This window comes from Kryptolebias marmoratus, linkage group LG5 (assembly GCF_001649575.2).
Source record: "Kryptolebias marmoratus isolate JLee-2015 linkage group LG5, ASM164957v2, whole genome shotgun sequence".
Classification (NCBI taxonomy): domain Eukaryota; kingdom Metazoa; phylum Chordata; class Actinopteri; order Cyprinodontiformes; family Rivulidae; genus Kryptolebias; species Kryptolebias marmoratus.
The window spans coordinates 13,589,644-13,652,469 of NC_051434.1; the positions used below are offsets into that span (position 1 = coordinate 13,589,644).

At 41.7% G+C, this 62,826-nt stretch overlaps 5 protein-coding genes and 1 long non-coding RNA gene across 11 annotated transcripts in view; 3 read left to right on the forward strand and 3 right to left on the reverse strand.

Moving 5' to 3' along the window:
* dnah3 (dynein axonemal heavy chain 3) overlaps positions 1-5,643 on the reverse strand; it is a 26,539-nt gene extending 20,896 nt beyond the window's left edge. Inside the window, exons 1-14 of the mRNA XM_037975814.1 lie at positions 5,153-5,643; positions 4,642-4,737; positions 4,350-4,557; positions 4,222-4,267; positions 3,918-4,172; positions 3,695-3,885; positions 3,415-3,610; positions 2,889-3,014; positions 1,391-1,586; positions 1,101-1,280; positions 840-970; positions 655-760; positions 384-562; positions 111-295 (exon numbers count right to left, since the gene is read on the reverse strand). Coding sequence (XP_037831742.1) covers positions 111-295; positions 384-562; positions 655-760; positions 840-970; positions 1,101-1,280; positions 1,391-1,586; positions 2,889-3,014; positions 3,415-3,610; positions 3,695-3,885; positions 3,918-4,172; positions 4,222-4,267; positions 4,350-4,557; positions 4,642-4,737; positions 5,153-5,170 — 2,113 coding nt within the window. The 5' untranslated portion in view covers positions 5,171-5,643. The remainder of the gene's footprint in view (positions 1-110; positions 296-383; positions 563-654; positions 761-839; positions 971-1,100; positions 1,281-1,390; positions 1,587-2,888; positions 3,015-3,414; positions 3,611-3,694; positions 3,886-3,917; positions 4,173-4,221; positions 4,268-4,349; positions 4,558-4,641; positions 4,738-5,152) is intronic.
* Positions 5,644-5,686: 43 nt separating this feature from the next.
* On the forward strand, positions 5,687-11,034 carry dazl (deleted in azoospermia-like). 2 transcript variants are annotated; one of them, XM_017422322.3, is made up of 10 exons: positions 5,687-6,195; positions 6,869-6,991; positions 7,793-7,884; positions 8,284-8,335; positions 8,432-8,504; positions 8,597-8,736; positions 8,926-9,006; positions 9,199-9,249; positions 9,557-9,628; positions 9,884-11,034. In XM_017422322.3, the coding sequence occupies exons 1-9, from the start codon at positions 6,193-6,195 to the stop codon at positions 9,599-9,601; spliced, it is 660 nt and encodes a 219-aa protein (XP_017277811.1). In that variant the 5' UTR covers positions 5,687-6,192; the 3' UTR covers positions 9,602-9,628; positions 9,884-11,034. The 2 variants fall into 2 exon arrangements, with proteins under 2 accessions (XP_017277811.1, XP_017277821.1); XM_017422332.3 differs by having other exon boundaries at positions 8,432-8,498.
* A 1,220-nt stretch (positions 11,035-12,254) lies between these two features.
* rftn1a (raftlin, lipid raft linker 1a) lies at positions 12,255-42,783 on the forward strand. Its single transcript, XM_037975656.1, has 10 exons — positions 12,255-12,465; positions 20,482-20,633; positions 29,735-29,918; positions 33,376-33,484; positions 36,219-36,942; positions 37,022-37,225; positions 38,983-39,092; positions 39,250-39,353; positions 39,841-39,916; positions 40,218-42,783. The coding sequence occupies exons 2-10, from the start codon at positions 20,486-20,488 to the stop codon at positions 40,629-40,631; spliced, it is 2,073 nt and encodes a 690-aa protein (XP_037831584.1). The 5' UTR covers positions 12,255-12,465; positions 20,482-20,485; the 3' UTR covers positions 40,632-42,783.
* On the reverse strand, positions 42,769-49,496 carry oxnad1 (oxidoreductase NAD-binding domain containing 1). 4 transcript variants are annotated; one of them, XR_003039469.2, is made up of 10 exons: positions 49,347-49,496; positions 48,780-48,900; positions 47,092-47,158; positions 46,835-46,938; positions 45,561-45,702; positions 44,423-44,668; positions 44,184-44,292; positions 43,850-44,003; positions 43,659-43,736; positions 42,769-43,092 (listed from the first exon to the last, which is right to left on the reverse strand). XR_003039469.2 is itself a non-coding variant. In XM_025007717.2 (9 exons), the coding sequence occupies exons 2-9, from the start codon at positions 48,884-48,886 to the stop codon at positions 43,718-43,720; spliced, it is 948 nt and encodes a 315-aa protein (XP_024863485.1). In that variant the 5' UTR covers positions 48,887-48,900; positions 49,347-49,496; the 3' UTR covers positions 43,514-43,717. The 4 variants fall into 4 exon arrangements, 2 of the variants coding, with proteins under 2 accessions (XP_024863485.1, XP_017281802.1); XR_003039470.2 differs by having other exon boundaries at positions 43,659-44,003; XM_025007717.2 differs by lacking the exon at positions 42,769-43,092 and having other exon boundaries at positions 43,514-43,736.
* Positions 49,497-52,107: 2,611 nt separating this feature from the next.
* Positions 52,108-55,008, reverse strand: LOC119617023. The gene is made up of 3 exons (XR_005233174.1): positions 54,397-55,008; positions 53,998-54,126; positions 52,108-52,237 (listed from the first exon to the last, which is right to left on the reverse strand). It is a non-coding gene; the product is annotated as an uncharacterized LOC119617023 (long non-coding RNA).
* A 2,819-nt stretch (positions 55,009-57,827) lies between these two features.
* Positions 57,828-59,916, forward strand: LOC108238552 (proline-rich protein 15). 2 transcript variants are annotated; one of them, XM_017420754.3, is made up of 2 exons: positions 57,828-57,943; positions 58,673-59,916. In XM_017420754.3, the coding sequence occupies exon 2, from the start codon at positions 58,693-58,695 to the stop codon at positions 59,065-59,067; it is 375 nt and encodes a 124-aa protein (XP_017276243.1). In that variant the 5' UTR covers positions 57,828-57,943; positions 58,673-58,692; the 3' UTR covers positions 59,068-59,916. The 2 variants fall into 2 exon arrangements, with proteins under 2 accessions (XP_017276243.1, XP_017276226.1); XM_017420737.3 differs by lacking the exon at positions 57,828-57,943 and adding an exon at positions 57,950-58,290.
* Positions 59,917-62,826: the final 2,910 nt, after the last annotated feature.

Genomic DNA, 62,826 nt, shown 5'->3' on the forward strand with positions numbered 1-62,826 from the left:
TTCAGCATTTCTGTAACACTTAGATGATAAGTTTCATAAAATAACTTTATCCAGAGAGGAAAACTTCAGAAAGAAGTGAAGAACTACTACATGCAAGAACATAGTATTACACGACAGAGTGGCGTAGTTCATGAGGAAGCTGAGGCGATAGACTGCGACGTCGACCTCATCTATCATCTTGTGAACGGTCACGTCACTGTTTTTTTTTATGTATCCAACGAGAGACATCAGTTCTTCTGTAGTTTTAGGCGTGCCTCGAACCGTGTCTCTAATTTCCTCATACTTTTGACAGATCCTACGGAAAAAAAACGAAAGAACACTTGATGGCTGACGTCTTTTCATTTTCAGAACACAACACTTTCAGAGAGCAAGCTTCCTCTTACTTCTTGTTAAGCACGTGGTTCTCCTCCACTTCAAACGTAACGATCCTGTCTTTCAGTCTCTCGGCGCAGTCACAAAGGTAATCATTCAGCTCACCAGCGTACAGGCAGAACATGGACAGGGGCACGGTGACGTACAGCGAGGCGATCTCCTTCCTTATGACATTAATGCTGTCGATTTTCTGACGATTCAAACAATGTGACAAGGCTTTGATGTTAAAATGAAAAACAGTAAAAATCGGAGTGGAGATTGGAGTTGGAAACGTTGAATTACTTTGGCTAATCCGTCTAGAGAGTGCTTCTGTTTGAGGAAAGCTGACACGTCCTGGTTGGCGGTATTGTCCAGGAGGTTGCTGTATTTTTGATAAACGTCCAGGTACCTGGAGAATTAAATGTTATATGAGCAATTCCTTTACGTATCATAGCACACAAAAATGAAAAGAGTTAACGCGTCGTTACTTTTTGGGTCCCACTGTGTTCTTCTGGAAAATAATCTTGGCCTTGTCGACTATGTTCACGACTAAAGATTCCTCAGGTCCAACAGTGCGAAGGAACAAGTTGCTGACATCAGAGAAGAGTTTACATTCCACCTGGTCAAACAAATGTTTCATGAGATTTTTTTTTTTTTTTGTAAATGGAGTTTAAAGTCACACAACAGAGAAACCACCAGAAACAATGTTTAAACAAAGTGCGTGGTAATCAGGTATTAGAGGGTTTTACTCTTGGCAACTTCTTAGCACTCTTGACTATTTCCATGAAGGCCCTGTGAATGACGTCCCAACACTCCTGAAAGCTGGGAGAAAACTCAATGCGAGGCTCATCCACTCGGAGCTTCACCAACAGAACCTGAGACTGAACGTATTTCATCTCATCAAACGCCTCTCCGAAGTCGTTCCCCTCCTGGAGAAAGCAGAACGGAGAGGTCTCACATTGATGTTAACGCTAAAAAAAACGTCTCCGAGTTCTCGGAGATGATGGCATTTACAAAAAAATTAATTAAAAATCCAAACCTCATGTGCGGTAAAGAAGTGTAACAAGTCCTGCAACGACTCGATGACCAGGCTTCGGAGCTGCAGTGACATGAGAGCAGCCACGCAGCTGAAGAACTGCTGGACTCCAGCTGAGGCCACCTGATCATTGCTGGGTATGAGGGACAGCCACTCGTCCTCGTTGGAGACAAAAAGGGACGTGCATAAAGGCAGCCACCTTAAAGAGGAAGAATGTCTCAATAAACACTTTTCTAGCCATACATACACAACATAACTGATGTTTTTACAAATATGAAAATAGGTCCTTCATTATAATTTCAGCTTAGACAAGAGTAATCAGCTATTTTTTATATTTCTTTCTAAATTAGGGGAACTATTGATCTGAAAAACAAGGAAAGTGTTATGCCATCAGCAGCCCAAACCCAAACTATTTATTTACTTAAAGTGTTCCTTGAACATTAAAATAGTTATTTAGAATGGCTCTAAAGCAAAAGCTAAATTGATAGACATTTGTTCAGGATTAAATTTAATTAACTCTCATTTCTTTATATTTTGCTTCCAAAAAGTCAAACGTGGTTGTAATCTTTTAAAATGGTCCGAAGCAAAAGTTTTCTTTTTGTTGAAGGTCTTTCAAAGTTCATATTTGAACATTAGCTGCCTTTTTTTTTTTAAATTAATTTTCACTACACCTTGTAGCTGAGCATTTTCAGAGGAATATGATTTTTTTGTGTGTTTAACAAGCAAATTTATTCTTGGCCCACTAATCATTCAAACATAAAGTACACAAAAGAGACCGGATGAAAACTCACACACACACTGTAAAATCTAATTTTAGGCACTTTGTTACTAGCAGTCTGTTGCAAAGACACATTGTTTTAGTTGACAATACAAAAAAAGTGCCAAAAATAACAGCTTGAAAGGAGTAAAATTGTATTTTGCTTCTAACAGAGATAATCCTAAAGAATCCTTTGCAGGTAAAATTTCCCCAAAATCAGGAAAAAAAGTAAATAAATGAACTTAGGTATGACATGTCTTTGAGGTATTTTCATACAAAGTCTATTTCTTTTCTTGCAAAATACAAAAAAAAACCTCAGAGGTGTTTCAAATCTTTTTGCCCAGTAATCTACACTGAAAATCCCCAGTGACATTTACCTAACCCAGACTAGAAACAAGATAACTGCTGGGAGTCAGTCTGGATGTGGCTGACAATGAAGAAATTGCATACAGCAGCTAGTTTCTATGAATAATAGTGACTCACACTTCAGCTATGCAGACAGACATCCTGTTCTGCTCCAGTCTGACAACAGGAGCACAACAAAAGATGCAAAATAATCCCTAAGTGAGTGAGTCTCAACAATCCCCAGAAAGTGCCGCCTGACATGTGTTTGACAAGATGGAAACACGAGCCGGAACGTACAGTGGGGTTTGCCGGCTTGGTTGTTCACTCGAAGTAAAAGTAAAGACGCGGTGCCCTGGTTAAATCTGGACGCAGGCTTTCTGTCTGACTGGCGATACTCACTTCTGAACCAGCTCCTCTCTGGCAGCTTGGCACTGTCTCCGGACAAACTGTTCAAACTCAGATGGAGGGAGGGGGAGCGTGGTGGAGGACAGGTCCTCCAATTTTACAAACCTCAAGGATGAGAAGCTGGAACAGGAAATAAACAGATAAGTTTAATTTTCACTTTTTAAATATAGTTTTTAAAGTAGTTCAATTAAGTCTTTAATGGGTGAAATAAGTCAAATCAGCACTTTACACCTCAGTGGCCATGATGTGTCTCATTGTTTAGGGATTCTGACGTCACATTTTTTACATCTTTCATTATGAGGAATATGAGCTGCTTTTCCTGCCTACTTAATAATTCACAAGTCTGACTCTTCCCCCATATATAGATCATTTAACATGATTAAATTACCCTTTTTGCTCACTAAAAGAGTAATGTTTAGAATTTGAAATTTCAAGCAATTCATAACAACACGGAATGCAAAAAAAAATAAACAAAATAAAATGAGTTACTTTAAATGCTAATAGCCGCCGCATCTCTTACTTTTCAATCCAGACATCCTGCAGTAGGAGCATCATAGGACTGATAGTAAAGAGATGTTGACTTTGCCACATGCTGACTTCCCTGTAGCTGAGTGTCCAGGGGATTGGTGCACGGATCACCCTCTGGGGGAAAGATTTGGGGATGCTGGATATGGACAGTCGCTGGCACTCAGATGGGTCCATCAGAATGTAGTCCACTGAATACAAACGTGCATGTTTATATATATTTAATTCTAAGACATATCAAACTGTATAAACTGGTACAGCATTTTGTTTTTTACCTATGCTTTTCCTAAGGCTGAAATAATAATCTCTTTTGACCTCCTCTTCCATGTTATCCCTCAGAACCTGGAAGTGTTTACAGTTGTCCTCGGGTTCGGGAGGCAGCAGATTCATAATGTTGACCATCTGCTGGTGCGGCTGAGAAGCCAGCACAGAAACGGGGACACTACTGTTCACGTAGTATGCATACCTCTGTGAGAGAAAAGTCAGGACCATCAGCGCTCCGAGAAGAAGCTCGGGACATTTTGTTCTTCGAGAGGTATTTTACGGCTACTCGCCTCCAGGTCTCTGTCACTGGGTTCGGTCTGGGTAGCCCTCGTCCTCTCCTCCTGCCTGCGCATTATGTCGAGCTGCTCTGCAGGACTCATAGGCCGGCTGCTGGGCGTTTCTAAGCTTCCAGCCCTGTGCTTTAGTTGACCCAAGACTGAGGCACTAAAGGATGTGCTCCTGAGCAAGAATGAACGAATCACATTAAATAACCCAGGCTATATTTGATCATAAATCTTAAGCTATATTGCTGCATTACCTTCTCCTTGGTGTAATTGCCAGTCCCCTACCACGTGGAATAGTAGCTAACCAGTTCATTAAGATCAAAAATCTACTCTATACGGTCTGAAAAGCCGTTTTTAAATTTGAACACAAATGAAAGGATACAGCGCCTTGTTGCTTTTGCTAAGGAAACCCGAATGGTGTTTCGTCTCTGCTGTAGCCGATTAATTTTCAGGTGTTGGGCCCTGAGGCTGTAGTTGTTTCCAATAGACTCACTGGGAGTTCGGTGGTGGCGTTGCTCTTTAAAAGGAACGGCCAGAGTCCATGAACTGGTCTGAAGGATGGGCGGGTAATGACTGTGCCTGAGCACCACCTGGTAAAATGAGAGGTGACACACTGTGCATACACAGGTAAATCTGGTAAAGTTTTGATGTGCAACAGTGACTGACGTCCCCACCTGATATAGCTCCGACGGTTCTGCACCGCTCATTAAGGGTGGGGGGAAAGAATATCCTCTGTTCTCACTCATATTAAAGATGGAGTCATCTTCCATCTGTGGTTGAGGCAAAAAGAAAAAAAAAGAACTGCATGAAATACATTTTTAAGAAATTTGCTTTTTAGCTGCAGTATTGATACAACTGAGGTAAAAGTGAGGATTACATGTCAGCAGCAAAAACAGGAACTTAACCTATAAAAGCTAATTATAGGCTACAACTGTTAAGTTTAGCTTGTAACCATGACAACAAAATGTAAAGTTTCCTTTCCTTGTGTATTTTTTACTCTTTCCTTTCTTTAACCCTGACTGAATACAAATATTTTCTAATTTTACCCCCAGCCAAACCTCCCCTAAACACCCATGTGTTGAATTCTTTGAGCTCTTGTTGGTGTTAAAGTTTGATAATTCCAAGAAAGTTGAGAGAAGCAGACAAACAGGTCAGACAGGGAGACAGATGCAGACGTAACATTACCTGCTGGAGACGGTCCATCTGGTCTAGCTTTACAGCAAGCGTAGAGAGAAAAAAAAATACCAAAAAAATAAAAGCCCTAAATGACAACAAGTAAGTTATCAGTTCTACGCAAAATGTCAGCAAACACTGCTGCACTGACTGGACCTTCTTCCGTTTGCCGTAACGTTATGCCGCGAGAATGTTCCCCATTAAAAAAAAAAGTCTCGGTTCAAAACAAATATAAGTCTGACATTTACCGACTCAGCATGACTATGTCGGTGTGCTGTTAGCTTAGTTTTCCCTGTCAGAGCTCTGACCGGCGGGGGGAACTCATCTCTTTGAAAACGGAAACACTGTTGAGCTCACCGGGCAACGTTTCCATGGTAACACCAATTACAGGTTGCTTTCATAACTACAGCAAATATGGACTACAAACAGAAGCATGGCAAATTTAGCGAAAAATAAAGCTGCTGTATTAGAAGTGCTTCTTATACATTCAAACTTTTAACTTTTTTTTTTAAAGCACACTCTCAGTTACCTTCACTGAGCTGCACATGTGCACGTGAGTCGTGTTTTCTGTGTGACTGGTGATTCAAAGGCCACAAAACTGTTAAAAGTACCTTTTAAAATAACTACGGCATTGTTACACGCTACGTAGATTAGGTTTGACAAATGTAAAGAGAAGTTTGTCAAAAGGAAGTAAAAACTAAACCTTAAAACACCTTCGTTTTTGCTAAACCAATGACAAAGTATTCCCAATTTTCAATTTTATTTAATGCTGTTACGAATATTTCTCAAGACGATTTATTAGTTTCCACTAGGATGCTGAAAATAACCTGGTAACATGTACGTATGAAAACAGAATTTAATCTTACGAGTAAATTTAATTAAATTTAATCATCTCAATAAGACGTTTGGCAGCTCAGGTCAGGAAGTGTTGGGTCGCCTGGACTTTGGGGGCGGGGCTTAGCCTCAGCGCGGTCACTGTTGTCAGGCGGAACGGAGCAGGTTCTCAGCCGAAGAGCTTAGCCAAAACAATATTGGTTTTAATTGTTTTAGATATGGTAAGTTTCGGTCTGCAAAACTTTTCCGGAATTATATTAGTCATATAAATACTTTCCGAAGACGTGCTGATATGTTGAATGCGCTACGGAGAACGCTTTAGTGTTAGCTTCGACCCGAAAACGGCGGACTAGCAAACATTAGCTTCGGTGTCTGAGGCCGCATTTGGTTTTAATGGTAAAAAATTGGCCCAAACAAGGTATTTAAATCATTACCGAAGACTTTTACTTTACCTTTTGGTTTGCTTCCGCTTTTTGAGGAAATATGTGCTGGTGAACTTGCCAGAGAAAATATTTAAGATAAAAAGCAAAAGAAATAAAACACCCGACTTTTTTTTTTCTTGCGGGATTGTAGGTTAAGTTCAAGGAATAGCACAAGCTATTAAAGCTAGAGTTTTTACATTTTAAATAGGGCTTTGTTAATTTTTACTATTAGCGTTTTAAAGTCGTAATGAAGTTACAGAATTAAATTTATGTAGTTAGCTTTTTTTTCTTTTCGGACAACATAGTTAGCTTTTATCAGTTAGCCACATGGCTGCCATATTTGGACAGGCTAATTCAAGGTCAGCTAATGATAACAGTCTATCCGACTATGTTGATTAATCTGGCCAACTTTGTTTTGATGCTTATGTCTTATACAAACAAAATTATATACATATTTCATATTTTGTTTAAGGATTTCAACAAGCCCAGAAGCTTCAACGAGACCGTGCCTTCATTGAAGTTATCAAATGGGTACATTCTCCCTGAAGGCAAACTGACCCCCAATGCTTTGTTTGTGGGTGGGATCGACATAAAGGTCAGCTCAAAGCTGCTTGGTGCATGTGTATTTTATATTAACTGATGTGTGGCATTACATATAATCAGATTAACAGGTTTAAGTAGGGCCAGTTCACAACAGAAAGTAATGTTAAGGCACTTCAGGTCATGCAGACAAGTTTAATTTAAAGTTAATTACAGAGTTCAGTTTAGTTATATTTCAGTCCAGATATTCAGATTCAAATCTGCTGTACATTCACTCTCATGTAAGATAAATCTAATACAACAAAGTCAGAATCACTAAAAGCCATTTTACTAGACTTTAAGCAAGTAAATGCAAATGTTCTAAGCTGGTTACATTTGATACAGAGGGCAAAAGATTGAGCCGATTGACGGCCGTTGACCCAAGTGCTGAGCATAAAATAATTAAATAACAACATAAAGAGCAAAAGACCATACAAGACAGAAGGAAAAATGGGTTACAAAGCAATAAAATCATAGAAAAAATGAATACAAATGTGTTTTAAGATTAAATTTAAGAACAGCATGAGTTGAAGTCTGTAATAATTAAAGGCAAACTTTTGATTTAAAAAGGAGACATATTTGTTAATCAAATGACTTAGCAGTGTTGAGATCACCACATTATGCTGATCTTTTCAGCTAAATGAAGAATTTACACATTTGATTATTTTTTTTACAGCTTTAACAAATTGAAGGTTGTTTTTTTTAATCAAAGTTATTGAAATGTACTGTTTTAGTGTAATTTAAAATTGACATAGTTTTGTGCAGAGCTTCCAGATTGACAATTGTAAAGTACATAAACTAATTTTTTGACCTTCAGGTTGATGAAAATGAAATGCGGGACTTCTTTGCGAGATACGGTGCTGTAAAGGAAGTAAAGATCATCACATATCGTGGAGGGATCTGCAAAGGGTGAGCTGCAGTGGTGTCATGATGTTTTTGTTTTAAACAGCTGGATATTTGTGACTATATTAGATTTTAAACAAAGATATTTACCAGCTCTGTATATTTATAGTATTGTAATGATCTTTGTTTTCCTAGTTTTGAGGTCAACTTGTGTTAATAGTAAAGCATTAAACCTGTGTTTGGTTCGGTTTGTCTTTAGTTTTCGACACAGATTAGTTTAATTCCTTCCAACCAGTTAATGGAAAACTGTCTAGTTTGCAGTTCATCTTCAAGGCTTTGCAAACACAAGCTTTACTTCATTATTAATGGACTATATTTTATGAAAAATGCTAACATTCTAATATGATCTAATGTTTTTTATATGTTGTTTGTATTAAATCAGTGAGGTATTTTCTGTTTTCCTAGTTATGGGTTTGTGTACTTCAGTGAAGATGTCAACATTCAGTCAATCATTGAGGTGAGTGGATGTATTTCTTGAGAATATTTTGTTTGTAATGTAAACAACCGGATGTAAAATTTTCTCTAAAAGTGCGTTTTTGCTACAACAAAACAGCAACAGATCAGTTTTAAAGGTCGCAAGCTCAAGCTGGGACCTGCAATCATGAAAGAACGGACCTCACGTATGTGTATGTGACCACTTCAGATCATCCTGTTTCATTTTATGTCTCGGTGTAAACAGGAACGCAGATTTGCACATTATTTCTTTGTTCCCATCCAGGTTCCGTGCCATCTCGTCTAGTTGGACCGACTCCTTGGATGAGTCCCACCCAGTACATCTACTGCGCTTGCTGCTCACCCATGGGAGGAGGGGTGACCCAACCCTCACCCATCCTCAGCGGGGGCAGCCCCTATAATCAGGTGCCTCACACTCAAGCAAGCAAATCTTTTCTCCGTGTGCCATCTCACATCTAATAACTGGCTTCTGCAAGTTGCATTAAAATTCGTGAGCTGTTTTGCTTACAGACTCAAGTAAAGAAACCACTTAAAATCACTTATTTATAATAATGTCCAAGTCTGTAACCTTGTCCTGTGTGGTTCTGCTCACAGCCATATTCCTACACCAACTATGGAGGAGTCGTATTTCCTCAGATGCCAATGAACTATGCACAGAATCCCTACACTTATCCGGTAGGTAGATGAGCACAAAGACTCAGCAGTTATAGTCAGCTTCCCTCGTGTGGACTTTAGTTTGGTTTAAGCCCAAGTTTCTTTTCCTGCTCAATGACTTATAGGCTACACTTGTATTGTAGAAGCAAGTTTAGGTTTCTTTGTTGTCATTTCCTTGATGCTGTCCCCTCTTTTGCTCCCCCAAACATGCAGTACACCCCAACTCCCTGGACTCCGGATCAAAGAGTACGGCCTGTCAATCAGGTGATTGTCTTCTTATTGGGAATAAGAGTATATGTTATAATTTGTTGTAACATTTCTGATTATTGAAAACAGCTTTTTTGTTTGTCTTTTAAATGTAATATCCACACACACCACTAGATGTTGCTGTTGGGTGTTACTAAGGACTGATTTATTTATTTATTTATAATGTGCTTCAACTGCACAAAGTTAATTTTGCCTACTTGAGCATTTATGGCACATGCTGTGATTTTTAAAATGATTATTTCCTGACAGCAGGCGGTGTTTCTGTGAGTTTGTTCTCATCCTGCTCGTTTTCTGCTGTTCCCAGAACTTTGTGGACTGTGGAGTCCAGACTATGCTGACTGTGCTGTAGTTCTGGGCCGCTGAGCCCTCCTGCCAGGTAAAGAACCGTTTCAAGATGCCGGCACGCCAGACTGTTGGTATAAATAGGTAGCTGTGTATTTTGGAGGAATGGGAGTTAATGCGTGCAATCACTTGTTGGACTCCAGTTTGATTGGGGCCAGAATAAGTCTGCTTCAGTGTTGCAAATGGCCTTTTTTTAAAAAAAAACTGACACTTAAAATGTCTGACATGTAATTTGTGGTGCATTTGAAAAGAAAAAAAGGGCTTATTAATATGATTTCCTCTCCCACAGAGACATGTCCCTGATGTTCTGGATGTATGGAAGCATCTCACCTTTTCCAGTCGTTTCCAGAACGCCCTTTTGCCCCTCTTTTCCCCCTCCCCTTCTCCCTCAGTTTTTGAGCGCCATTTTAACATCGGACTGCATGAGCTTTCCACTTTAACCGTTACCAGTTTGATCCCCGACATGGATGAGGCTGATTTGTGGTCAACTGCTTTTAACTCACGGATCACAGTGACTTTGGTACAGGAAGAGGAGAGCACCTTGATTAAACATGGGATCACAGTTTTGTTTTGGTTTGTTTTTGGTTTTTTTCTAATAGTCCTTTAGGCTCACGTTTTTGTGCTTATTTATATTATGTTTATTTATTTTTGCTGTTATTTTTTTGTGTTTGTTTGTTTGGGTTTTTTATCCTCTGTAAGGGCTCTCTGTACATAGGAAGTACATTTATATATGAATATTGTAAAGATGACTGCAATCTGGTTGTTTTTTGCACTGAAGTGTTCTGTAGCTTTAGTTCAGCTCCAACGCTCCTCTGATTAAGATCTTCATTAACCTTTCTACCACAGCATGTTGACACTTCCATTAATTTCAAGCACTCTGCTATTTTGTCTTTCTTTTATTTCACTTGTTGTCACAGCAGTAAGTAAAAGGCAGCTTTGTCCTGGCACCTCGTCAATATTCTTAGTTTTTTGGTTTTGGTTATTACTCGTCATCTGATTCCAGGAGTTCAGTCGAGGAGAATCACGGCATCAATTTACTATTTTTCATTAATCGACTAATATTCGGAAGTGAAAAGGTGGAGAAATGAAGGTGCTTTGTTCACGGTTTGTAGTTCAGTGTGTGTTTCACAGGTTTGGATTTTAGATTTTACACAGAAGATTTTATAGACGTTTCATGAGTGAGTGCACTTTGTTTGTTTTACGTTTAATTTTAACACTGGTTTGGCGTGATGGAAAATGCACATTGGCATGAGGTGTACGTCACTTTTTTTCCCTCCTTGTGACTTGATTGAATTGAATGTTTTATAGATGTCACCCTTGAGGAGAGCGGGCGTGATTGTTCTGTTCAGAGAGCCTGAAAACCCACTGTTCTGCTTCTGTTTGCTGCAGTGTTTGGATAGTGTTGTTCAGTAATAAAAGTTGAATTTATCCTTGTTTGTACCACTTCTTGTTTTCCTGTTTGTTTTTATTTTCTCAGTATATCAAACGTTCAGCTCATTGAAGACATGGGTGCTATGACTTCTGGTTTTTGAAAGTTTTACTTTTCAAAATATTTAACTTTACAAATATTTTCCCCATACAAATACACTAAGATCACTTCAATTTAAAGCAAATAACAGTGTTCTCTTTGAAACCTGTTTCAGCATACCTGCTCAATTTTTGTTGTCTTATGTTACTGTACTTTTTAGCTAGCACTCAGCTACTTTTAGCCTGTAGTTGACTTTTTGTTATTTTTTGCATTTGCTGCTTTTAGCTATGCTTTTGATACTTGGGCTTTTTGCAAGGCTAACTAAAAGCCTTTGTGAGGCTTTTAGTTAGCTTTGTTACTTTTAGCTTTACTTAGCCTTTTGCTACTTATAGCTTCTAGCAAGCCTTTTGTTGTTTTAGCTTTTAGGTAGACTGGCTTTTGCTACTTTAAGCTAACTGTTTGCTGCTTTTAGCTAAAGTTCTGCTGCTTTTAGCTGTTCTTTTGCTACTTCAGTTTTTTTCCTTGCCTTTTGCTACTTTTAGCTAACCAGTCGTCACTCTTGGGTAGTGTTTTTGTCGCTTTTTTTCTAGCCTTTTGCTTATTTTAGCTAGTGTTTTGCTTCTTGTGGCTTCAATAACTCAGTTTCAGCTTCCTCTTCAGATTTCAGCAGTCCTCCGGCGCTTGGTTGTGGTTGTTCCCCTCCTTCCTCCTGCTCTGGACCTGTCAGGGTGGAGGTGGTGGTGTTCGTGCAGCCCGGTGCCGCCTGCCTCCGCTGCTCTCATCAGTCGGGCTCACATGAAGCCATCCTGCCTGGCAACAAGCCCATCATCATCTCTTTGGTCACAGCAGCGTTTTGTTTTTGTCACAGCCTGATGGTGTGACAGAGTTCCCTGGAGTGGCCTTTTTCCAGCCTTTGACCCCCCCACCCACTACCCCACCCCGCGTCTGCCAGACGTTTCTGAATTATGGATAAGTCTGGATGGCTTCTTATGAAATATGAATTCTCCTAAGGAGAACTTTGGAAAAACAAACACCTTGATTGGAAAACATGCATGTAAAAACTCTTGGGACAAAAAAAAACCTGAGGTACTTTAATAATTCCAGAGGCTTTTATTGGATCTGTGTTTGATCCAAGCAGAAGAACAACAGGAGATGCGCCCCTCTTTTCCCCCTGTTCACACACACAGACACACACACACACTGCTCATCATGAGCTTCTCAGTCAGCTGTAGTTTCCTAAATGAAGGCTTCATGTTTTCCTCCCATTGGACCGCAGACAGAGGCTGTCAGAGCCGCATGCAGCGTGTCTTTCTTCCTCGCAGCAGACAGTAAAACACATTAGAGGGAGAGGAGGGACTCAGTCCAGTTTCCACTTCGAGCAGACCGAGACCACCTTCTTACCGGTGAGTACTCTCTCTCTCTCTCTCTCTTTTTTTGGCTGTTAAATTAGATTAAGAATGAGGGAAACCAAAGCTTGCATCTGCGGTAGGCTCATTGTGGAAGCATTCACAGGAAAAGTCTGAAATATTTTGTTACTTCTTGCATTTTTTCCCCCTCTCCACTGTGGCGAAGCTGGTGAGGTTCGGAAAACAACTTTAAAGTCGGTTAAATGAGCCGCGCCGACAGATTCAGCCTCAAGAAGTCCGCGGGAACCTTTCGCGATAAAACACCGGTGTTGTGACGGACCGTGCGGCGGGACGAAGTGGCTGAGCTCGCCGGCTGCCTGTCACAGGTCGAGGCGAGCTCAGAGGGGGCACTGCGTGACGCGCGCGCTGTCAGGAGCGAGAGCAACGATGTGGCTGGCGCGCGCTCGCGCGTCATGTATCATTTCCCGTTCGGTGAAACTACACGTCGTCCGCCGTTAACAGGCGGCATCCGTTACAGCCACGTGCTGTGTGACTGAGCGCGCCGGGAAGGAAGGAAGAGCCCAGAAACGTGGAATTTCAAGAAAGGCTGCGTCCACAAAATCACAACACGCGCAAGGACGGCAATTAGTCATCGGTCTGGCTGACTCTGAAACTGCTGGAAATCTGTTCGGGAAAAGCCTGCATTAGTTGGGCAAAAGAAGGTCCGAGGGCCAGAAGCGGCCTTTGGACCACCTCAACCTGGCCCTTGAAGTTGTAACATTAAAGCCCTAGAGTTTGTCGAAGGAATGCATGTCGCCCGCAGCCTTTCATAACAAACCTTGTATCTTGTGTGCCTTTTGCACATCATCACTTCCTGCTTTTAAATCCTCCAAAAATACGTTTCTCTCCCTTTCTTTAACTTTTAACTCCATTTGAGATGTTTGTTTTTAGGATTTTAACTGTTTATTATTTTTACTGTTTTATTTTATTTCTTTTTTCTTACCAAATTTTATGTTTTGAATTCTCATGTATCCCTCTGTTCTTTTATCAGTGACAGCCCTTTGGCCAGCAGTGTTGTTTTTGAAGTGCTTTATAAATAAAGTTGTCTTGTAAAGCTTGGATTTGTTTGTGCTCGTGTTGAGGATGACTCTCAGCTACAACCACACCACGTTTTGGCTCCATATCTGTGAAACTGACCGAGTTAGTAATTTTTGCATCGGATAATGATGATTACTTGGGGCGTCCATCTTGAACTGGGGTGCCTTCAAAGGTTGATCAGTTTTGGATGTACAGTGATAACTTTCTGAAAGCTTCAATAAAATCCATGCATTGAGATATTTCGAGATACACAGACACGGGTAAAAACATTGCTGACTTTGTCTAAAATAAGTGTCACAGGAATCAGTTTAAAGGTAGCATGGTTATTACATGAAGAGTGTTGTTGACTTAACGTGTCAGCTGTGTTTTCATCATGGAAACAGTAATCCTTGAAAGGGACTTTCAACATAAAGCCTTAAACAACCCACAAAAATACAACAAATCAAGTCTTTCCTTGTGTCTTTTTGCAGTTGATATGTTGTTCATGGTAGAAACATGTAGCATATTGTGCCCATGTTTCAATTAAATTTGATCCCGTTAAATAAGTCAGAATGGTCCAATTGTTGCCCACCCGTGCATTAGTTTGTGAGTGACACCTAGCTTATCAAACTAATTATCTTTTATTCCTACCTCACAGTTATAAGAGCCGATCCCAGGGTTTAGTAAATTGCATCTCCAGTCTCCTTCTTCACATATAAACCATTTTTTATTTTTTTTAGGAAGAAAATAAAATGTGCAGAAAGTTGTGAGACAGAGCAATACATCAATGACATAATTAGTTTTTCCTCCTCCCTCGTGCAGCCTCATTAAAACACTGTTTGAGGTGACTACTTTGTTGCTTGGAGGAATCACACCTCCCTGCAGGCAACTTGACATGCTCCCAACACTCTGCTCTCTGCTCTGTCTCGTTCCATTTCCTCCTCCCTCTGTCTTCCTCTTCATTCTGTTCTTATACTTTTTTTTTCTTTTCTATTTTTTTTTCTCGACCACCAGCATCATCCTCCATGAAGCCCAGTGGGAGGGAAGCCCGCTCCACAGGAGTCAGTCTGTCACCTCCGATTCTGAAATTCAGTGAAAGAGTGCACATGTAGTGTAGATACTAGACCCCCAAACCAGTTTTGAACGGCATATGTTAATCTTTGACATTAAACAGCCACAAAAACATAATAATCTCTGAAAGCCCTTAATTATATTATCGTCTTGATGCCATGTACTGTTGGGCGTTATGAATTTCAACATAGGCAAAGGCAACTGGAAGCTAGATTTGCAGATTGCTTATTAAGTACTCAGATAAACAACACTCAGTATATGTATGGGCCAAAGGCTCGGGGCCTTGTCTACAGTAATGAGGGTGTCGCTGTGGAGGAAAAAAAATATCTCAGCCAAAAGGCAAAGCTCTCAATTTACTGATCCATCCATGCTCCAATCCTCACCTAAGATCATGGGATATGGATCATGACCAAAAGAACCAGATCCCAGATACAAGCGGCTGAAATGAGCTTCCTCTGTAGGGTGGCCAGGATCAGCCTCCGAGATAAGGTGAGGAGCTTTGTCATCCACGGGGATCTGGGACTACAGCCTCTGTGCCTCCGCTTCAAAAGCAGCCAGCTGAGGGGCTTCAGGGCTCTGATTAGGATGCTTCCTGTGTGCCTCCCTCTGGAGGTTTACCCTCATGTCCCACTGGGAGGAGACCCCGGGCAGACTCCGAACTTCCCAGAGAGATTACATGCATATATCTTCCCTGGCCTGGAAACGCCTTGGGATAGCCCAGGAGGAGCGGGAGAGTGTCACTAGGGAGAGGGATGTCTGGGTTTTCCTTCTGGAACCAGTTGCCTCTGCGTCCCAACTCCAGATAGGCAGGAGAAAATCAAAGAATATGTTATGGTGATTTGTCATCAGAGCAATTTCTGGGAGACAATACAGTTGAAGACTGAATTTATTGTGCAAATAGTACTAGAAATTTAAGTGAGGATGCCTTTTCAAAATAATGCAAATCCGTTAATCTGTATTGTTTGGTTTGACCACTGTTAGTACTTTTAAACATCAGATTCTCACGGGCTCTCTTGAGCATCTTTAAGCACTTGCCAGAGTTATTTTTTGGCTATAAGCTGGGCTCTGTGGGCGTCAAACCATCTGTTACAGGGTTCTTGTTCTTCTCATTGCTGAAGAGATGCGTTCAGTGATGAAATTTTTCTTTTTTTAATGAGCTTTTTCTGTTTAAAAAATGGCTAAAATAGCCCGTCTTACCCAAGCTGCTATAGTTTTCTGATTCCAAATCAGTGTTCAAATTAAAAATGACTAGGTGTCATAGATAAATGTTTACATAACCTTATGTCATATAAAACCTAGATTAATAGATACAGTTAAAATCTCAACTTTTTTGATATTTTTGAGTTTGGGCTGTGGTTCTGTTCATATTCGCGGTGAATTTTGCCCTGAATGCGCCTGTGCGCAGATGATTATTGCTTCTCGTAAATCAGGCTTCCTTTAGGTGGCACTGGAGGTAGTGGAGCTGTGACAAAGTGCAGACAGATTATGCTCTCACATAAGTCTGCTGTCATTTTGAAAAAACTCTGTTACAAGAGATTCTCTAATGAGAAGCCCTCTTCTGCTCCCCTGTCTTTCACTTCATTCTTTTTTTTTTTAATCCTTTTATATGTGTCTCTCTCTCCTGTTCAGTGAAGGGTTTTTTTTTTTTTTGCTGTCAAGGCCTTTTTCTGCCTGTGTGTTTGTGCGACGGCAAGTGAGAGATTCTGTTTGAAGTCAACTTGCAGAGAAAAAGCCCTCATATGTAGCAAAAAAAAAGGGCCTCCAGTCTTCAGCTCAGATGAGTGTCTCTGGCACCACAACCTCGGGTTTTCATCTCAGTGTTGCGTCCAATTACAGATGTCTGTTTTTAACCTTTTCTGACAGAGATCATCTGTTTAAAGTGAGGCTTTTGGTTTGAAATCAAACTGTCAACATACAATGAATATGATAATGGGGCGTTGGATCAAACACTGGAGCAATTGGCTGGTCAGGAGCAAAACTAGAACCGATCACACTTCATTTGGGAGCAACAGAACCAACTGCCACTGGCAACAAAGGCGGTGTATAATTCAAAATGGCTATTTGTTTTTTGCACTGCATAATGCAAAATGAACAAAGAGAAATTAGGTTATGAATAAACGTGATTGGTTTGAACATTTGGATGTCTTGCATTGGAACAGGGTTGGAATTTGATTAAAATGCCAGAGAAGGAAAGCTAAGAAGTAGTTCAAAGTCCCCAAACCACATGATGTGCTGTCTACATTAAGATAGTATCTCACTGGGCTGGCAACTAATGGGCGAACAGCATACGCTAGGGAGTCTCCAGAATGTCTTACAGCGTTGGCGGCGGTTTCAAAATGCAGCCGCGTTGCTTGCGGGTCACTTGGTTGCAAACACTCAGAACTAACTAGTCTCCAACATTTGGACCTCAGTGAGATACTACCTTTATTGTAGCACTGATATTCCTCCCTACTTTTGTACCAGACCTTTATCTAAATTTTCCTCTTTCCCTAACTTGCCAGTGATGAATCCTGTTGAAAATCCATCCCCAAATGGCACCTTTATCCTCCTAGCAGACAGATATTAAAGTGCAGACCACAATGATAAATTGGGATTGAATGCTCTAACAAAGAGACAACCTGAGGTTTCTTGGTTCCATGTCTGAAGACTGCAGGTTTACAGGTCTGTGGGAACTCGTGCAGCCAGCTGACAGAAGGGTTTGGAAAATGGAGACTGTTGGGGAGTAGGAAGGTTTAAGGCTACTATTCTCACCAAAGTAAAAAGTGAGTTGGGTTGGGAAAAACCTGTATAGCTGGAGTTAATCTGAATTGACAGAACCTGTACTGGTTTGTTATGATCAAAAGAGACAAAAACTAAAAGTGAACAATGTTGATTCACTGGTTGATTTACGTTCCCATAACTTTGAGTGCATCACCGCTCGTAACACAGTGACTAAAAAAAAAGAGGGCGAGATTTAAGGTTTGAAATTGGGGTCAACAAAGACATCTTATCTGGGTTAATCAGTAGTGTTCAGGATAGAGCTTCAGCTTCTCAGCATTTATTTTTTTGTCATGGTTTTGGGCATGTCTTTCCAGCTGATGTTTAAGGAACAAATGTAGAAATACTGAAGAGATTAGGTCTTTTGGTCAGCTTGGAAATCACACATCTACCTCTGCAAACCAAACACAGATTCAGTGGTAGAAAACAAACGGGCAAATAGACAAGAAGGATTGGAATGGGTAGAAATAGATGTGACAGAATGGAGAAATATGGCCATGAATTGGAGATTAAAGGTGCAACACTGAAATGAATGGAAAGCTAGAACATAGAAGTCAAAGTTACCTAATGACAGTGAGTGCAAGAAGATTTTTTTAAATGATTTTAAGTCTTGTAATTAGACGAAAACAGAGGAGTAAAACTAATCAAGGCCATTGTTTGGGATGAATGCGGGGAGTGGTTAATCAAAAGATGGAGAACAGAAGTGGGAGAGAGCTTTAACAAATGAATTATTAATGCATGGTTTAAACAGGTAGCGTTCCAAGCACAACAAACAGGACAAACTTCAGAGCTAAGAGGGGGGGAAACAGGACAGGTCAAGAGGAAAGAGAAAGATGGTGGGAGGAAGATTAGAGACAAATCAGATCCTAAGTGTCCTACCAGGACATCATCACTCCATCTCTCCTCATTTGTTCTCATTAGCAGAGAGCATGTTGTATTAAAAGAGTAATGACTCTTAATTGCTGCTACTTTGCAAAAAATTTCAAATGACTTGAGTGTCTCAAAACTGATGAGCAACGAAAATGTAACCGAGATGCAGAAATTTCAGAACTCCTCTAACCTTTTGGAACGCACGCACCATGCAGTCGAAGCTGTAAGTCACCAAAACACGCGCGCGCACACTCACGCACTCACACTCGCGTAATGTCGTCTGTTAGGATCGTTAGCCGAGTTAATGTCCGTGCACTCGGTCCAATGAGAGTTACTATGTCATTCTCCATGCTCCCCGATCAGATACAGAGATATAGAAGTGCCTCTGGGGAAGACACACACACATGAAAACACACACATTTACATATGCAGATGTGCACCTCACCATGTGACTCTTACAAGCTGTGGCAGACAGAATTATTAAGCGTGTCTGTGGTGATGGTTTGAGGGTATCAAACCTGTCACATCAAATTAGCCTGATGGGTTTTTTTTTTTGGCCACGCTTTATTTTTTTCCTGTCAACCCCCCAAAAATGCCTCTAATTCTGTCTAATTTAAATATCGAACTAAAATTTGGTATGGTTGTAGCTGAGAGTTGTCCCCAACTCACAACCTGAACACTAACAGGTTGCACAATTTCTTTGCGATCAGCTTTTTGGTGTAAACCTTTTTATCTGTTAGCAAAATGTCCCATGAACCCCTGGATGGATTTTAAGGAAAGGTTCAGGAAATAATCATTGGAGCCAGTCCATTTCAAGATGGCCTCCAGAGCCAGCGGATGTTAGAAAACACAAAACTGGCTAACATTTATAAAATTTGAAGCTATTGAGCGAAAACTTAGTATGATTGTAGCAAAGTCTCTTCCCAACACATACCCCTAAGTGTTACTCATTGTCGTTGCTTAAAACTTCAGCATTAGCTGTTGGAGTGAACCCTGTTTGTCTGTTAGCAAAATATATAATGAACCACTGGATGAATTCTAATGAAACGTTTAAAAAGTAATCACAGGATGCACGTCTACAGCCGATTACCTTTTTGGAATCGGTCCAAATCAAGACTGCCACCACAGCTAATCAGCATTAGCCAACACAAAAATGGTTATAACTCGGTCAATTTTACAGATTTTGAGCTGAAACTTGGCGTGACATCTCGCAATATCTTATGAGAGTGCGCTGTTTTCAGCCCGGGTCCTGCTCATCTTAATGTGAGATTAGTTTACAGCTCCGGCATAAAAGGCGACAGGCGGTATGCATTCCTTCCAAGAATGCTAGGCCTTTAATTTTTTTATTATAATTCGCAGCCATGGTCTTGGAGGTTTCAATTGCCTTTTGAAATAAATTGGAAGCTTTTTCCAAATTACTTTTCCAACTGCCTAGTCTCATCCCTATCTAATGATAATTTTACAATTTATATAAATATATATATATATATATATATATATATGTTTGAAGAAAAGTCTGTACCAGCTGAAATGTCTTTGTGCTTCAAGGCAAGCCTCGGATCAGCATATAAATCGTTCATCTGTACAACATCCTCAACATTTTGGCTCTCCTCTCCCCTCTCTATCTATCCAGCCTGGTGTCGCTCTGCTTGACAGGGCAGGAAATCGGTCTCATTTCTGCTTTAATTCGTTCTGATCAAACATGTCGCTCTCAATCAGCCCTATTTGATTAGAAGATGCCCCGTATCACAGCCCACCAAGCAGGCAGTGGCTGACACTCTCATATTTCACTGTTATTGCACTGAGTGTGTGTGAGTGTGTGTGTGTGTGGCTAGATTCACACATTATTTCCCCAAAGCTAAAGGTGGCAGATGAACAAAAGGATTTATGTTTGTGTGGAACTCTCACACTCTATTGAAAGTGTAAATGCATTATTTATATTTAGAAACTCTATCAGCTCCGTTTCCTACTTTTTTTTTTATCACCTTCCTCAGTTTAGTTTTTTTTTGGGTTTATTTTGGATTATCACTCACTGCAATGAAAAGAGATGATGCCTGTGTCTGTATGCATCTTTGCATGTATTCGTTTGTCTGTTTGTTAGCAAAATATCTGATTAACTGGTGAGTGGATTTAATTGAAACACTCAGAAAGTAACAACTGGATGTACATCTCTGTCTGATTAACTTTTAGAGTCAAACTGATCCGAGATCTTTGTTTAGAAGTTTAACATGCAAGGAATTCTTGTTTCATTGCACATATACATATTTTTTAAAATAATCCTCTCCTCTCTTCTCGTAGAGAAATGGGGTGTAAGCTCCCAAAGTTGAGGAAGGCTGAAGAGAGGCGCAGCCCCGGTAACATCTACTCCACCCTGCGACGGCCTCAGGTGGAAACTAAAGTCGGAGTGGCCTACACCTACCACTTTTTGGACTTCCTGCTGGGGAAAGAAGGTATGAACAACAGCCCAGTGTGCTGCTGGAAACTATTGTTCTGTCTGAATCCCTATTACTGTCCAAAGTATTTATTTATTTTTTTCCCCCCTTCCTGGGAGCCGAGCCTATAAAATCCTGATGAGACATCATGTGACCTGACACAGCTTGACTCCCACACATGCATACTTGAAATAGTCATGTGTTACTGCTTTTCCATGTATCATGAAAAAAAAAGGGGTGGTAATCAGAGTAATTCCTAAAGATTGTTTCCAAGAAAATAATCTCTTCATGCCTTAAAAAGCTTTCTGTGTAAGTCCTCCACCTTTGTCTGATTTAATACGAGCTGATTTGTTAAAATGCAAATGAACTCCGTCTTTATCTCCGCTGCCTTCCCCGGCTTTAGCTCCTCACCCTCGATCCTGCTTAGACACTCTGCCTTTTTTTTTTGGCTCGAATAGGTTAGGAAACAGCTAATGTTGTGTTGTTATGTTCGACAAACCTTCCCCCATCAGCCAAGCCCCACCTCAGACATTAACAGGATTGTTTTCCTCTCCGTTTTATAAGAAATCCTGGCCCTGCTAAATCTGTGGTTTGAAGTCACTGTACTTCTGTGGTGAATGTTCTCAGCCGTGTTCTTAGCTGATTATTTTGCTAATCATATTTTCTCTGAGCATAAAAAAAACAACAACAACAAGACATGTAATTTGACTTTCATCTCATTCATTCTGTTAGCTGCCATAGGGCGAGAGGTTGTGTATGCTGTGGAAATCTCATCAATCCTACACCCTGACACAGACGCCCATGTGTATTTATTCTCATTTTAGCTGTGCAGATTTCTCCTCGACTGCTTTATTTTAGTCTCTCATGATTTTGGCCTTCAGCTGCGAAAAGAAAAGCCCTCACAAGCCGACTGTGTGGTGACTGCTCAGAACCAAACAGTAGTTAAAGTTAGTGATTAGCCAATAAAGTTGGGAAGCCTGTAAGCCCGCAGTGGTTTGTTTGGGGGCTGTCACACCCTCTCCCACCCACAGTTGTACTGCTTATGTGCGTTGAGCAGTGAAATAGTCCGATTTTTTTCCCACCAGTTGTTTGAGAAAAACAAAAAAAGGGAGACATTTTGACTTGCATGATCAAACACAAAAGTTAATGTAACTAGAGGGATTGCATTTTCTGTGAAAATGCAGTGTGAATGCTGAGAGCTGAACGACTGAAAGAAATTTGCTGAAGTAGCTGAAACTGAGGTAAGACTAAAACAAGCAGAGCACTAAATATAACTCCCAGGGGAAAACGCAGGATAAAAGTTAAAAGCATAGTAGCTACACATAGCAAAACACTAACTAAGCATAGCAAAATGCTAGCTAAAAGCTAAAACTATGAGTTACATGTAGCAAAACGCTAGCTAAAATGTAAAAGTATAAAAATATCAGCTAAAACCTAAAAGTAGTGAAACGCTAATTAGGTTGCAAAACGTTAGCTGAAAGCTAAAAGTAACAAAATGCTAGCTAATAGCTAAAAGCTGCATGAATAGACAAAAATAAAGTAAATATGCTGAAGTAAATTTAAAAGGGATTAGTGGTCTGTGGGGAAACCTTTTGTAAATGAAGTTAAATATTTTAAAAACTAAAAGTTACAGTGTCAAAGGTCATAGCTGGAATGTCTGTGTGAGCCGGACATTTGAAGGGTTAAAATAGCACAAAGTATGCAGAAATACTTATATATAAAGAGAAGGTACAGATGAAAAGAAAGAAGAAAAAACAATCAAATAAATATTGTGTGAATGCTGAGTCAGTATTCTAGTTTGTTTCTATTTGGAAAGCTACTATTAGATTTAACAAGAAACCCAAACTTTTTTTCCATGGCTTATTTTTTATATGTTTTTGGTCAAATGAAATTGAAAACACCTTTTAGAAAATTTCAACATTGGAACAAACAAGACCTCTCTGTTATTCTGGAAGCTCCTCTATTCTTGCTGTCCCAAAATGCCCTAGGGTTTTTTTTGTTTTGCTTTGTTGTTGTTTTTTTTTTTTTTATAAATGACAAATAGTAATGAGTGAATGAGTGATAGAGGAGGCACCTCGTATGAAAAAGGACAAATCTTGGCTATGACGCGGACTGGGCAAGCTTCATTCAGATCAGTTTCCCATTTTTGTCCCAGTTCCAGTCTGGAGGCGGCTCCAGTCAAAGCGCCTTCACATTTCTTCCTCACCAAATAAATCAGGGACATTTCTCTTTCACTCACACCTTTCGCCACGTTTCTCGACGTGCTGGTTTAACTAAACAGGATTTTGTGTTTTAATCTCCTTTGCTTGATCATGTGCATTGTGTATTATTCTTCTAAAATCGCCGGAGTTGCTATTCGCACTAAAAACTACTTAAACAAAACGTTTAGGTCAGCAAGTTTGCAGGGTGTGTTTTTTTTTTTGTGAAGTATCTTCGGGGCAGAAAGTGGCTTTTAAGCTCCAGTGTTGCAGAGAGTTCAAAGACTTCTTATATTTAGCTACTGTATATTATCTGTGCTATAGAAATCCCCCCCNTCACTCGGTGACAATGCACTAATGCTAAAGTGCATTAAAGGTTCTGGTTGTGGGAATGTGTCCTTGCAAAAAAAAAGGCTAAAATAAATATGCTCGCTGTGTCTTGAAAATGTTTGATGGGAATCCTCTAGAGGCGTCTCTTTCTAAAAATACTAATTTTCCCATTGTGTTTGTGTGGTTTGTGAAGAAACAGAAGGGAGTGACAGTGTGAGGGGGAAGTGGATTGAGGGAAAATGATGAACTGTGAGATTTATTTTAAAAGAAAATGTTGTTTGTTTTTTTTTTACATTTTTGTTTGTTTTTTGTTCTTATAGCCGACTGCTTTGCTTCTAAAAGCCCACACTGTGCGCTTTGTCACCTTACCAAAAAAAAAAGCTAAAAAAAAAAAAAAAGGTGCAAGTAGCTCACTGACAGCCCATTTACATGCCATTTCCAATGCAACAGTGTAACGTGCAGCAGGCACAGTAACACGGCCAAATGGCAAACGGTCCGGCTGCCAGTCGGCTTCATTTTCAGCCAGCCCTGAAATCTTTGGCGAGCGGGTGAGGCTCTGAGAGAATTCTGGCAATCTCCAATGGCGATGGTGACCAAAACAGACAATAGACATGAGGGTGGCTTGTCATTTTTTTCTTTTTTTTTTTCTTTTTTTGATTGCTAAAGGCTGTTGCAGAGAAATCGCATGTGCAGCAGCACACGTGTGGACACAAAGAGGGGGACCGCACACTTGTGGCGGTCATACAGGCAACCGCGGCGGCTCATTCCCGCTCGCACAAAAACACTTTTATAGCTCTTAGTCAACAGAGTTAGTTTTATCTGCCAGCAGACAGGCAGGTCATTTATATGGTAAACTCCCTGATGCCACCTGAGCTGCTTTAGATGGGCTGACTATATTTTAGGATAAACACAGCTCCTATGAATTGATTTTGTGTGCGAGCGTGTGATTGCGAGTGGGCATATATCTGCCTCTTTCCCTCCCCTTCTGTCTGATAGGGAGGCCGCGAGAAGTAAAGGATTCCTGGAGGATTATCTGATTGTTTGTGGAGATTGAGAGACCTCATTCCCAGCAAAGGGATTTATTTGTATTTGTGTGTGTGTGAGGCAGATAGAGGAATCTGTATGTCAGCCCATGACATTGAGGAAACCCACGGTCAAATCCCTGCTTTAATTCAATTTGGCTTTCATTAATGACATTATTTCCCTGCCAGTGTGACTTGATGACTCCCACACAGTAATGAAAAACAAATATCTCTTTGCAGGCGGCCCTGTGAAAATATGTCAGACAAGATGCCTGGTTAACTAAGTTGCAGGAAAGAGGAGCTTTGTGTTCGCAATGAAGAGGAGCACGATGCTTTCCCCAGCTTGACCTTTGGCGAAACAATGCAGGCTATGATCGAGTGTGCGCCGTTTGTTTTATTAGCTTTAGTGCTCGAGCCTGAAAAACCATTTCCGCGCGACTAAGCTCCCGTTCGTTCCCACTGGATCACAGCGACCCCGTGGTGAGTCCAGGGAGGATGAAGCGGGGAAATATGTTCAATGTTGCAGGCGTTCGCCCTGTGGTTCGCACACAGACGATTTGTTTGATTTGTCAGGTCCCCCCGTCTCATCACGTAACCTTAAACCAGAGGCTTATTGCTGTCTGATCACCAATCTGCCGCGCCTTCGCTGCAGAGGCCCTGGGTCGGAAATAACACACGGGCAAAATGGACCAATCAGACAGGGCTTTTCCGAAAACTAAAAAGGAAGCACAAGCTTTCACAACAAATGGAAGTATAACCCATGGGTCAATTTCAAGAAATGGCCCTTGTCACCATTTTATCCAGCTCACAAGATTCTATTTTAAATGTACTAGAACCAGCTTACCAATCTGTAAAGGTTTGACTCTCTCTTGCTGGTCATTTTGCTTGATTTGTGAAGACTTCGAAGGGCAATAAGCCAACTTTGAAGCCAAGAAAACCAAGTTAGTATTTTTCAGAAATCTTTGATTTGAATGTGAAAATTGTTGGTTCCTTTAAAATCAGGACTGAAAACATTACTGTTTACTGCAGTTTCCCGTGAAGGTGAAAACTTAACATATGATTCAATACGAAACATTTTGCAGAGCATAAAACTGAAATGCAAGAAGAAGGAAAACACACACTTCAGTAGACATAATCAGATTTTGATAAACTACAAAAGAAAGGTCTAACATTCACTTGCCACCTTTTATGGCCGTTTTGGTCAAGCCTTTAAAAAACGAAGTTAAGCGCAATATTGCAAGGTCATGCATGAACTTTTAGCACCAAAGCATGTGTTGGGGATGACTCTGAGCTGTTACCACACCAAATTGTAGCCCAAAATCTGTAAAACTAAGCTCTATCCATTTTTGTGCTCTCTAAGTTTGGTTAGCAGCCATCCTCAGTTGGGTTATATATTTCATCCAGTGAGTCATGATTGCTTATTTTTCATGTTTCAAGAGATTTTGTGTGTTTTGTTACATATTTTTGCCCTTTAGGGCCACCAGCTCAGCCTTCATGTGAGCCTTCTCTCAGCCTTCCGTGATCGTCATTATCTTGGTGGTCACACGGATTGGTTGCTGTGGCTTGTCAGACTTCTGAAGAATAAAACCAACAGCCAGGCGTGACTTTTTATCCTGGTCTCCTGCGCGTCAAGGCTATGCTCCGATAAAAAAAAAAAAAAAAAGCAGAAGAAACGGAGATACTGGGGAAACGGAAGGGGGAAAAGAGCAATGGATGAAGCAGAAGTGAGGCCGAATAACGTCATCCGGGTGTGACGGAGAGAAAGAACCTCCTCGTGAAAAAACTAGGGATGCAGCGAGCATCTTCGACGAGAGGAGACGAGAAGTGGAGAGAGAGAGAGAGGGAAAAAAAAAAAAAGGTGTGAGGATGAGCGGGTGGGAGTCAGGACTCAGCGTATGTGTGAGGAAGGAAGTTAAGTGTGATGCCGTGTGACTAACGGCTGCCGTGTGGAGCTGAACTCTGCTGATAACTTTCTGGCGTCCTGCAGAGCCGGAGACCCACTCAGCTCATTAAAACCTACGACGAGCATCTAATGCTCGGCCCCGTGTGTGTGTCAGTGTGTCTGGCTGCACTTTATTTAGACCAGAGGTGTACAGATTAATGCAGCAGCTTCGGCTCTGCGAGTATTCTCATATGCATGTGAACCCCTCAACAATGTTACGGCGGATGCCTCCTCTGTCGAGGAAGAATGATGTATTCCATCTGCCTAACGTGATATATTCTTTGGCTCGGAGATCCATCAGCATGTGACATCTGCATTGCCTGACACACTCTTCATGGCAAGCAAATCACAATTTATTTTATTTTTTTTAAGAAAAAAAAAAAAAACTGTCGACCTGAAATAGTTCCAGTCATATTTGTGCACAGAGCTTTAGTTCTGTTGGCAACATGCCTTGAGATAATGCCTTCAAAGATGGCAGAGTGTTGCCGTGTCAAAAGGCTGGAACTCAGCATCACAAGTACATGAGTACTGAATGTGCCTTCAGCATCACACTGCGTTCTCACCTTGACAGACCCTCCTTTTTTTCTTTTTTTTTTTCCTCTCTCCTGCTTCTGTTTGTCAGACGTTTTTGTGAACTCTTCTCTTCTGGAGACGTTTCTCAGACCTCCTTTGAGAAAGCTCACATACTAAGCAACAACTGCCAAAACTTTGCAGCTCCATATTCTCCCCCCCCCCACCCCAAACAGCAAGGAGCTCCTCCCGGGCTCCAGGAAGTTGATTATTTTTATAGAAACTGTTTTGGCAACAGATCCTCGCCTAAAAGCTCTGCAAGTCATTAGAAGGCTATTTAAATAAAACGTGAACTTCCAGCAAAGCACGGGGATAAGCCTTGAGGGTAGCTGTAAGCAGTAATCCCTCTGCATCACCTAGGCAGGCTTAGTGGAAACTCTTGCTTTCTCACGCGTGCAGACTCCAACAACACGGGCGACGAGATGATTCATACAACGCTCGCCAAGATATCGTGCAGCACGTGTGTTGCAGAACACACACGCGCAAAAAAAAAAAAAAAAAAAAGTCGGGGATTTGTGCAGTATGGGGAATTAAAAAGCCCTTTGATGCTGCTGCTGCTCCTCGAACGTCTTGTGAAACCCGGGGTCAAAAAGTGAGGTGTCGGCCTCAGTCGTGTGGCCGAGGCCTGCCGGTTGATACAGAAATAGCGGAGAGCCGGGAACAACAGCTGAACAGCCGCTCAGTCGCTTCTTGTGACCGTCACACAATGCACCCTTGGATCTCACAAATGTGATGAGTGTTCCCACACAAAATCCCCCCCCAACCCTTCATTCTTGTTTTAAAACCACATCATCGCATACCTCCAACTTGCCTAAAGCTACTCATTGCAAAGTCATGAGGACGGGTCCAAGAAAAAAAGGAAAAATCATAAAGTAAGAAACAAACTCTGCACCAATCTCATACTGATAGTTGATATGTTTGTGACTGGATGTGAGCTACCACGTGTTTGTTTACCTACAGAAACTGCTGAAGTGACTGAAAACAGGTCAACAATGGTGACGTCCATAGGAGTCCTGTTTGAGATTGAGAAGTTTGACATTTTTGATGTATTGGTAAATATTTACCTCTTGAGTAAAGTATGCAGATAAAAAAAGTTAGGTTCAGTTGAAATCCACTGCCCTGCTTGATTCCCAATATTCATTCTTGACCACTGTCCTCCTTGTTCTCTTTTTTTCTTTCGCTTTTAGCAGCAGATTGACTCTTATGTTTCCACGTGAACGTCTTCTCTGAGATCCTACCCTTGGTCCGATGCCACCATATTTGTTTACCTACACAGCCTAACGTAGGCCAACCATCTGATTAAAGCTTCTGCATGATTTTGGGTGGATTCTGCCCAGTGCTTCATTTTCGTTTATGGAGCGTGGACCCACATTTCAGAACTGCATATCAGTATATTTGGAAATCTACTGGAGTGAATAACGTCTTTCCAACTGCACCATTTGATATAGTTCAGGATAACCTTTTTTATGTTTGATGTCATAGTTTGCAATAAGAACCCCCTTTTTTAAACACTGCTTTTATTTAGTTTGCACTTCAGCTCTGATCCCACCTCTCTCCTTGCCCTCCCCCTTGGCCCTCTCCATTACAAACTCCAGGCCCTTAGCAGTTCCTATGTTGTTCCCGTTTTTTTAAACTCCCACAGTGGCAGACAGTATAAATGAAGTCACTTCTCTGCCTTAAGCGCCACCTAATAACTTTGTGTATGCCTCTCCCCGAATTAGCTGCGATGCCCTGACTGCGTCTTGTCGGTGGGTGAGTGCCAGCCGAGCAGAGCTAATGACAGCTAATGACTGTTTACGTTGACAGGATCGTTGTTATCCCCCCACCCCCCAACCCCATCCCTGCAACCCCACCCCGGTCTCCAGCTGTTGTTATTATTACCACTACACTGCTTTTGATAAGTCTCCACAGACGCCCGTTTAAGTGTTTGCCTGATGAAAAGCTCTCCTGAATCCAAGCGGTTATGCCAAAATCATGTTTCTCTGGGAGGTTTTTTTTTTTCCCCCTCCCATTGTTTATCTGAGATGGGAGTCAGGAGAGGAGAGCCCATGTGCTTGTATCCTAACACATGTGCCAGTTACTCGTGTGCTTTTGTGTGTGTATGAGTGAGCATGGCAGATGATGGAGAACAAATTGAAAATGAGATGGCTTGCAGATTTTTTTTTTTTTTTTTTCATCCATCCATGCATACGTGTGTGTGTGTGGTTAATTTATTCAGGTTATTTTCTCTTTTCCAGACCCATGCAAATGAGACTGAATGGGAGAGGATGACAAGTGTCGAGGCACAAACAGACAGCCTCATCTCTGCCTTTCCTGCTAACTGCCTTGCTCCTTCTGTCTCCCGTTTCTCGTCCTCGCGCCGACCTGCCCTCGCAGCAGAAAACAGCCACACGTGTGCTCTCCCCTTAAAGCTTTTGTCCAGGCAAGGAGCTCTAAAACGCCACAGTGCGCTGACCTCAAGAGGGCTGCTCTCACCTGGTGAATTTCCTGGTTGCTTCAAAATGATAAGCTCCGCAAAACCATTTTCCTTTCCATTATGTTTGGTAATAAGGGACCGGCTCTGCGTTAACAATTGATGCTAATACCAGTCGCCCAAACAAGCAACGTGATTGCATTGTCCCAAATCGTTTGATGTACGTGTGCGCGTTCGGTCGTCTGTTTGCGCCGGGGAAAGCGTATTAAACTCTCTGCTGAAATGGATACACTGTGATGAGCACTATCACTGTTGTGTGTGACAGCGAGGACAGAGGCTAATAGTTCTGCTGTAATTGGTTTGAGATTTAGCGTGAAGATGCCATGTGTTGTTGTTCAGTGGGAATTATCATAATGAAACGTGCTCTCTCTCTTTGTTCCTTTTGTCCCCCTTTTCTCACCCCCCCTTCCTCTTTTATCTCCCCTCCTCCTCCTCTTTGTTCCAGCTTTTTGCCCATTCCTCTTCCTAAGCTGCCCCATAATTGTTTGGACCATATTTTTCATTAACCCTACTTGTCTAACCATGTTTTCCTTCTTTCCCCTTCTTGTGGTTTTTTTTTGGTACCCGTTTTTCCCTCCCTCCAGAGGTGCCGGTGTCATCAGTGCTGTGTCTGTCGTCGGTCAGAGAGCTGCCGGTTCAGGTCAGGGACCTCTACGCGCAGGGTTTCGTCCTGGTCGCCGTGCACCCCTTCGTTCACCCCTGTGGGCCTCGCCATGCGCACATCCAGCGCCAGCTCCACCGGGCCGTGCTGGTCCGAGAGACCCACAGGTATCAAACGCACCTTCCTCGTCAACATCAGCGCCAGCCACACTTAGGAAACTACTTTGAACCGTAGATTTCTCCACTGTAGGCTGATGAAGATAAATGAGATTATTAAACTTGCAGCCAGATTTAGCTAACAATTAGAGGGTGGCCGCTTGTGTGACTTCATTGTTTTGACACAGAAGCCAACTGAGACTCATTATCACAAGCTTCCTCACCTCCTTATGTTAATGTTAAATTAATTGTTGATGATTCAGCCTCTAAAATAGCTCCGTTTAGCTCACTATCCTAATTCTTTCACTCTTAACTATACCACATTTACTGTAGTTTACTTAAAATTCACAGCAGTAGCGATGTACAGTAATTTATGCCACCATGTTAGCAAATTTTTCACGTCACCCCTTTGACTTATTCTCCCCATAAGATGGAAGTTATTGATGGATCTAACCCATATAAAAAGCATGTACACACAGGCAGACTCCGAAATACCCAGTCTTAAGATACAGAGTTGTTTCCAAGCCTAATATGAAGATTTCTTCAGGTTTACTTTGATCACACATGGACAAAATGAGGCCCGAGGGCCAGAAGCGACCCCTTGTCATCCTCCATAAAAAAAAAGTTTAAATAAATAAACAAAAAGCATAATTTTAGTAATTTTCCACCAGTAACTGTCCACCTGTGACTTGGTGCCACATCTGAGCAGAACCTAACAGGCATCCTGGCTGATTCAATCACAGGTTGACAGCTTCAAGTAGGAATGTTTCCACCTGGCAGTGAGATTTGTTCCAAGTGATCAGATTTCAGTAACCCGCGTCACATGTGATTCGTATGTGGCCGTGGCACACACTCCGCCCTCAGCTGCTCTACTCCCGTTCCTGTAAAATCACAAACACATTAAGCCTCCTGTGATGGATCATTATTTACAAATTAGCTCGTTGTCAGTTCATCTGAGTTGTATTTTTGTGGCGTTATTTAGAAATCTTTATTACGTAATCCAACAGATGTGCTGTTAAAGTAAGTGGACATATGTGGCAAGAACATTAACCATTAACTAACTATTAAACTCCGTTTTGGTAAACAACTCAGTGACATGAACGCATCTGTAAGATTTTATGATAATCAGTCAGTCTGAGTGCGTTTTACCATTCTGATGACGTTTAGCTCAATATGATCCGTGCTGAGAGGGGCAGGGATCAGAACCCATCCCAGCTGTCGCGGGGCAAGAGGCGGCGCACACTCTGGTCAGGTTGCCGGGCCAACACAGAGAAATACAAGACAAAAAATAATGAATTTCATGAGGTTAATTCACCTAACATGCACAGATTTGGATGGTAGGAGGAACTCAAAGTAGCTGGAGAACAGACTGTGTTCAAAGCCAAGAGTCGAACCACGACCTCCTTCCTGTGGGTGACGGTGCTAACCGCTACACCTCAGTGCAGCCCCCGAAACTCAAATTAGTCACACAATTTCCAACTATCTGTGCAACTTTTCAGCTGGCACGTAATAATCCTGACTGTGAAAGGACTTAATTTGCTTCGTTTACAGTCTGGGTCGTTTTCTGCACTCTCAATGTAAATTCAGATAAATCTGAATTTAAATCTGAATTTTGTATACACACACGCAGACACACACACAAACACCAACACACACATTAGCAGGTGCCAGGCTGTTACTTTGATGCCCCTCCTGCCAAGCTGTCCTGCTGCTTCCTGGCACCTGTCACCGTGGAGACGGCTGATTGCATCATCAGTGCTCGCCAGAGGGGAACGGCGCAGTGAAAGAGAGAGACCATCTCCCTGTCCTTTCATCTGCTTCCTTCAGCGACGACCACTCCCCCCCCCCGCCTCACTCCCCTGTTTTTTTTCCTTCTTTTTGTCCCAGTCACCCTCCTTTGTCCCCTTTTATTCCGTCTTTTTATCTCCCCATCATCACCATCCCTTTTATCAAAAAACATAAAAATGAAAGGGGGAGAAAAAAAAGGGAAAAAAAAAAAATCAGACTGATCCACTGTTTCAAATCTAGCCGAGAATGTCACTCACGCCTCAGAGCACAAGATATTACGACGGCCTTCCCACTGACCTCAATCCAAATCTGAAGAGGCGTATCTGAATGTGCCTTTTATGATGGTGCCTTGCAACGGGAGGAAAAAAAGGAAATTCAGTCCTTTTTTCTGTCTAATAAGTCTTTTGTGGCTGTGGTAAATGTGTGCTCTCCTTAAATGGAAAATTCCCTCTCCATCAGATTTGACATTATGTTTCTGCTGTGATCATTCTGGGTCAACAAGTGCTCCTGAAGACGTCTGCCAGAATCCTTCAAGCTGAGGCTCACTCCATTCTGACTGTAATGTTACCGAGTGATGGGCTGTAACCACTGTAATTACACCGGGCAGGAAGCAAGCCTGAAAGAAAGTCCAGAATGATGTTAAAGGCGTACTTCAGATCTTCAAAGTGGAGTTCTGGGGACAGGTTATGGACAAATAACATCTTACCTGTGGTAGATAGTTCTTTGAACGACCCTTTAACTCAGCCAAGACCAAACTGGATTGCTGCCATTAAAAAAACAGAACTCCAGTCTCCAAAATGTTACAGCAAATGCCGTTTTAAAAACATTCACACCAGTTGCACATTACACGGTTATTTTGTCAGAAATATATTTCAGCTGGACGTGCTCCGGACTGCATCATGGAGGCAGTTCCTCACTTAGCTGCGAGCTTTGGGGACTTGTTGGAGACCTGAAATGGGAAAAGAATGCTCTGATTTTTACTTGGAATCCTACTGCATGAACAACCAGAGAAATGTGGGCCAAGACTTGTCATACATAGTGACAGAAAAATACAGCTCTAGCCCTCTAGACTTCCAGAAACTGGGCTCCAGCGACAACTCTATTTTGCAAGAAAATTTCTCTTGCAAAACACTTTCAAAATTCCAGCAACAGGAGCGCGAGGAACTTGCGAACTGCAGTGAACGTTTCAAGACAAACTCCCTCACTAAAGCAGTTTGTCGCCAACAATCGCTGCTCAGTGAGTTACCACCCTTTGTGCTACGGCTAGCTGCTGCTGTTGCCATCTGTGCTAGCAAATAACAACAGAATTCCTTACAAATAACTGATATAAAATTGACAGTGATGGAAACGTTTATAAAACAGTGTTTGCATGAACCCCTGGAAAGGTTTTAAGATTTGAGTTGTGTTAAGAGAGCGGTAACCCACTTTGGCCTCAGCTCTGCTCAGACTAGGCAGGCAGAATGAACCCCTTTTTCTACAAACTAAGGTCGTTCAAAGAGCTTTCTTCAACATGTAAGATATGTTTTGTTCGTAGCCTTTTCGCTACTTTAAAAAATCCAAACTTATTGATTCCAAACTCTGCGATTCAAATGACCCAAAGTGACCCGAGTGATACGATGCACAAATGAGGCTTTATAAGTATTGTGCCTTTCTCTCTCTTTCTCCTTTTTTTATCTCACAGTTCAGAGAAAAGCCATCCGAGGTGGGCAAGAAATCGACTGGAGACAGACGTCTGTGTGGCTAGTCAACAGGCTGCAGACCCAGAAATGATCCAGAACTACGTCAAGAAGGTTGGTTGGGGAAAACGGCACGAGATACACGGTTGATGTTTCAGTCATTCTCTCCAAAAGGACAAACTTCTTAAAAGACGGGCTTTGTTTTGCATCTTAACACACATTTGTAAGTCTGTAACGTGTTCAAACAAGATTTGAGCTGCACATTTCTGGGATTATTTTGTGCAAAGTCTTTCTAGTGCTGACATATGGCGGTGTATCTAACTGACTGGCACTGAAAGCTTCTCACTTAATTAAAAGAAGACTGTGACAACATAACTTTTTTTCTTTTTTTTCTAGGAAAGCACATTTCCAACAATTTTTTTTTTCTCACCAGACTTTTACTGAAATTTACATAAACAGTGAATGTTAGATTCAGTTCCTCGCAAGCGCCACTCTTGTTACAGTGGTTTTTGTTTGTGTGTGTGTGTTTGTTTAGCTTCGCAGCGACACCGTGGCAAACATTTCAGTGCTTAAAACGCTGCAGTCAACCGGCTGTAATTGTTTGTCTTTGCCAAATGCTAAACCTTTCTTTTGGTACTGACATGAAGAGCTTCTTTAGCTCAAATGAAGCAGATTTAATTAGGGCTTTTTCCTTCTTTTTTTTTTTGAATACTGGTAAATTTACATAATTGAACGGATTTGATTTGTGCTGATGGTAGCTGAGCAAGAACCAGGAGATCAGCGTACTAGGTTCCTACTAGTTGCACATCTCGTGCTCTCACATTTTGCTGTATCTGGTAAGCAAAAGAAGACAAAATGGAAGGTTACGGTCATCCCGGTAAATCATATTAAAAGGAAAACCCAGAATTCTCTCCTAATCAGAGCATCATTGTTGGCACCTAATGTACAGTGTAATTATGATTTCTTGTCTTTTTAAATTCTCATCAATAGCTTTCCAGGTTTTTTTTAAGGACTTTCAAAGTGAGTTTTTTTATTTGGTAGTTTTGTACCCATTTTCAGTCCAATCCTTGCATCTCTCCAGAGGATTTTCTTTCATTTAATTTTATTGTTAGGCCACTTAATTACTCACCTTCCCCAAAAAAACTATTAGTCCAAAACCTATCTCATCATGTTGTGCACTAAAAGTAATAATTAAAACGAAACAAAAATAAAATCCGGACAAGTCGGGGACAAGAAAGGCTTAAAAACCTTTCTGCCTCAGACAGATGGCATCAGAAATTCACCTCCTTTTAAAATAAAGGGGAATAAAAATGATCAAGTGGGCACCCTGTTACTACAAAATACTCTTATGCTGCTCAATATGTGTTACCTTTGACAACTTTTCTGGATAAAGAAAGTGTTGAAAATAAGGTTTAAAACCGATGTTTTGCTTAGATGTGTGGTGTGTATATAGACACAACACTTACTCATTCATCGAGTGTTTTTATGATACAGGAATGTTCACTGAGTTAACAAATAAAAAAACGCCTAAATCCTCTGAAAATGAATGGAAATGTAAAGAACTGAGGTATGGCTCAGGACTTTCACACAGCGCCGCGTCCACCGTTGCCGCTCGCTCTGGGTCTCTGTGCTCATGAATGCGCCAGTGGTCCTACATTGGGAAATAAAAATGTGCTCTATTGAATAGATTTGCATCTGAACACCCAGAGAGCACAAAGGGAGCCCTGATTGGATGGAAATGCACATCACTGAGCATAATGTGATCGGCTCCGGCAGCGTGACATGAATAACCAATCAGATCACAGGCTGACACGGGGAGAGGGTTTCAGATAAGAGCCCAGGAGCTGCAGACAGAGAGACTCCCCGGTTCTCTCTCTCTGCGTGTGTGTATGTGTGTGTGCAGTTTTGAAATTCTATACTTCTGTTTTTCCAGCACCACACCAGCCTGCCCACTCTCCCCATCTCTCCGGACAAACTGATCAGATAAAACCGAGCGCGTGCAAATTGTGTTTGTGGGCGATGGAGTGAGACTCTTCAAAAAGTTGGCGTGTAAGTGCCAAATACAGTGGCTATTGGGAGAAGATGCGTCTCGTTATTGCTCGCGATCTGATTCCTCTCCCATTGAGTCTGTCTAAAACTGTCAGCACAAATATCAACTGACAATTAACCACCGGAGCTCTGTGGGAGGGAGCGCCGAACACACACACGTGGATGTGTAAAGATAATGAGGTCCTTTTGTCATTTGAATATTTGATCTCTGCTGCTGATTAGGTGAGCTGTTATTTTGCAGAAGACCCACCTTCCGTCTGTCAGCCTTTGTTTGTGTGTAAATTAGGCTTTGTTTGTCGGAAGAAAGGAGTCGGGTCGGAGCAGAATTTATTTCTGGTGCTGTGAAACGCACCTTTTTCTGTTTGTCGCTCGGATTTATGATCGGAGGCGGGCAATGCTGTAAGCTCACTTGTTTGTGTCAGCAAAATATCTCATGCACCAGTGAACAAATTTTATTGAAACTTCTTATTGAATGTCCATCTACAACTGTTTAACTTTTGGAGTCAACCCAACACAAAATTGCTATGACTTAGTCAATTTTACAGATATCGAGCTCAAATTTGATGTGGTAGTAGTTGAGAGACATCCCTAACACACGCTACCAGATTGTGTGAGATCTCAGAATTTTGCATTCAATCTGCGCATAACGGTATTTTCAAGATTTGACTAAAAAAGGCTAAAACTGTCATTTTTCAGGATAAGATTATCATAGTTTAAAGCTGTGGCATAAAAGGCAGCAGGTGATCTAATGGAGTTCATGGGTGTGGGTAGATGATAACGCTGTGTGTCTGTTTTGCAGATCCAGGACGTGGCGGAACAAGGGGTGATGTTTGTGGGCTTTCTCCAGCAGCCTGGCGGAGGGCCGTACTTCTTGGGTCACTGGGACCCCGAGGAGCTGTCGTCTTTGCATTCAAGCCCGTCGCCCATACATCGGCACCCTTTCAGCGCCAACACAAGCCCAACAGATCCTACGGAACCTAATTCCAACGGCGTACAAGCCGATTTCTGCTGCAGCGGGTCTCAAGATGTAGACCGTGACGGCGTGGAATGTAACAATGCTTCGGTTTCCAGGGGACTGAAACGCACTCAGAGTTTGGCACACAATCCGGAGGAGGACCAGACCGAAACCTCACAGACTGACGTCAAAAAGTCAACAAATGGACCTCGGAATCACGTCAAACCCGAGGAGGACAAAGTTAAAAGCACAACAGATGCCCGAGGAATCCAGTTTCACGTGAACCCACCAGAAACAGCAGGTGCATTAAGGCTGCAGGAGTGTAAATTAGCAGAAGATAAACCACATTTTCCTGCATCTGCAGAGAAACATTCTAACTTTTCATATCTGGGAGAAAAAAGAGGCTCGAGCTCCGACAGCTGGCTCAGCTCCCCAGAGCTGGATGATAAAAAACTGATCTCAACACATCCAGATGGGCAAAGCAGAGTGACAACACACAACAACAACCACATCAGACTAAAGAGCTCCGAGAAAGACAAGGGTGCAACGTCTCCACCGGCCCAGGCCAGTAAGTACGCGGGGGTCCCCATTTGTTTTACTCTGTTTACTTTTCGCTTGTTAATCTTAAGTTTGTTTGGTCTCCGTAGGGACGCAGCTGTTTGCTCTGTACAACCACACAGGCGAGCTGGACACCTCTCTGAGGTTCTACTCCCTCAGAGTGCCGCTTCAAGTGCAAAAGGAGGCGGGGCTAATCACAGACCTCGACGCAAACTGGCTCGACCACATGACTCAGCATTTTATCAGCGGGGCACACCTCATCGATGGGTTTTTCCACCTCACAGATGACAACGGTTTGTTTCCTGGATGTGTGCAGAAAAGAATACGTTTTTTTGTGAAATGCCTGTAATACACAGTGTAAAGGCACGCAACGAGCATACTGTACATGCTTTAATCTAGGCAGCACAAAGTTGCTACAGGGAGGGGCACAGCCAACTAAAACTCCCCATTTTAGTTGTTTAGACAGAAATATGAATACTAGGGCTGCTCAATATTAGGAAACCGTGCATTTGGGTTGTTAGTGATGAAATAGCGATGATAATAGCAGTTAAGATAAACCCACATTTTCTGCACTCTTCACGTTCTCATCTTTCATGATGAAGTTCTAAAAACTCTCCTTGAGCATCTCAGACACTTTCATCTAAATCAGTTGCGGGCATCAAAAGGCAGCGAGAGTATCGGATTCAGCATTTGTTCAATTATTACTGAGCTGCTACTCGATTGCTCCATCCAAGTTTTGCTTCGCAACCAATAATGAAAAAAAAAAAAAAAAGATGAATCTTTCCATCCATCTGAGGACATAGTCACCCCAGAGAGGATTGATAATCCCTCCAGCGAGTTCTGGGTCTTGCCCTGGGGTCTCCTCCCAGTGGGATGTGCCTGGAAACCCTCCCGAGGTAGGCGCCCAGGGGGCATATTAATCAGACAGGTGAAGGTTAGCATTTCAGCTCAGATCGGAGAAACACCCTTATTACTGCAGACTAGGATCCATCAGTCCGTCTCCCACTTCATCCCGCCATCAATAGTGAACAAGACTACCAAATACCTGAACTAATCCACATGAAGCAAATACTCATCCTTGTAGAATCCCCTCTACTGAATAGACACTTTAACATGGTGGAGGTGTTTAAGTACCCCCATGATCCTGGGGGCTGTGTTGTTTGTTTGGGGCGTTAGCCTCTGGAAGGGTGTACGGTGGTAAACTAGCCCCAGGAAATGGATCAGATTGAGCGGTTTGAAAACCTTGATCGAGGCAGACCACAAGAAACAGGTAGACGTGCCCAGAATGAAGAAACCAAGACACCTTAATGAACCCTATTAGGGTGAGAGCACCTGATGGACAAAGGCTTCGTTTTAAGGTTTTCAAATGGGCAAGAAGGCACCTCCACTTGGGCCCACCACCACCTGCAAGGAGAAGAGTCAGGGTTTGGTGCCCTGTGCAGCAGGTGACAGGTGAGGACAGGGTCCCGAGCAAGCCAATTCCTGGCTTCATAAACTGTCTTTAAACATATTATTAGTGTGCAGACTGTGGAACACAATAGCCTATGATATAAAGCCATCTAACATCGATATTGAGATGATGATAAATGGACATCATATTGTGCAGCCTTTGTAAATACCAAGGCGGTATGAATGCTAGGAAATGCAGCTCCCCAGCAGATTAATGCAGTTTTGACACTTCATTGACTCAAACTAACAAAGGTTTAATGTTGTTTGTCATCAGACTCTATTGATTACTGCAACTTTAAATGAAAGATCTTTTTCTCTCTTGGCATTAGCCTGAGAGTTGTCACTGGTTGAGCAGCACCAGGGTCTGACAGGAAGAGAAAAGCTGCTTAAATGCTGCAGATCCCTGCTTCACTGCTGTGAAATGGATGATATGCATGAACCAAAAGCCTACCAGCTTATACCATATGTCACTGCTCAGCTACACATAGATGGAGCCGCCTGAAACCAAAAGGAACTTGGACCAACACGTCCTCCTGTTTGAATCCCAAACATCTACCTGTGTTCGTCCAACTCTGTCCCCATTTGTCCCACTCCTTTCCAGATAACAGAGTTTCATCTGTGGACAGCGTGTTCATCTTCCAGAGCTCTGCAGAGGAGACTGCAAACACCTCCTATGATGCTATTGTGGTTGAGCAATGGACCATTGTAGATGTAAGTTTTTTTTTTTTATTGTTTGAACTCAAAAGTCAGAATTTCTGAGATCTCAGGGAAAAAAAAAAAAAGAGTACTGAAAGAGTAAAAGTGAAAAAAATGGAAAATGCTTATTTCCCTCTAATGTGCATTTTCTAATATTGTGATTCTTTTCCAGGGAGTTGTGGTAAAGACGGACTACATCCCTCTGCTGCAGTCCTTAGCGCCATATGGATGGAGACTGATGTGTGTGTTACCCACACCCATTGTCAAGACAAACAGGTACCGCTCCTCTACAAAATAAAAACGCCCGAATCAACTAAAATAGTCGCACAAATCCATTTCTTTTACTTTTTGATCCTGTTGATCAATGCCACCTAAACTTAGCCGTGCCTAATTACAGTTTTACTTTATTGTTGATTATAAAGTCATTACTTTTCTATCCCAAGACGTTGTCTGCCTCGTGCCTTTTGGGATTAGGACTGACAAGAGGAACTTCGGGTGTGAAGGACAGATGCTTGGAGATCTGAAAAAAAACCACGATCACATGCTTATCTGAACATGAAAAAGCTTTTGAAATCTGTTGCCGCTGCGAACAAAAAAAAAACGCCGTCGCTGAGCCGCAGTCGTCGTGTAACCTGTCACTGTACAAACCGCGGGAAGCAGAAACTGGATCTCAGTGCATGCCGAGATTTGCAAGCTGCTCAAATTATTATTATTATATAGCGGGAAACGGTTATTAAAGAGCTGCTCTTTTCTTTTTCTGCAGTGATGGGAGTTTGTCGACTAAGCAAATCCTTTTCCTTCAGAGACCCGTTATGCAGCGCAAGAGAAAAGACTTCAAGGTTCGTCTTCTGTCTTTGCAACAAATCTGTCAGTTGTCTCTGCGGTGCGCCGAGGGCGTGTGACTTGATGTCACACAATGTGCCATTAAAAAGTTATGTTACTAAATATGGGATGCACAGCGACTATAAACTCACTTAGAAAAAGTCTAATAATAGGCAAGTACTTGGCCTCAAACTGTACAGGAAAGAAGCATCAGTGAGCAGCGCTTTGTTGTGGTTTGTCAGGTGTCTGCAGAGATGGAATAAAAAGGCACAACACAAGAGCAGAAAATCTCTCTCAAACGGATCCGTTTGATTTCAGATGCTGAACCTCAAAAGTCGCAGCAAGGCAAAGAAACATTCTGCCGGAGAGGCGCTGGATGAACAAGAGAGCAAGTCCCTCGTGATCCAGACTGAGATGGACAGGCTGAGAATTAACGCTGAGGAAGAAGAGGAGGAGGAGGAAGCGGCGGCAGAGAGGAGGAGGAGCAGGGATAGCGGAAGGAGCAAGAGAGCAAGCCTTCAGAGGAGCGGAGGGGATGCGCCGCATCAAAAGGGCTTCTCGTTCCTGCTGGAGCGCCGCGCCTCCGCCGAGGAGGAAACTGACGTCGACGAGATCCCGCAGGAGAGGTCGGTGAGATGGACGGACTTCTGTCAGAGCGACACTCGGGGGTTAAAGGAGAAGGTCAGGGCGGAGGAGCGGATCAAACACCAGCTGTTTTCAGGCGTTTGCTGACAGATTGGGCACGAAGCAGGCAGAGGGAGCTGAAACCTGGTTTACCTGCAGGACAAAAACAAGCTTTTAAACTTAAGTTTTAGTTGCTGCGGCAAACCCAAAGGTAGCCATGTTTTGTTGTGTTCATGGTCGTGTCTGCTCTGCTTGGGGCAGTAAATGGAGCGAGTGTTGTGCAGTTCTCTGCTTTCAGATGTCTCACACAGCGTGACCTAGAGCTAGTCTCCAGTCGATGCCTTAAATATGATTTTCTTTGCACTTTTATTTTTTACAGATTTGTCCTTTTAGACTGGAATTTTTCATTTCACTTGTCCTACTGAATATTTTTATATGAATTATAAAGGTTGAGAGAAAAAAAAAAGTTCATAGGGGTTTAGTAGTCTACAATGGAGCTTGAACCAATAGTTAGATCCAAAGACATTTGGGCCTTTTTTTTCTTATTTTACTAATTTCAAATTGCAGTTATAGGCTGAATAAGATTCTTACCTTTTTAATTTGAACATATTGACATAAAAGTTGGAGGACAAGTTTAGGAATTACAAGTAAATCTTGTTGGTAGTTGGAAAAATGACGCTCAGTCTGTTCAGTGGGCAGCTGGGTTGGTTCTTTCATTGTTTCTGCAGCAGGTCTGGGGTCAGCTTTATGTGGAATAGGCCTCCCTTTATGCTGATATTAAGAGTGGCTTGATCAGCAGTTTGCAGAAGTCTGAGAAAAACAATATGCAGCGAGGAGCTCCCGAACGTAAATCGGTCTTGACATCCACAGAAAAGAAAATCATTACCATGTTCTGCTCAGTACAGAACACAGTCCAGGACTTTTACAGTCCCCGGGGTCTGTGGTAAGTAAAATATGATACAAGAGCAAATATAAAAGAGATGAATGTTTCATGAGTCTTAAGAGAAGGATCAGATTAGACCTTTTGCTCAGAATAAAGGAGGAAAAAAACAACTAAATCTAGTTCTAAAACAGAAGATAAAAGTGAAGCCAAAACACAATCTGTAAAACACTTGGAAGCAAAATGTTGGCACGTGTAGTTGCCAGTATTTGAGCATCGCTGGTGATCGTTAATGCGATGTAAGCTCACATCAAAGTGTAGACGGCCTCAAACCCAAAACTAACTGAAAGCATCCCAGAAGTAAAAAAGGCTAAATAAGTCACCAGTTTTAAATTTCATTATGGCGGTGGGCGATCATGTAATTGCCCGTGTGGGTTAGTTTGGTCTCTGTTAGCGAAATTTCTCTTTAATCACTTGGCAAATTTTAATAAAACAAAGTAATCACTGGATGTACAAATACAGCCGATTACATTTAGGAGTCAACGTGATTCAAGATGGCCGCTACACTTTAATCAACCTTAGCAAACACAGAAATGGCTTTAACTCGGACAATTTTACAGATACTGAGCTAAGGTTTTGCGTGGTAGTAGCTGAGAATCCTCCCCGGCAGGTACTCTGAAAACTACCAGATCATGGAAGAGCTTTTTTTAAAACTTTGGCATGCGAGGTGGGGGTCAAGGAATGCTGCGGTCAAGTTGTGTTCATAACCAACAAAAGCTAAAACTAAACAGAAGAATCTTCGCTGCTCTTTAGACCTAAAGCATCTGTCACTTGATTGACAAACTATTAAAAATTTGAGCCTCTTAAAAATCAGGTTACACATTAAAAGCTCCAGGTCCTAAAGCCTGCATCAGTTAAACAGGTGGTCTGATATAAAATAACTATCCAAAATAAAACCGGAAAATCATAAATCATTAAAAATAAATAGTCTGGATTCAAACAGCCAGCCTGTAAATGCAGATAAATTAGCTTAAAACAAAAAATACTTCATTGACGCAGATAAGTTACTCAGAAATCAAGCACCAGAGGGAATTTATACTGTAAAAGGTTTTGCTCAGTTAATAGTTCCCATTTAGGTTTTTAAAATGTCTTAAATATACAATATTTTTAAGAAAAGCCTTAATGGTTTTCAGCCATTAAACCACAGTGAGGCAAGTTTTAAAAACATTGGGAGCAATACGACATATCTATTTTTAGGGGAAGTAATCGACATTTTAGAGGTGATTTCCTCCTCCTCCTCTGAACAACTTTTTGTTTTATTGTACTGCATTAAGTGACCCAAGAAAATGTCCTTTTTTTAAAAAAAAAAAAAAAGAAAAAGAGCTAGCTATCCCTTTTTTCTTGGACTACCCGTGAAGTGTAAAAGTGGTGTAACATGTAGGTCTTGATATAATGAGATCAATAAAGTGTTTCGAAACAAACCTCCTTGGTGTTTTTTTTTATTTCATTTAAATGTTCTGTTACCTATGTAAATAGTTTTCTTCGTAGCTGGAAGGAATGACAACACGACCGAGGCGACGGCGGGAAGGCTGCGACTCCGTCTCACGTGGGAGGGCCGGTGATCCAAACCAATCAGAGACCACCTGGAGGTTCCATTACGGAGCGCCGTGGGACACTTCCTCCTCTACCCTGGGATGAGAAACCGTTTGCGAGTGAAGAAAAGGCTGTGCAGGAGGTGTGTGTGTGTGTGTGTGTGCACGGAGCAGTGAGTTAAAGAGTGGGTTAAGATCGTCAAGTTTCTGCTTAATGTCGGGAACAGCGAAACGTCCAATGATTCGAAATCAAAATCCTTTTTTTTGAAGAAAATGGTAACATCTGTCTGTCTGTCGTCTGGGAAACTTACTGATTTTGTCAGGTTTTCAGTGAGCAGATCACACATCTGCCCAATAAGGAAGCAGGTGACTTTACCTGCCACTTATCTGACGGTGTGAACGTTACATCTGAGGTTGATCTGGTCCCGTAATTTAATGTCAGCTGTCTGAAATCTAAGCCTCGTAAAAGCCACACGATGCTGCTTTAACACTTTAGAGTCAAACTCAACAAGCCTGCATAAAGGTGCAAACCTTACGTGATTGTTTTATTTTCCACGTCACATTTTGTTGAAAAGTGTACACAAGAAGGAGGTACTGAAGTTGCTGATGTCTTCCTGGTTATATTAAAGGAAATAAAATTCATCTCCACAGTTTTTGAGTCACCTGTTAGCCGACGAGTGACTAGGCCTCCCAGTCTGTTACTGATCTTGCCACAGGAGGGATCAGAGAGTTTCACTTGAGCTTTTGTTTAAAAAAAAAAAAATCACAAAGAAATGTTTGTTACATTCTTCTTCTGATGATGTCAGAGAAAACAAGAGAGGAGGCCAGTTTCTGAGAATCGTCTCTGGTCCTACCACCATTTCTCAAAGAGGATCCTGTCTTTTGGGAGGCCGAGGCCAGTGAGGGTTTTGGAAATTGCTTCGATCATGGGCGGAGGGCCGCACAAGTAGCACAAAGTCCTTTGCGGGTTCACGTGAGCCTGCAACTCCTCCTCTGTGATCCTTCCACCTGAGGAGACGGAGAGAGAAAACCTATTAATTACAACTCCGTGCTGACTGAGGCACTTACTGCCGCCGAGGGCCCGTTCTGCACGCTGACAGATAAATCTGCGAAAGCAGGCTGTGGTAGAATGTGACAGCCGCTCAGTCATTCCAGCTAAATGAAAAACCGCACGTTCGTGGAACTTACTTCTGACAAATGGCTGGAGGTGCGGGTCGACTTCTGCCCTTTGTTGCGTGACGTGGAAGTGACAGGAGAACTTGTCAGGAAACTGTCGACACGCCTCGGTGATAGAGCTCTGGAAAAAACACGAGTCGGATTGTGATAAATCTATGCACAGGTTTCCCTTTGCATAGCTGAGACACACTTCAGAAATTCCTCCATTAAAAAAAAAAAAAATCAGTCAAAATCACAGTTTTAATTCAAACCTTGAAGAGCAGCTCCTCAGTGTTCTTGGCGCTGTAACAGAGGTGGGCGGAGCTGATGTTGTAGTCCCGCCCACGTGAAGCTTGATTGAGATGCAGCAGATCTGTAGTGTGCAACAGGATTGAGTACAAGGGGTTGATCCCTACGCCACCAGCCACCAACAGTAAGTCCACAGAGGGGTCAGAAGGCGAGGGGTCAAAGAAGAAATCCCCGCCGACACGCATGGCCACTCGGGAGCCAACGTTGCACTGAAAGGAGGACAAAAAAAAACATCATTTAGTAAAAATAATTCAGGAGGAGTGTGTTTAACCCAGTTAACCTCAGTAAACATTAAGCAGCATGCCTCAAATCAGAATGCAAACACTCAACAAAACAATGCCACTGCACAGGTTTACGCATTCTAAGAAACAAAGTCAAACGCTTTCATCTGCACGCAGTCACACGACAATACACGCTCTCCTAAACTGCTAAAATGGTGCGCGAACTACACAGGAGCACAATATCAAACAAGAGAGTTCAAACGGCAGTCCCAGAGCTGAGCGCTGGAGGTTTCAGGACATTAAAAATGCAAGCGGCTTTCTCCTATTTCTTCTTTTAATGGCGCGGCAGTCTAAAACGGTTTATTATGATCCTTCATTAAATGCAGAGGCTGCAAACAAATATGTAGACGGCAGAAGAAGGCAAGCCGGGAAAAAAACAAACAACATTTTTTATGCAAGTACTACTTAATCAATGGGCTTTTGTTTGTTTTAAATGAGCAATGCTTGGACAAATGGTTCCTAGTGAATAAAATACAACGTTGAGAAACTTAAAAATGTTCCTCCTCGACCATTTTTCCCCCCCTCTGTGAATGTTGTTAAAACTGAACGCTGGACTTTAATCTCAACATTTCCACTAAACGCTAATTACTAATTGTAAATGCAACCAAACTTCAGTGTGGTTTTAACAGCGATGCTGTTTGCTCAACTCATTCGTTTTTTCCAACATCATCACACACATAAACGCACACAAGCCATTAACAGGAAGTGAATAATTTATTTTGATTCTCTTGTATCCTTCTCTACGTAACTTTATACACTTTTTTTTCCTCCCCCAGAGAATCTACATAAAGTTAATGTGAAAATGACCAGCCCCACTCACCGCCGTGTGGACCCAGTGTGCCGGGGGGTGTTTGGTGTATTTGATGGCCAGTTCGATGACCCCCTCCCGCTGCAGCAAACCCGGGCTGGAGCACATGGAGAAACCCCCCACCTTCTCCACGCCGGGGATGAAGAAATCGACCCTGCAACCACATAACGTCAATCAGACACCATGTTTAATTAATCCATCACATGAAGTAGAGATTAACCGACTACGCTCTCGTGCAACACGTCTTGTTTTTGAAGAGAAAATCATCTTCTTTTTTTTTGTTGTTGTTTTTTTAAACACTATAGCCAAGCGTTGTTCTTTATTTAACGTGTGCATCCCATTCAGCTGTGAAAACCAGCTGAGCTGCAGGTCACAGGCTGAATGAAAGGTCGACCGAATGCAAAGCTCGCTCAAATCGCAGCAAGTCGTTCTTCAACAATGTCGTTGCGTGTGAAACCACTGAGCTAATGCTCCAACAGCGCAACAATCACACAGTGTGTTGCATTTAAAAAAAAAAAAAAAGTCACAAAGTCCACAACCCTCAAAGGCATTACAAATCAAGATGGGCTGAGAAAAATGCACAGATTTTTGTCCTGATCTGTTCCCACCTGCGGACGAAGGAGCGGACAGCGTTTTAGCTCGAGAAAAAATAAAAAAACACTTTAAGCTCATAGCTTTCCACCCGTTTACATTGGACTATTAGTCAGAGCAAAACAACAGGCTGCCTCACCACCGCCCACCAACAATATGGGCTCGTGTACATGCTGCATTATGTGCACTGATTAACACTGGCAACACAAGCTGGCAGACCGAGACTCTTGGAAAAAGGAGGACTGCCATCATTAAAGAAGTATTTTTAATTACTTCAAGAGTCATTTGAAGCCGAGGCGCAGAATAAATCATCTTGAAATGAGTCCAAACCGTTTCTAATAAGTGAACGTGGAGCAGTCGACTGAGCAGTAATACTCGTCTGATAGCTCTTCATCTGACGAGCTAATGAGCTTTAATTCTTCCTTTAGTGACAATAACAACAATGCACCCTCTGATAAAGGACTTTAACTGTAAAAGTTGTCAGTAATCACAGCTTCAAACTCAGGCAAATGAATCTGACAGAATACTGCCACCATGTGGTGGCTATGAGTAATTCAGCCATTACAAAAAGACAAACAAATGGCAGCCGAAATCTGATGTTATTAATCTGCCTCAGGAGCCGAGGTCGCCAATGAGTTGGATAAGAGGGACATTTATGCAGCCATAAATGTTCAAGTTGAAGAGCGTCTACTCACCACTGTCCTGCTTTAAAAGTGAAGTCTGGATGGACGCCTATTCTCAGTCTTTTCACTGTCTCTGACTCGTTCACGATTCCACATACTTCAGCTGGATACAGAGCCTAAATTACGCAGCCAGTGAAAACACAAACACGCAAAACCAGAAATGTTTAGAAGCAGATTATTAACCTTGAGCCTAAATAAGGTTTGAGGACATGATTTTACAAGTCAAACAGTTAGGATATGACCAGCTCAAGCAGAAAGTATTAGCTTACATTTTGTCTGTAGTTGCTCGCCGTCCTCTCCAGATGGTCCACTTGTCTTTTGGAGGACATGTTTCGTCTGGTAAGGAGATAACGGATAGATTACGTGCTGTGTTTGTCCAGACGGTTTGTGTACAACGAGCGAAAAACTACCCAGAAAGCAACCTTTTATGTGGCAACAAATTCCTAGAAAAGGAAAATGGAGTTTGGACTGAATCTCACTAGAGAACAGTAAAGTTTAACAGGCCAGCTCACACAAAGCGACAGGGACGTCCCGAGCCCATCTCAAGCTTTCCTCTCAAAGTAGTTACAGAGTCGTTGTGAGCGTCTCCAACTCGTCTCGAACTAATCTGAAATTTGCCACAAGTATTTCTAATTCATCTCAAGAACACTACAGCTGTATTTCGAGCTGTCCTCTGACAGAAAACATCCAAGGCAAGTTTCTGGGCCTGAAAACCACACTGACAATTAATATGAAATACCGTATTTTTCAGTCTATAAGGCGCACTTAAAAGCCTTTAATTTTCTCAAAATACAACAGTGCGCCTTATAATCCGGAGCGCCTTATATATGTAAGAAGTCGTAATGTTTTAGTACGACTTTGGTAAACTACAAAGCTGCACCGCTCGCAGCATTAAGGCTCAGTTAAAGTCGCATGGATCGCGTCACGCGAGGTCCATGCAAAGTTATAAAAATTGGAAGGTGCACGACGCGCCTTATAGTCCGGTGCGCCTTATATATGACAAAAGTTTCAAAACAGACCATTCATTGACAGTGCACCTTATAATCCAGTGCGCCCTATAGTGAAGAAAATACGGTATTGAAAAACTGGTCCAGCAAATTAAAACATAAACATGGAGGTCAGCTTCCGAGGTGGGAACAAAGCGGGCCGAAACAGCGGCGGTGGGTAACAAAATGACGTGCACAGCCAAGAACACGGTTTTGAAAGCCGTGCACACAAAAACAAGCTGTGATTTCCAAGAACTGGCCTCTCAAAACACGAGCTTGTGGCTTTTTGGTCACTTGGTCGCACAAACACTCAGAGTTCAGCGAGATCGCAACAGAAATTTCAGGTATTTTCTCGCAATTTATCCCCCCTCACGACTAGTCTCTTAACAGTCGCAACTCAGTGACGCAGGGCCTAAAGCAACACACTTCAAGAGACTTTCTAAAAATAGAGGAGACATGTTTCTACGAAACAGCGATAAGACAAAAAGAATTACAGAACAGGTGATTGAGTTTATTGCTCTGGATGACCAACCAATCGCTGTGGTGGAGAAAATAGTTAGTCACCTTTTGAAGCGCTATTCGAGCTGTATAAAAAAGTTCACCTGGCATATGCTGAGGTGTCAAGCACATGATGGCATTGATTTTAATACCTTTAATGTACTTATGGTATGCAATCTGCAAGTCGGCGCTTAAAACAAAGGTAAAATAATAAAAGTATCTGTTTGAGACTTGCTTGATAGCTTGGATTTGTAGCTGGGACAAAGAAATCTTTATGAGGAAATCCCCGTCAGTAATAAATATCACATATCTTATAGAAATGGAGACGAAATGGGAACAAATTAACACATATGTAAGCGAAGAATCATTACACCTACATAAAGAAATTGACCCATTAGGATAAAAGTACACAATGTGCTTTGCTGTCACCTAGTTAGTCCAAGAGATGTCAGGGAAGAGGCCCCCAGACTCACCTGGTGGCAGAGCCGGTCCCCAGGAGCCTCCAGCAGAACCGACCACCGGCGGGACCCGACGGGGTGAAGCTTCGAACAGCGGCGGACACGAACCCACAGGGGATCATCTCTGCCCGGGTTCCTGTCAGAACAAAGAGAGAACATCAGCTGTCAAAGGCAAAAGGTCACACACACTGACAATGCGTGACCTTTTTAAGTGCGGTTCACGCAGCTGGTGATTCAGCGGCTCAGGCTCCTATTTATTTAAGAGATTTAATCAAGAAAATGCAACCAGCCAACCTCATAAAACGTCCCTAAAACCTCACTTTAGCAAAAAAAAAAAAACATCCTTTCTAACCACCGAACATTATTTTACTACTAAACCATAAAAGACAAACGAAAAGGCTTGTCGTCAGATGTTACATTATGAGAATAAAGCGGCAACATGTATTGTTATGATTAATTAAATGGAGTTTGGTGTAGCCAGCTTGGTGTTTGTTAGCTAACTAGCTAAAGCTGCATCATGTCAGTAATGCCGGTGGTTCCGATCCGGTTTGTCTCTTAAATCTAACACGCTGTTTTTCTTACCTAGGAAAGACAACGCTGTGTTCCAATAAAAAGAAAAACACTTAAACTATGACAACCTTCGACATTTTGCCATTACATGACACAAATTGTGCGGTCTTGCTTGTGAGGACTTCTTCTGCGAGATAAAATGACTTGGCTGTTGTTGAGAGCGCCCCCTGCCGGCCGACTGGTCTCTCTGCAGGGGAATGCATTGTAAACTATTTTGTGTGTAAAGCTTTCTTGTTTGTTAGCCAGATTTTTATAGCTGGTTTAACGATTATAGACATTTGCTGAATCATTCCTTGTTATTTTTACATTTAATGAAGTGAAATAAGGTAAGTTAATCAGTGACATCCGCAGCTTTCATATTGAATAGCAGGGGAATTAGGGATTTTCGCAGTCCTTCACATTTCCCCTGTAGTTTTTCACCATGTTGTAGCTCATTGTTTAAGCTTTTGTAACCTGAGATGTTCCAGTTTGGGTTCACTGGGTCATTTCAAGACAAAAAAAGGCAGCTGCTGTCATCATGCATTCAAAAGCTCATTGTGCCTTTCTAATGGACACTGAACAACTAGCCAATTTGTTTTGCTTTGTTTTTGGCCTAGAAGTGTTTCTTATTTCTCTTATTTCTCTCCCACACACACATCTTTAGTGATGTGTGTGTGTTTGTGTGTTTGTAAAAAATAGTGCCCATTGTATCTGAATCTTTGTCAGTGTAAAATGTTTCAGACCAAACATGTCTACACTGACTGTGTTTTAAATCTTTTCTGAGATGATTTTTTTTCTAACTTTAGTCCTGTGTTATGCAGTAAATATTCAGAATAAGTTCGACAATTTGAGTTTGCTTCCAAACACTCAAGCTTCAAGGTTTGTATTTATGACAAAGTTTTTTTTAAAGGATTTTTGGTTTATTTTGTGAATTTATAGTTAAGTCTTAATTGATGACTCTAAAATTGTCCCTAGGTGTGAGTGAGAGTGTGAATGGTTGTTTGTCTCATTAGTCTCTATGTGGCCCTGTGATGGACATGCGACCTGTCCAGGGTGTCCCCCGCCTCTCGCACAGTGACAGCTGGGGACAGGCACCAGCTCCCCATGACCCGGAATGGAGAAGCGGGTAAAGAAAATGGATGGACGGATGGATAGTTAAGTCTTGTTTTAACGTAGCCAATATTCAAAAGATACAGAACACTGTTTTATTTCATTTGTTTGTTTGTTTTTTGGCATCAGTCTTAGCATAATAAATGCATTTAATGTATTTTTTGTGATTTATTATTGGTCTCAGAGTTTGATTTATGAACTGGAGTGAGAAACACTTTTAACTCAATAGTTAGAAAAAAAAATCTCAGTCTAATGAATGTAGTTGAAAAATGGTTGTAAACATGACAAAATCCTCACATTTAGGTGCATCTGTACTCAGTTTTAGTTTAAAATGATATTTATCTGTTGAGGTGAAAAGAAGATGAGTTTTTATCTTTCAGCTTTGCCACAATAAAATCCTCTTTTCTTTATTTTTAAAGTTTTTTTTTGTTGTCATTTTGGCTCCTCCTTGTGGTCAAATTAGAGAGGTTTAGGTAATCTTGGATGCTGTTTGGATAATAATATCTAAATTTAAATGTGTCAGATTGCAGCTAGGCCTCACACTGCAGACAACCAACAGGGTTTCTATGTGTTAGTTGTTTTTTTAGTGATAAAGCGTTTAAATTTCTGTTGAAATGTCGTTCATTAAAGACAATTAGGTGTTTATAGATCAAACAAGTAGTTAGGAAGAAATTCTGTTGAGTCATTGTTTCAAACTGTGTCACTAGTTGGTTAGTATTGTTTGTTAAAGATGTGTTGAGGTGCGGATTGCACTCTCATTAAATCTGATGTCATTTTTTTCATCATGATCCTTTTTAAAGCTTGGCCTAAAAAAAGAAAGACTAAATTTAAACCTTGAATGCTGATCTGAGGTCAAATCTACGAACGATGATGATGATGTTGACACTGATGCATTTATTTATTTACTGTATGTACCTGTGCAAAGTATGAGTAGCCTTACAGTACAGAGAGATTTTTTTTTCTGCAGAATTTCTACCTATGTGGTGGGTGGAAGGAAAATGTTGCTAAAGAAGAAAAACTGACACTCACGTGGCACAAACCAGGTGCCACGGTGGCAACTTTCACTCTCGTTTCAGAAGAGAGAGATAAAAAAAAATCAACTCCCTGATTTCTTCTCTAATTTGATTTCTGGTTCTGTCTCAGGTTGTCCAAAAAAATGAAAGATTTTGATAGAGAGAAGGGTGCTCTCCGGTGAAGAGATCTGTGGTCAGAGAGAAACTTGAAGGTATAGTTATAAAGAGCTGTGTGGGTACACATCCGGGTGTGTTTATGTGCTTGTAGAAACTCAGCAGGGACAGGGAAAATAACTCGTAACTGCTGGATTCCTTTCTGCATTCCTGCAGGTTTTCTTTCCTTGCACTAAGCACAGGTGGACCTCTGCTTTGTGTTACGTGCAGTTTCATATTGTCAGAGAGAGAGAGAAAAAAAAAAAAGCAGGAGGAAAACCAGCCTAACAATACCTCTCTTAAATTAAGGGACACAATTAAAGAGGTGAAACTCGTTTCCTGGAGACAGAAAACTCTTCTCAGCTGCACTGGACAGAAACAACTGTTTGTTAAAACAGGTTTTAGACTGAGATCTACAGCGACAGGTTTATTCTTGATGAGAAAACCGTCAAACGCTTTGGAGAGTTTGTGTTTTTCAGAGGCCAAGTGGAACCGATTGTTGTTTCTGTTGTTACCAACCTTAGATACAGTAGCTGCTCACTTCCTTTGCAGGGTTTGTTTCTTTCCCAGCTGACTCTACCAGTCCGACTGGCTGCCTCGCCGCGCTTTTTTCCCATCACACACCTTTGCTCAACCTGTTGGTCGATGCTGCCGAATGACAAGTAGAGATTTTCAGGTTTCTCTGAATTCGCGCTGTCACTCGCTGCACCCGTATGCACTTGGCACACGAGTGAGGCGCATCAGACGTCATCAGGAAACACAAGCATAAACACACACAGACGCATGCACTTTGAGCCTGCGTGCGTCTGGGTCAACCTCACTGATTGTAAACGTTCAGTTGAGTAACACCACTGCATTCAAAGTGTGTCACTTTGTGTTGACCTCTGACCTAAGTATCAGCGTACAAGCCTGTTTGTAAAGTGTTGGGGCGTTCTGTTTAAAAAAAAAAGGGAACAAAACCAAATTTTTTTACAAATACTTTATTTTTATTAAAATAATAATAACGTCAGAACATTTATTTATTCATTAGGAAAATGCTGATTCAGCATTATTATTTATTTTATTTTATTTTTTTTATTTTTGGCAGCACACTTTGTGCTATTTTAGCCATTCATATATAAAAACATTCAGCTCGTTCAGGAGGTGGGTGCTATGACTTTCGGTTTTTGTAACTTTTCTATTTTTCAAAATATCTAACATCATTTACATTTTCCCCATAGAAATACGTTCAGATCTCTTCAATTCCTTTTAAGACATTATTGTCTTTTAAATCTGTTTCAGCATACTTGCTCCATATTTGCCTTCTTATACAACTTTTAGCTTTTAGCTAATTTTAGCTACTTTTAGTTTTTAGCCAGCATTTTGATAATTTTAGTTAGCCTTTTGTCACTTAGCTTTTAGCTAGTTTTCTGCTGAGTGGGCAAATAGTTCAACATTTTAGGAATAAAGTTTTTCAAAATAAAATACAAAAGAATATGGGTATTTAATCCTCCTTGGTACTATAATCAGAAATGAAATGCTTCTAATACATACAGCTGAGTTTATCCTTCAGAGTTGTGATTTTCTGATCTTTCGCCAGACTCCATTAAAATAAAAAAGGTTCTGGAGCAGACAGAAACATTTCTGAAAACCTTTGGCGCTGTGTTTTCTGAGCTGAAGCTCATTTAGGGCAATCTGATGCAGTAAAATGAGACATCATTTCTGTACATAACATCAGATCTTTGCAGTAAAGGGAACCATGCAGCTCGCAGCAAACTCCGAGTCCGACAACCAGCAGCACCTATGAGAGCACAGTGTGGACGCAGAGCAATGCTACACGGCATCAATCAACACCTGTCACTGCATGAAAAGAGGTTTGTGTTCAGAACCCCCCCCCCCTCCAAAACCATTCAAGTTTAATATCTAGCAAGAACAAAGACAACATTTTGGAAAAGAAAAGACACAAAACATGTCCGGTCTCTGTTTCATTAAACTTGTTGCCAGCATCAAAGTCACATAAGATTTTTCACTGATGTTTATTTATTAATGTAGTCAAGACAGTGCAGTTTTATTCTGGTGCTCTCTGGTCATTAAAATGCACAAACCAAAGAAAACAAAGCAATCTTGAAAGAGCAGACAAACCATAAGCATGTTAAATTATTCAGAAGAAATAAATGTTCTGAGATCAGGGTGGAAAGTCTTGTAGATACCCGCGTGTGTGTGTGTGTGTATGTGTCTGTGCTTCAGTACTTAGAGTGCACGTGTGTGTGTGTATTTACTGTACATTTTACTTTTTCTCAGAAGGGTGAGGTAAAAAAATGTGTCAGTCTGTTCTGCTTTTAATTACTTGTCAGATGGCAGAACTTCAAACAGACCACAAAGAGGGTGTGTGTGTGTGTGTGTGTGTTGTCCTCGTTTGTTCCGCTCACCTTCTTCACGAGTCTGTCGATGATGTCGGGTTCGGGGAGCGCCATCTCTACGATGCAGACCTTTTCTCTCAGAGGTGGCGCAGCCGGGACATCGTGACAGGCTTCATCAGGACCGCCTTCATTCTGCTGCTGCAGACATTTGACAGAAGAAGCTGGTTTGGTTCTGTCTGAGAGGGAACTATGAGGTCTTTCTGGTCCACATCAGCTTTGACAAGCCGACACAGAGAAACTTCAAATCTTCCCACACACTTCGTATCATCAATGTGGAGGGCTAGGTGTCCTGTGCATTTGTTTATTCTCAAGTCTGTGAGCATTTTCTTTGGATTTGTGATGTTAGAGGAATACTTCAGATCTTTTAGAGTGTGCTTCTGTGCTGGTTGTAAACATTTAATATCTCACCTGTTGCAGATAGCTCTTGGGATGATGTCAATCTGGAAAACTGGTGTTTCATTCTGACGTGGAGCTCAGCAGAAATCCATGCACTTCCTGGCTCTTTATCAGGAACTCAAAGAGGAGAATGCTTTAAATGCAAATCATTTAAACTCGTAGCACTTCCTTTAAAAGCAGGCTTCCACAGATGTCAGCACACAGCCTAACATGATCAGGAAATTACGCAAACTATCAATAACAATTAAATATCTGGATCCTAATCAACAGTTTTACGATCCCAAGGATTGTATAGTAACATAGAAATAAAGCGATTATAACAGTTTTATTTTTTCATGCTTGCTATTTTTTTTATATTACTTAGAGGAGCTTTTTTTTTAAATCCCTGTGTGACTGGTTTTCCCAAATGACGCAAGTTGAAAAAAGTTTTGATGAGGTCAGTAAGTCAACTGTTTCCAGGCACAGCAGCAAACGCACACGGAGGAAATACCTTTTTGAGGCACAGTTTCGACATCTCTCGACGGGATTACTCAGTTTTCAGAACTCCTTCTTCACATTTGCTTCTGCGTTTCAATGGCCAAATACTCCCCATAATGAAATTTTAAAAATCGATTCAGAAAAAAAAAAAAAGAAAAAAGATGCAATACTGCAGCGAATGTTTATTGTACATATCTACAAAGTCTTGCAGAGATGTTATCTCTGTCCGGTGCGGATAAAGCCAATAATCAGCTTAAAGTGAAACTACCCTCATGTAGAGAGAAGCAGATTGGCAGATTTGGAGCAGAGAGGCAGCAGCAGAACCAAACTGAGAGGTGATATAATTGATATGAGTTTTGTCTGAAATCTATAAAAGTCAAACAAACAGAACCGTTCGTGTCTCTTAAATGAGAGCTTTTAAGATCATGATCTGACTACAAAATATTCATGCAGATGTAGGATGATCAGCTTTCAATTTAGCACTTTATTTGAGTCCTGAAATGTTCATCTCCAGTGTTAAATATGTGTTTAGATACAGTTTAGAAGATGTGAGCGGTGCATTCTGTGCGCCGGTAAAGGAAGTTTACTCTGTTGTGTGACGGAGAGCAACTCCGGGGAGTTTCGACCGGGATGATGGACGGATGGGAGGCCAGGGAGTTCCTCAGGCATGCAGGCAACCTCCTGCTGAAGGAGGGAGAGAGGGACTCAGATGGTACACATTCCTTGTGCCAAAGCAGCAACTTTCGCTCTCACTTTCAGAGGAGTGAGACTAAAAGTAAACCCTCATTGCCCCCCCCCTCCTCCTCCTCCTCCTCCCTCCGCCCTCTCTCTGTTTCTGTCTCTGTTTGTCTGGGGCATCCCTGTTGGCAACAAACCAGGCTGAAACCACTCAGGGGACTCCGAACTCAAACAAAACCCACTTTGTCAGCATGGTTTCACATCTAAGAGAAGAGTTTTGCTCAGTCAGTCACGAAGACAAGGCCACATTTACAAACAGCCTAAAAAGAAAGAGTGGATAAATTCAATGTGACAATCTTATATCGCATGTAAAAATTCAAAACCACTAAAAAAAAAGAAAAATACACACCAGCTAAATCTACGTGTGTTTTCACTGACTACATTCAAATCCAGTGTTATATTACATTATGTACAAGACTGACTGCATACATGGTTAAAAAAGTATAAAGAGAATCCCAGCTCAAAATAATTGTTAAAGCGGCAGCCATTAGCTGCGTTAGGGTCACCGTGGTTACCACACACCTGTGACTCTCATTCCCTGACAACACTCTTTAAGAGACAGAGAATAAAATAACCCTTAAACAAGCAGTCGCTGTTCAAAAACTACAAGTCGAACTGAAAATATTCCTAAATTCCTGCATTCAAATTTGCATGTTTCTGCAGAGTTTCATATAAAAGATATGACAAGTTGAAAAAAAAACTTCACTTCAATTTTTTAAAACAACTTTCTGGGCTCATATTTGATGTGAGTCAATAAGAGCTTGGGTGTGTGGTCTGCACTTTGAGGGGATTTTAGAGGAAAAACATAAGTCCGCCGACGGTGGGAGGCACAGTGAGTGAGAGGGCAAAAAATGCTCACGTTTTGATGTGTAAACTGTGGAGGAAGTGTAAAGCTTGTGAGCGTGAGGCGAGTCTGTTTGCAGAACGTTTGGCAGCTCAGAAGTTAATGTGTCACTGTAAGATAAAGATTCAGTGTCAGTATCTTTAAAAATCATAAAACCTAAACTGTGATTGTGGGGAAACCATAAAAACATCAAAATGACAGTTCAGTCCCGTAAACTGCAACTTTCTATGAGCTGTTTACACTCAGAATGATGTTTCTGCTGTGATGTATGTCTGAGCTACGGAGCTCCAAACAAGACAGGGTTGTCTTGCTTATTTAGCCAAAATCCCATATTTGTATAAATAGTTTCCAATTTTTTTTTAAAATTTTGTCTCATTGTATATGGACTGCAACAAAAGTCAAAGCAAACTATTTTCAAGCAAGCTGCACTTTTTAAAGTTTTCTTTTTGTTGTTGTTTTTGTAGGGACGTTGTTTTTATAACTGGGGGAATTTTGAATCAAAAGTCATGACAGAAATGAAAGAATAACAGGCGAACAGTAACAGGGGTGCCTTTGCATCAGCACTCTTATTAAGAAAAGTCATATGAGTGCAACGTTTCCCAATAAATACAGATTTAATTTTGTGTAAAACATTAACTTGCTTTTTATTGCAAAACTAAATGGAGCACAAGTGGTTTCGCTTGTATTAAAGTAAATGACCTGCAGTAATGACTGACTGCCAAACAGGTTTTAAAGATGTAATGCTTTTAGTTGCTAAAGTTTAGATACTCGAAACACAATTACTGAGCATGAATTAAAAAAACTTCTTGTGCTGTAGTGTCATGTTAGAGACCTTTAAAACCTGTTTCAGTCTGTGAAAAATGATAGAGCCCTCTATACAAAAGATGGCTCCAGACATGGATCACTGCTCACTATTAGTGTCATGGTCACTTGTCAGTCTGAAAAGACCCGAAGGAGAAACAAAACATACACATAATAATAATAATGATCATTTTAAAACCTGACTCAGAAGCTGAGGTCTCCACGTCAGACTGCTTCTCGTCACTTAACATAACAACAGCATCCTCAGTGCTGGAATGCCATCTCCTTCTTTTAATGGTTTTAAGACTTTGGCACTGTGGCCTGATATAAACCCATGTTCTGAAGTGCGTGAAACTCCATTATGAATAACGTTCTCACCACCCTGTTCCACTCCTTTGTGTGACAAGCAGCAGCCTAAACACATTTTGCCTCCCTGGCTTGGGTTGGGCTGAGCTCATACAAAGGACTCTTGTGTTTTTTTTTATTTTTTTTTTTTTTTTATTTATTTTGCGTGGTGTTATCTGCCACGGCAGAGGCGCACGCTCCCGTGGGGCACGTTGCCACGCAACCCTAAACCCCGCCCACCGTGGCACCTTTCCCGTGCGCACGTGACCCACTCCAGGGGGTTCATCCAATCGGGACAGGCGGACAGGTGCTTCCAGGAGAGAGTTTCGGAGGCGGAAACTTGTTTCAGAGGAGGTAAGCCACTACTTGCGAATGTGTCACTTCAACTCTTTTATGCTCAAGAGCTGCTGGACAGGAGGGCAACTGGTTATTAGGAAAAAAACATTTGAAAACAGCACACACACACACGCTCACACACACTTTGGTGGCGGAGGGGCGTGAGAAGACGAGGCACCTGGCTCGTGCGTAAAATGGATACATCTTCTGCTACGCTTTGAAGGAAACTACTGAAGGAAAACAGACCCTGAATGCTCAACGATTTGGAAAACATCTCAACACAACCAAAAGTGTGACTTTCCCACACTGATTTGGAGCTTTTTTCTTTAAAAAAAAAAAAAAAAAAGTATTACTTCACATCCCAGGTGAGTCTTCCTGAGTTCACACTGTGATTTGCGCTTCTGTTCTCACGACTCATGAAACCAGTTTTTCAGAGAGTCTAAATATGGTTACACTGGTTATTCATGAGATTAGCTGCTGAAACTTGGGAGGGAGGAAGAAGAAGATTTAAAATAAACCTGAACTGCTGGAAATAAAAAAAAATTCAAACGTTGCCAGGATCTTTCACCCTGAATAAGATTGTTTATTGGTGAGGATGATGATGAAGAACCGAAAATAGTCATGGTTTCTTTGATAAGCTCATTGTGCCTGGATGAATAAGTTACTTCATGTGTGACTTAATTTTTAAAGGATGAAAACATCCCATGACAGCAGACAAATAAGTGACCTGATTTGTTCGTTTTGCAGGACCCTTCTACAAGTCCAAGATGACAGAGAGGAACCCATGGTGGAAAGCCTTCCTGCCCAAGAAGAAGAATGGAGGTGCCAAGGACTCATCTAACATCATTGGCCCGGACTTTGACCCCTTTGCACAAGACAGGCAGAGAAACCCCGACTCTGCAGCCTCCAAGACCTCCGGCAACGTGGTCCCCTCCCAGCAGGAGTCCAATAAGTACCTCGGTGACAAAAGATACAACGGCGACGACACCTACGACGACTCCCAGCTGGACTCGGTGTTCAACGAGCAGTCGTGTCGCAGGAACATGAAGGTGTCCCGCTCCGGCCGGTTCAAAGTAAAGGGCAAGGTGCGCAAGACCCTCCCCATAGAGGAGAAGGACAAAGAGCAGGCTCTGTATTACTGAAGGAGGACCTACGGTGGCGAGGAGGAAGAGGAGGAGCAGGAGACCAAAGACTGCTTTTACAGTGTTTCTTTAAAAGAATAAGAGGGCTTTAAATAGACCGAGACGCTTCATTGTCATGAAGTTATGATGATGATGACGATGATCATTGAAGTTTTCTTCCACAAACAGAATTTGAAACATGTGGTGTGATAGATTTTGTTGTTTCGATTATTGGACATTTGTTGATGCCTATGAGGGTGACAGAAATAATGTTAAGTAACTCACAAATGGTTTTTGTTTATGATAATGGTCCATTTTGCAAGCAAAATGCCACAATCCCAACTTGAAGGACAAGATTGATTGGAAATGCAGGCAGCACTTTTAGATCCGGTGTAGTTTATCCTACAGCATCCTTGTTTTAGTGATTGAAAAGCTTCTAACATTACAACCAACACAGTCACCCGACGCTACTGTCTCTTATGAAACTTCACAAACTACTATTTAGGTTTACCATATTTCTGTAAGAAACGTTAAGAGTAATATATGTTTAATGGTGAAGGATGATCCTTATTTTGCAATGTCTTTTCAAAGTTGTTGATTCTAAAGGCTCAGAAGGATTCTGATGAAGGTTTCTGGAAAAAAAAGGTGGCTTTTAGTCCGATGCACAGGACTTATCGGCAAAAAGCAGAAAATGTTTTGATGAAGGATGAAATTTGGCATTTTTAACAAGGTTTCTTGCAAAGCTGCCTTTACCGAAAAAGTTTTTTTTTTTTTAGTTTTATTTGCTTTTCAGAACAGTTGTGTTTTTGATCGCCTGTGAATACGTACGTGAAGGTAAAATGAGAAATAAATCTGCAACAGCTGACTCTATGACTGTGTCGTAATTGTCCTTTCAGTGTCTTAAATCAAACAGCTCAAGCCTGAATACGAAATGTATCATCTAATTGTACGGCGCTGTATGGCGTCGTATTGTACCGGGAGTTTACTTTGCGGTCCTCCTTGGGAATAGCATTGTGGACTTTGAAAAGAAAAACAAATGTTTGTAGTTCCAGTAACACAAAAAGCTTCAGGGAAACTGGATTAATGTTGAATTTTGGAACAACACGGGAGGATACATCTCAAAAGAAGCGGCAGACAAAAGCCTGTACCTTCCCATTTGGCTGCAAGCCTGATGAAAAACGGCAGTAACGCGGTAGAGAACAAGTTTAAAGCGTTTAAAAGGCTCCATCTCGGTGTACTCAGAACACATGTCTGCAGGAGAGCCCGCGGCACTTTACCTTCATATTCTTAAAGTACTTTCAGTAAAAGGAGGAACATATCCTGGTGTCACAGCATTCCTTCTCCACTGTTACATTTTAAGGTGTGTGTGAGAGTGTGTGTAAAGGTTATGGCGGAATATAACCATGGAATCACATTAGGATTATTAAATTTCATCCTCCACTATTGTCTGTTTGTAATGAGAAGGGAAACAGGTTAAACAGGGGCTGGATTCTTTGAAGATGAATGTACACCAATGGGAGTGAGGAGGAGCTGCAATGCTGTGGTTTCAACACTGGGGGGCAGACGTGTGCTTCCATCCGGTTAGGGGGAAAAAAACCCAGCTGACTAGACTGAAAGGGGCTAAAACATGTGCATTTTGTTAAATAAACCGATTTTATTGATTCAGATGCTCTTTCTTTCCATCCCGAATGTGTGATTAAGCCGAGTTAAAGTGCTGACCCGGGACCTCCCTCTCACCATTGGTCCACATGTGTTTGTGAGGAGGGGTTTGGCTCTGTGCGCCTCCCGCAGTGCGCTCCCTGAGGGGGAGGGAGGGGGACACAAACCCCAGCTTCTGAGCTGGACCGACTCCACACGAACTCAGCTTCTTCAGTGTGGACGCAGAAAAGAAGAAGTGGAAGGAAAAGTTTCTGACACTTTTTTTCTTTTCTTTTGTTTTTCTAAATTATCCACAGGAGCTGTTTAAAAAAAAAAAGCATATCCATCTGTTGACAACCCAAAGACCTGTGACTAAAAATAACTTCACTGGTCCGTTATGAAGAGCGCACCATGAGGACACACTGCTGCGCTCCAGAGCACTGAAGCTTTCTGCAAGAAGGTGGATAACTGGTATTTTAACAAGGTACGGTCTTCTATTTTTATTAGTGCTGGGTGCTACAGCTACAGCAACAAAATATGAGCTGCTATTGGTCAGCTTGTGACATAATTTTGTGCAACGGAAAGATATTTCATGTTCAATTTTAATCATCTAATCTACTTTCATTTGCAAAATTATGCAGTTAATGTGGCTTCAACCCTCAAAATGGACTTTCAAGGTCAAATAAAGCAATAAAAGTAAAAATAAATGAATAAATTAACTTTGTGGGTGATGAAAGGATTTTGTTCCCTAAGTCTAATCTATGAAAAGCCATGACTTAAGGCAGTCCACAGTTAGATCCATGTCTGGGTGCAAACACTGAAGCAGGTTGTTTATCTTGCTTAGATTCACTGATCGCTGTATGTCTGAATGACACGGCCCTACAAATCTAATAAAATAATATATTTAAAAGCTAGATGTGACTTGGAGCTCACAGCAGGGTCCCACTCAGATGTTTGCAGGTTTGGTAAAACAATTCCCAGTTGTGTCCCTCCCCCATGTGCGGAAAAACTTCAACAATCACTTCCTGAGTTGTTGTTTCTCAGTACAAACAGTAAAAAGGAAATAAAGCACCCTCATTTTAACCACCGGGGGGAAAAACACAAAACTGCTGCTTGGCTTTTACAGCTGCTGCTCCTTGTTTAGGCTTTATGAACTAATTCCAAAAGTCACATAAGATCTTTTAGGTTAGGAAACAACTAATGCAAGAGAGGCACTCCACTCCACTCGCTGCGGCACCTGATCTTCAAACCCTCAGCTGACTTGTATCCAGTTTTGGACCTTCGAAGAGCCAAACTGGCCGTGTCACAGATGCTGCTTGACACAGATATGAAGATAGAAATAGCAACAGTGAGCAGTCTGCCAGCTGCAGACGAAGCATGAACTACATACACACACACACACACACACACACACACACACACACAGGACAAGGGAGATTCATTCAACAAAACAGCTCCTGTCGCTTATTGAGTTGAAGAAGCAAATTCCACAGAGAAATGAATGGGCACAACCATCTAGCTGATTTCAGTCCTGAAATGAAAACTTTTTAAGACAATATCAAGACTGGAGGTCTTAGTGAATGTTACAGGACCATGTTTTGGAAACTCAATCTTGGATGTGAGCCATTCCTGGAAATCTGCTGTGGATCTTCTGATTAGAAGACATCCTGAATGTAACGACACAGTATGTTCAGCAGAACCTGAAAACACAACAATGCTTTTGTCTTCCTCTGGACTTTCCTCCGTGTGTTTTCCATCTGCGCTGAAGGCCTGTCGTCACAGACGCACTGAAGGGTGAGGGTCCATTACTTTGCGAACAAGACTCGTCATTGTTCCCATCCGAAGTTCGGCCACAAGGCATTGTGGGAAGAAGAGATAGAAGGGGTGGAGGCTTGTGTCAGATTTCTGCGGAGAGGATGGAGGGCTTTCTGTTTCCTGTTTTGTGCTGCGTGGCTCTTCCTGCTCAGGAAACGGGGCGGCAGGTCATCTAATGTGACCCTTCGCACGGCAGCGGCCCGCGATGATGAGGACAGAGAGACGAAACTGAACCAGCCCATGTGGTAATTCATTTTTGTTGATGGGTTTTTTTTTTTTTTTTTTTGCAGGTATCTGAAGCTTACAGGCATGCCAGCCCCACCTCCT

Coding starts and splice junctions, on each gene's coding strand:
- dazl (XM_017422322.3), top strand. Junction 6,992..7,792: donor TGGGTGGGATCGACATAAAG/GTCAGCTCAAAG, acceptor TTTGACCTTCAG/GTTGATGAAAATGAAATGCG. Junction 9,007..9,198: donor AGAATCCCTACACTTATCCG/GTAGGTAGATGA, acceptor CCAAACATGCAG/TACACCCCAACTCCCTGGAC.
- rftn1a (XM_037975656.1), top strand. CDS start 20,486: ATGGGGTGTAAGCTCCCAAAGTTGAGGAAGGCTGAAGAGAGGCGCAGC. Junction 29,919..33,375: donor CTGGTCCGAGAGACCCACAG/GTATCAAACGCA, acceptor TTTATCTCACAG/TTCAGAGAAAAGCCATCCGA. Junction 39,917..40,217: donor GCAAGAGAAAAGACTTCAAG/GTTCGTCTTCTG, acceptor GTTTGATTTCAG/ATGCTGAACCTCAAAAGTCG.
- oxnad1 (XM_025007717.2), bottom strand. CDS start 48,886: ATGATCCCCTGTGGGTTCGTGTCCGCCGCTGTTCGAAGCTTCACCCCG. Junction 47,159..48,779: donor GGGACCGGCTCTGCCACCAG/GTGAGTCTGGGG, acceptor TCTCCTTACCAG/ACGAAACATGTCCTCCAAAA. Junction 45,703..46,834: donor ACTTTTAAAGCAGGACAGTG/GTGAGTAGACGC, acceptor ATGTGGTTGCAG/GGTCGATTTCTTCATCCCCG.
- LOC108238552 (XM_017420754.3), top strand. CDS start 58,693: ATGACAGAGAGGAACCCATGGTGGAAAGCCTTCCTGCCCAAGAAGAAG.